This window comes from Lepisosteus oculatus, chromosome 13, assembly GCF_040954835.1.
Source record: "Lepisosteus oculatus isolate fLepOcu1 chromosome 13, fLepOcu1.hap2, whole genome shotgun sequence".
Classification (NCBI taxonomy): Eukaryota; Metazoa; Chordata; class Actinopteri; order Semionotiformes; family Lepisosteidae; genus Lepisosteus; species Lepisosteus oculatus.
In genome coordinates, this window is record NC_090708.1 from 14,997,576 (window position 1) to 15,069,664 (window position 72,089).

The window sequence follows — 72,089 nt, forward strand, 5'->3', positions numbered from 1 at the left end:
CCTGAGCATTCTACTGAAGCAATGAATGAGAGAAGTAATTTTACTCAAGAATACAACTGCAGTGTCTCACCTGAGAATTTCACCCACAACCTTATACTTATAACTTGTGTCCAACCACTATGCCACACCACTATCCCAGTATTGTACCCTAGACTTTACGAAAGCCAATACTAATGTTTAAGGGTACGTCAAAACCTCTCATTCACTATTCCACCAAGTATGGAAATTAAAGGAAATGAATACTGCTCTGAAGCTGCTTTCTTGAGGAAATATTATTAATTCAAATTTTTCTGCTTGTCCCTTTTCATCTTAAATCTCTCTATGAATTTGAAAAATATGAAGTGATGGTTAAAATAATGCCACTTTATCTATTTTCTTCAGACCAAGGTCTTGGTCATATAAAGAGGGTGAAAGATGAAAGGTATCATCTCCAAAATTCAAAGCCGATGTATAATTATTATGTTAATACTATTTGGATGGTGCAAGTTTAAAACTCTTGGATTAAAATAAAGCTGCAATAAAAATGCATATTTTTGCATGTGATAAGTACGAGAAGTCTACCTAGAAACTGCTTAATAAGTAATTAGCATTTCCGACACGTAGCCGACACCGCCTGACGAATGAGGAATGAAACAGGTCAACATGATGCCTCTTTTACGGTCTTTAAACCTGTTGAATATTATGCACAGAAAATCCACCTGATACCCCACACTTTATGGAAACACAAGTGAAAAACAGTGACAGTGACAAAATACCTCTGTTCTGTACTTTTGCCAACATGAGCTCTAAGATCAGCTCTGTAAATGTCATGTGTCTTAATGCTATTGTGGCCTAAGTGAAGAGCTTTCCTTTGGTCCATGCGGCCTTGCTCTGGAGTGTACTTTGTTCTCCCAAGAGAAGAAAGCAGAGTAGTAAACCATTTTTTTTGCAGAATGCCGTTCTCCCACAACAGTTTATGAAAGAAACATCTGTGACAGGAATCTTTAATGCTTCTTTCAAAGCAGAGCTTGACAGTAAAAGCGCTTGGCTAAAAGTGGCAAATCAAGCCACCCCCCCCCCCACACACACACACACCCACACACCCACCCCCATTCCTCCAACTCCATGCCATCTAATTTGTTATGTATCACATGCAAACTTCTAAGTATTTTCCTCACATATGCTGGAAGGAGGCTGTGACGGAGATGTGGTGGCTCCCTTCCAAATTTAAGCTGAATAAACAGAAAAGCCATTTGCTAGGCAGGTTGGCAGGCCTGGAAATGTTTGTCTTTCAGAGCAAAATCCCTTGAACCCTAAGGGAAGTGACTTGCTTAACTTACAACCTGAGAGCAAGATAGCAAGCACTGAAGAGACTCTGATCTGGCCTGTTACGGGAAAATGTGTGGAACATCAAAGCAAAGCACAATAGTGGGCAATAGTCCACTATTAGCACAATATAGTAGCACAACAGTGTCTTGTCTTCATAAACTTTCCTGGCCAAGGTTAAAAAAGTCTTTAAAGCACATATGCAAGAGGAGAGTTAAAAATTATATGACATTCATTGTTAGCTCATATTTAAACCTTGCCTTAGCAGATGAAAAAAAAAAGATTTTTTCTGAGTAGAACACAATAATAATTTACAATAGTGCTATGCTGACGCCATTGTTTTATAAACATCTAAGCAACATGAATAGGGTAGAAGCAGTGTAACAGTTCTTGTAAATGCACCATCTGACAAAGTAATCTAGCTTTGCTGATAGGAATATGTGTTTATTTGTTTTGACTTGTTGTGTCTACCTTTCGTAATAATTCTTCGCATAAAACGCTTTCTGTTAGGCTTAAGGTTTTTCAAATAAAAATGGAATAATGTGGAAGATCATCACTAAGACTGTGAGGTTTCAACTGTGGTATAAAACATAAGACCAAAAGAAAAGTGAAAAATGAGGGAAGCCATTTGGCCATCCTCCTTGTTTGGTAGTTTAGTAGCCAACTACAACATCATCCAAACATTTTTAAAAGCCACCAGAGTGGCTTGAAAAATTTGTTAATTTTTCTCGGCAGTAGTATTTCCTTTTCATATGTCGACACATTTGAAAGCACCTTTCAGAAGGGACGGTGACATAAGGAACTGTATGGGAATCTTGGTTAATGAACAAGCAGAATAGATTCTAGAGCTGCGATGAAACATTGAGGTACCACAGGGTGTGATTCCAGAGATTAAATTGGGTCCAGTTAAGGAAAGAAAAGGTTTCAGTATTTGTAGTCAACAACATAAAGATGGCGCTGGAATGCTTTGGGTTGGTTTCCTGAGCCTGGCGTCTGTTGTGCTTCACACTCCAAAGAAATTAAATAAATTCTATACACGTAATATAAAAGAGACTTCTCCCTAATCTGAATTACAATTATGAAATACAAGCTTGCACACAATGTTCACATAACACAACACGTATCACCTATCATGGCAGGCTCAATATTTACATTTTCTATTTCACATTTTGAAAGTTTTTTTTTTTTTACCCACAGAGAACCAAATTAGAATTGGTAGATAATAAGAGATTAAAAGGTGAAGGGACAGAGAGGAAAAGAAATGCAAATCCTGGCCTCGAGGCTTGATGTTAAAATACAATCCTGTGAAGCAGTAAAGCAGTCAACACTTCTTTTTCACTACCCAAGTACCACCTGCATGACAATTAACCTCATTGCAACCTTGAGGTCCCTGATTAGTGATGGGCTATTGTTTAACTCCCATTAGCACAGTCCCCATTCTGCCCTCTTCTCACTCAAATAGACTAATCAAATCAGTCACTAAGGCCTTCAGCTCAGGGACCTGCCTCCTTAACAAGAAAGGGCTTGTAATGCTAGCAGAATGCTACCTGTAAGTTTAGGCAGAATGATACCAGCCGAGGGGCTAAAACGTGTTGTATTTATTCCCATCTTGAGCTGCATGACTGGGATGCAGATTGGAGATTTTATCACGACAAAAAATTAAAATTGTTTCCTTTGTGTTACATTGTGCATTAGGACAGCAAGATATTCAACTATGAATGGACTGATTTCTTGGAAATCGTAGACTTTCCAAGTCAGTGTGGTGCTTGTTCTAGTATGTCAAGCTTTTCTTACAGTCCTCCTGTAAATTGTCACTTTTTGCCTCATCCTGTGTCATCCTGCAGGAACTGCAATGCTTCACACTCTCTCATTGTCCTCCCTATGGAATGGCTCTATTATAGAGCCAAGTTCAGCTGACACATGTTAAACTCTGTGACAACAGCTGAAAAACTAAAAATTCAGCAGGAATCCATAAAACATGTCAACCCTTTTGAAGTGAGTTTTCTATGAATAGGCTTCTTGTGTATCTTCAGCAGTATGAACTGAAGAATTTTCCTGGAGCAGCTTACATGCTGTGCCACATGCTTCACATGAACACATCCAAATACCATATCAGGGATGGTAGATAATATGATCCATCCACCTTGGAAGTACAGGGCACAAGGCAGGATTACACTATAGACAAGATACCATCCCATCTTAGGGCACACACATACACAAACACTGCTTAGAAAAAATTAGAAACAATGAGCCTGTCTTTGGAAGATGGGAGAAAACTGATGCAAATACAAACAGAACATGCAGACTCTGCACACAATGTACCACAATACAGAATCAAACTCGGGACCCAAGAACTGTGAGGTATCTAAGAACCACCCTGCCGCTATTACATCCAAGATAACATAATCCTTCTAGTCAAATTGCATAAGATCACCAAACTAAAATTTTAGAAATTAGACTAATTGTATGAAGACTAAAAAAGACAAATATCGATCTATGTTTTAGTTTGGAACTGGATTTTTTAAAACAGAGTATGTTGAGTTCTCTCTTGCAGTATATGGGTCACAAAGATGTTCAAAATGTTGGTTTTGAAGATGTGTTCCACTATTGGAATGGATATCCATCTTGTCCATAATTAAGTGAGTTTAATACAGTAAGGTTGGTGAACAGGAGGCTGTGGTAAAAGGAAGAAAAAGGTGCTACTGTATGTAAATATCTAAAGAAAAAAGACAAGATAATAAAATATAGGGGCTCTCCAATTGGGGATACACAGCTGCTGTTTAATAAGCTATGTATTCCCACCAGATCAGGAGAGAATTTCTTCCTTAAAGCCTCAATCACTAGCTGGCTTGGAGACCTGGTGTGTTTGAACAGACACTTGGCTCTGTGGATTGTGCCTTGATGGTATACAGACTCTATGTGTTTGCCAGCAGCAGTAATTTGACATTGAGGCCTGTGGTTTGGGCATTGCTGATGCACAGGCCTGGTGAACCTGTCAGCGGTACAGCAGACCCCTAGGATAGGTTAGATAACGTCAGAGCAAACACATGCTGCAAAGGGATGCCAGGAATCTGCTGGTAATCTGCACAATGATGAAACAACATGGATTTCAGACAGCCAGTGTTTCCTGGCCCAGAAGCAGCTACTCTTGGTCTAGTAGGAACTTCAGTGTGAGTGTGCAAATGGAAACTCAGACAGAGAATGGGGGAAACAGAGCTAAGCTAGACAAAGCATGTCAGATGTAGAAGTTACCAAGGGAAATGGTATAGTGTTAGTCTGACTGACACACAGAGCTTGAACAAATAACAACAGCAAGTAAATAAGATATGTTTGAAAATGCAGTTCAAGGTATTGCTTTTTGTAGTGAGAGCAGTGTCCTCTACTGGTGTGCTGGTCTGCACAATACCTGTCACTATTCTCAATTTTTATATTCTTATATTCAGAAGTAACTGCTTGAAAAAATCATCAACAGTCCTTCTGTGAACAAATTAACAGAAACTCTATTTCTATCCATTGCGACATTTTAATTTACTGTTTTATAGTTTAATCCACTATTGCTTGATTAAAATACATTTTGATATTTGAAAATTAAAACAAAGCAATGTTAGGAGTAGTATTTGTTAGAAGCAAATGTATGATTAATTAAACAAACACAGCAAACGTACATCGCCATAATATGTTACACATGCCTTGCTAAGAATACCGTCCATCTGAAAAAACATCTATATTTTAAGCTGTTTTTAAAAAACATCTGTGATGGGGGGTGGATGCCTACTGGCTGCTACAGATATGAAGAGAAGAATGAAACATCTGAGACAGACAGACAAATACTAAAGAACAAGCTTAGAGGAACTTACACTGTTGACACAGGGAGCCCACTAAGATCAGATTTCTTACAGCCTGGGAACAGCTGGACAGATGTGATGAAATTTGGTGCAATAACAGTTAATGGTTTGTAGGAGTCTCTGGAGTTGTTTAACCCCCCTCCCCCAGTCATTTTCACCCCTTCCAATTGATTCAACTTACAGTACAAACATTATCAGGTTCAGAGAATTACAAGCAGTTAAGAGTGCCAGCGGCTGATACAATTGAATTAATTACTGAAGATGAGACCCATATTAAGCAGATTAAGCTAATAGGCGAGTGTTATAAAATAAATGTAGGTTAATTCTGTTCTGAGACTTGTTGATAAAGGGAATTTGGGGGAAAATGTGATACTGGAAGAAAACAAATTGTGGCTTTGCTTGATGTTTTGTATGGTTTTAACAGTGAGTGTGTACTATATATATATAGTTGAGTAGTATGTGTATTTGAGGTGAAAATAAAACTCAAGCCAAGAAATGGATTAGGAAAAAAAGAAGTATTAATTGTATTGCTCTGATTGTAGTGAGGATATTTAAATGTTTTTATTCGTTAATGCTAGAAATGCTGATGAAACTGTTAAATGTTACAACTCACTGTCTAAGTAGCAAAAAATAGTTAATCAACAGAGTACCCGCTACTTCATGTATAAAAACCGAAGAGGATCATATATACTAACATCAAACCTTTCTAAGAAAAACTTACATTGTTGAATACTCGATTATAAAAAGCCTAATCAATGAAGCCACTTCTGTGGGGATATTGGAGAGCAATTTTTTAATGCTGTAGGAGTTTAAAAGCTTTTGAATTTTTAATGAAAGTTTTTATGGAAGTTAACCTCGAGCATAAATCCAGCCATTGAAATCAGTGTTATTAGTCCCTGTTCTAATCATTTTTGCTGATTACAGCTCAAAAGATTTCAGCTGAAAATTATGTACGTGATTTTTCGTAGCAGAGGAAATTACAGTATAATAATTTCACTTTGCAGACGTGTGGTCTATTTTGTCCTGCAGGAAAAGTTAGAATAATTAATATTTAAGATCTTGTAGATGTTGGAAATGCACATATGTGGTACACACATAAAACATAATACATTTACAGTAAATATAATATATGGTACAAAAGAATGCAATTTATCCATACTGTAAATGATGTTTTATGTGAATTTAAATGTCTGCGTCTTGATGCAAGTAGTGATCCTTTCAGAGTATGTTGAAACTAAGTGTTGAAGACATTCATAGGTGCATCCAAGCATGTACCAGCAATGTTCTTTTCATTTCCTATCTAAACCACACTTCGGGGTTGAAGGATATTAAATACTTCTGGAATCCGTGCTTTATTAAGAAACAGGAAGTACTTCAACAGTTTCCTTTCCCCTCCCCCTCAGCTAATCTGTTTCTTTGATAGTCATGTGTTAAGAATAACCATGGGGTTTCTAACAAGGCATGGTTGTTCTTCATCACAAAAGCTTTAACTCTTAGGTAACCTCAAGGAAAGGAGGAATTCAACTAAGCTTGGAATGAACATGTGTTGAAACTATACTACTAAAAATATGTCCACATAAATCTGTTCCAAGCCAGAGTCTGTGTGACGTAATCACAGCCATTATACAAAACTTAGTTAAAGCACACGAAGAAAAGTCTGTTTCGGGGAAACATTTATATATGCCTTTCTTTTAACTTTCTGATTAGAACACTTGTTTAATTAATATTAAGAAGATTCCCTCCACATTCAAATTACAAGTCAAATGTAATCACACAGGTCTGTGAAATTAATTGATTAAAAGATCAAGTTAAAATCAGCAGTCCGCAGAGTTTCACATAAAGGGGTAGAGGAGTGAGACAAGTTTGCCATGCACTAGGAAGCACAGGCTATAGTAAACTACCAGATAATCCCTGTCCTGCTGAGTGGCTCCCCAGAGGTCTAATACAGTGCCAAAGCCTCTTACGTATATTGAGACAAAGCCCACATCCAGCAGCTTTCAGCTCCCCTTGCCACTGTGCTGTTCCTGACAATTTTTTACGAGGCTCGGTTTCTGTTACATGTGCCCTGTTCTGTTTCGATTTCTTAAAATGCACGGCGGTTTTAAGGCAAAAAACGCTTGATTCTTAAACCTCGTCTATCATCCATCACGGAGGTTCCATGCCTTTTGTATTCTGGCCGTGCTGTTGCTTGCGATTGTATTTCCCAGCCCTTTCTCTTGCAATTTCATTTTTCATCTGTTTCTTTTTTGGAACAGCTGTGGGGAATGGTGAGTAGGACTCAGGACTTGGAAGGACCTGGGTTCAATTCCCAGTTGGGGACACAGCAAGGTACTTTACCCAGATTGTCCTGGAAAATACAGCTTTTTAAATTGAATACATTTTATTTTTATCTGAGAAAGAGGTCATTGTGACCCCTCTAAGTTATTTTGGACAAAGATATCATCCAATAATAACAATAGCAAAAACTACGATACGCGTATTTATTGATTTTATATACTGTACATATATATATACACTGAGGGACACCAGCGAACACCACTGAACTCCTACGATGAAAAGTAAAAACGTTCTGAGGGGCATGGTCAAACTATTACACACATTATAATCCAGTCTCATAAAGATAGAAATTGGGAATTTGTCATATTCTCCTGGGGAGAAACATGGATTTGAAATTTTGAATGCAATAATTGCCTTTAATTACACTATTTCTTTCCAAATTGTTGTGCTGTTCATTTTAGTTGTAACAACAAATGTAAAGCACATCATTTCACTACTGTATGTGTCAGTGTAACTACAATTTTAAATGCCTACTACAGTCACGGTAAGGGGCTGAACTAATGTAATGTTCTTTTGGGACATTACAGTATGTTGTGTCTCATAATCCTTGCTGATGTTTTGTTGGATATCATTCCAGGTTGCTTAAAGTTGTTAAAACTGGTATTTGTCTTGTCTTTTGCGAGGCTGGTTAAGCAGATGTAATTCTTTTATGTTCATAACTGGTTGTGCCAGCTGTAACACTGCTATCAATGCAAGTTGTGCCTATGATGGTTTCAGATGTTTAAGTTATAGATTAATAAATTGCGATCAAATGCCCAGCTTGATCTCACTTATACAGAGATTAGAATGCAGGTTCAGCGAGAATCTCATTTCTAATAACTGACACACAATCTTTCATATGCATGTGTTGCTTGCAAAGTAATTGTAAAAAATATGAGCCATCACCACCAACTGTCATCTTTCTCTGTGCTATCTTCTAATTTTAGAAGAGTGTTCTAATCAGTTTGTGCTATACAGCTATTCACAATGGAGCACAAGAGATTTTTCATTTTCTATTCAGTCCACATTTCCTGGGCAATTCCATTCCAATATGCTCCCTTTTTTCTCTCTCCTTGTGTCTTTACATTCTGCTTTGGAGAAACTGGAATGTGTTAAGTGGGCCTAATTTTTCATGCCACCAAATGGGACAAAGCTCTAAAAATTCTGAAAACGCTGCTTCATTTTCCAATCGAGTTCTAAACATTCTTTCCTGATGTTTCCTGGCTTTTCAATACAATCTTTTGACAAGTGTAGTCATTTGTCGGTTCAGTTAGACCAGGATCAGCCTGTCTAGAATTAATAAAGTCAAGATGGTGTAGTACTTTAGTAAGAAAATGAGTTTAATATGGTGAAGTGACATAAAATGTTTTTATTGTCTGATTTTTTATTTTTTTTAATAAAAAAAACTTTGAAAAAATGACTTTATCACTCACACCATCTTTATACTGTATGCTCATTGGTCCAAACATATTTTGCCCTACAAATTTATGTAAATTTATGTAACCTGGTGTCACTTTTAAGACAATTTGGCATTAAAAGTCCCTCCAAATCAACATTACAAAACAAACAAACCATTGTATCTTCCTCTTAATAAGCATTGTTTATGACATGATTATAAAAAATACTTCCAGTTATTTAATGCTGTATTGCATTTTTTAATATAAAAATATTGAATGTGCTTAGTATAAAAAAATACCATACACAAAAAGAAGCAGATGATCGTTAAAACTCTTTGAATTTATTTTGTAATTAAAAAGTTTTCTAGTTTTTCGTGGAAGTCATTCTTACATTCATATTTAATCACTCCATTAAACTACTCAGCCATCACTGTCGTAGACCCTGCATGCATATGTGCTGAGTGCCGAATGTACATTTCAGCAGGTGTTCTCTGAACTGGCAAGTGTGAATTTGCCAGAAATACAATTTGCCTTCAGCTTTCTGCTTTGGCATGAGGTCTTCTACAGCATCAGTCCTCTAATCCGCTGTGGTGATTTATTACCATTGGCTACGACACTAATTACCAACTAGCCTATTCATAGCAAGTTTACAGGATTTGGGCATTCAAATTTAATAGCATTCTCAGAGTTTTTCTAACTTGCTTCAGAGTAGAGGATTTTGAAATCTTTGAAAACCATTTTTTTTCCAACTTTAAATTTGAGAAATTATGTTTTAAAGTGCTTGATTTGTTTCACCTCTGTAAACAGAAAACAAGGATGGGGGGATGCTCAAGGGGTTGTAGGATTTTGAACGTGTTACATGTGTTATGATACCACAATCTTTGTTTAGACAATATCGGCAGTATCAGTTTATATAAATGGATTCTATTTCCAGTACAGTATTTATATGACAGAGCCTGGCGAGTAGGTTTATGAGAAGATTATTGCAGGGATTGGATACACGATGCATGTTTAATTGGGATCCTCAGCAGATTTAGACTGGGCCAGGCCTGATTCCTTTCTCCTGCTGAGGGTGCTCCTGGTCACTAAATTATCACATCTGATCCTTTGAAACTGTACGGTACAGTAACTGCTGACTAACAAAAAAACATTTGATAAAAACTTCTGCCTGCCTGTAGACAAACTCTTAAAATAGACCATGCAATGCTCTTTTCAATGAGGAATATTAATGCATAGCACACATAATTAAAATTGGAATGTTTTCTTTCATCCCACTTAAAGTGAATAGGTCTTTCACGTAACTTCACTGGAAACAAGCTGCCCACTCTTCAATTTGCTTCATTTTAATTTCACATTTGCTTTACCTTGTAATTTATGGTTCCGTTTAAGAGATTTATGTACTTATCATGCCACATCTGTGTTTAGATGTACTGTAGCTTGGAAATTGAAAATATTGTATGTGCAATGAAAGAGAATTCATTTGATTTGCGTTGCATATTTCCAGACTGTCACAGTTCCATCTTCATGATTGTCTTCCAACCCTAAATTCTACATCCAAAAAGGAAAGTTTTCTTAGAATAATCAGAAGGCAAGTTGCTTTTCCTTTTATTCCTTTATGCACACATCTGCTTTTACAGTCGAAAATCATATAGCCTACACAATTTAAAAAAAAACAATCTTCTCTACCACAAATAAACATAGTGCCTATGTGTTTCAAGGGAAGAGCAGTGCATTGAGTAAATAAATATTTAGTGGTACTTCAATGGCAATTAAAGTAACTCATGTTTTAGATTTGCTTTGGAACACTTCAACAAACATCCTTTTTACTTCCTTTTTTAAATATTCAGTAAAGTTTGATCTTTGTGTTTCACTAAATTCAAGATGACCTTCAAAATCCCATCCATTCTTTATTTTTCCTGTTTGACGGTTTTATTATGAGACTGTGACAATCTGAATCCTCATCATCTTCTTGTCTGTCATTTCCTGCCAAACCCATTTATTTTCTGATTTCAAATAATTCATATCCAAAATTTTATTTGATAAATCTTTTGGTCATCACATGCAAGAAGTCAGTCTGACTACAGTACAGAATTTTAAAGCATTGAGAAATATATTGGAGGCATAATAGTGGAGGAAACTTTCATACTGAAAAATAAAAGGAAAAAATGCCAATATTTCAGCTGTGTATCATTTTCCAAGTGTGTATTGAGTGACTGTTGTTTGGGTGACACATTTGAAGAGTGCACAGACAAAATGTAATGTTTTCATTCTTTTGTTTTAATTTTCAGCATGGAATTAATCTCTATGTGTTCCTTTGTAGCTTACACACTGATTGAGCTCCCCATACCAACCTCATTGTAAATAAATACATTGTACTATATGTGAACATATAGTGGATGTATCCTATATATTAATAAATACTTATTAAAGTGTGTAATGCCTGTTTAAAGACCACAGGTGCTAAAACTCTATGCAAATGTTATGAAACATTAACATGGAACAATAAAACAGTAAAGATTTATTTGCATAAACCAGAAACCTTAATTTGTTAAGAAATAAAATAAAATAGTGAGATAAATCAAAGAATTGAATGTCTTGTTTTCCATATAAATTCAGGCAACAATGCAAAAAAGGACTTATAAAATCAACATCAGATGGATAAGATTTTTTTCTTATAAAATATGATACCAGGTGAGATGTTGCTTCTCTACTGGATGCCAGTTTAGATTGAACTAATTTGCTGTTCTAGTAGCTAAAGAAAATCCCTGCACAGCAGCAGGACAATTATATCCAGGTGCAAGAATTTAATTCAACAAATTCTAGGTGGATCCTTCCAGTCAGCTCTGTGGGCCTCATTCTCATCTGTGCCGACTGGAACAGATGCCCTTGAAAAATTCACTGTGAACATGTGACTGAAGACCTTGACTAAAGTTGAAGCACTTCCAGAACTCCAAAGTCATAAACCATCTTGTCTATTATGATAATTCCAATGGCAGTAACTAAAAACATTTTGCTGAAAATTCTTAGGATAATGAGCAATGCTAATGAAGGTAGACCCAAGCCAATCAAAAAAGTGAAAAATGAAAGGGAACAAGGCAAACAAGAATTGCACTACAGGCAATTTGAATTCCAAATGCATACTCTGTGTTTTCTAATATTGCTTTTATGGTCTGTTTTCAGAAGTGATTACATGCTCAAAATTTATTTTTTTATGGGTTTGATATTACGCAGGACACTAAGTAATGTTGTTAAATTCATAATTATAGAAAGTGGGAATTCACTGTTTTTGAAACCCCACAATACTCATCATGATATGATCTGAAATGTGTTTTCTGTTTCAGTGAGACACAATGTGTTTTTGGTTTGAGAGACAGTTAGTGAGACTATACCTTATGACGTCTGGGTGAAGCAGAATATGACACCAAAGTGGGTGTATGTTTCTGAAGTTTGTTAGCGATGAAGGTTTGCACAGACACGATGTGGAGCCATAAAAGTTACATGACTCTTAGAACTCCATTGATAAAGGGGATGACGAATAATAAATTATTGAAAAAAAAGGTGAGCTTGTTGAAGTACAACACAATCAAAGATAAACCCTGCAGAATCTCAGTAAAAAATCCTCAGTGGTTTAATCAGTAAAGGTGGTCTGTCAGAGGTTGAGGCCTTCGGTGCAGATATCACTTGTTTGAAGCTGGCTATGTTATGAGCTGACTGTAATCAGGAAATCCCAAGTGGTATTCCACAATCCTTTATTCCAGAAGGGGTGGGTAGACCTTATTTGACCCTGGCATACATATCCTACCATGCTAGTGTGATGTGCAGGAAACCTGCAATCTTTCTGTGCTGTGAGAAATACATCCCTTCTCTGCAAAATGCTAACTCTCTTATGGAACTTGTAATGTGGAAAATGGCAGATTGCCCTGACAAGTGTACATTTCCAAAGAAACTGTGCATGTTTGCAATCTTCTTGTGCTTGTAGGAGGGTTGAAGCAGTGGAGTTTATTGTCAGTTGGCAATTGCAAATGGTGAAGGATGGGGAAGGGAATCAAAAGAAAAATGAGAGGAAAGTATGAAGTATATCGGCCTCTCCCATCGTGTTTGCCAAACTCTATGACGTTTTCTGCAGTAGATCACTATATGAAAAATTACTGGTTGAAAACGAGGTGCTGGAGAGGCTGTTGTCCCTAACTTCCTGAAGTCACCCTTATAGAGCTGCCCTTTTTAGATTTTTCCATGCAGGGCCAATTGAAGTTATGCAGTGGATTACTTCTTTTAAAAAACAAAATAAATGTTTGGAACGTTTTGGTGGCTTCAAGTTTACCCCAAAGTTACTGGTGATGCGTGGGCGACACCAGGCTTGTGGAGAGCAGATTGTGTCTTGATTGCCAAAGACTGAAAGACTGCTGTGTGTATCAGTCAGGTCAGCTGGCATGGTGTAATTGATGTAAAACCACGCTGGTAAACATGGCATAGTTATCTATAATTGCTAAAATGTTTACAGATGTGCATAAATTAGTTGAGCATAATTAGCATTTAGAGTTAATTATTACTTTGGCAAGACCTTAAGGTGTAATGTATTATTAAAAACATTCTAAGGCGCCTTAGCCATTGAAAATGCTCTCTTGTTGATGTGACACATTAAAAATCCACTGAAGACTGGGATTAGTTTTATTCACTAGATCCTCTGGAAAAGGGTAGACTAAATGGATGAATAAACTTTACGTTTTAGAAATACCAAATGTATTCTACATTATAACCACAATTTATTTTCTGTTGTATCTCCTATTAATCTTTTCTTTGCAATATGTCAGTATATCCTTCAGTAATTTGATGCCATATCATGATTCCTAAACTGCCACAGATTCAGAATGAAGGAACAGTGTTCTGTGCTTTATGCAGCTTTGCATGTACATGTGAGATAGGAAGTTAAAAACAAATTGTCTTTGTTTACATGTCCTGTCTGCCTCCTGTCTCTAAGAAATGTGTGAATCAAAACCATACTTCATGCTTAAAAGAAAAACACACATAACTTTGCAGAAGAATATACAGCTTTTATTAAACATTAGTGTTGTGATAGCTCAATCATTAATATTGAAAAACTTGCAGTGCCTATGCCAATCATCACTACTTGGTATGTTTCTTGCAGTACATATCTCTTATTAATATTGATCAAATTTGTTTTGGTAATAATGATAACAATGAATTAGCAATGGCAGTACTAAATGGTGTCATTATTTTGTTTCAGTATTTGAGCTAGTGGCCACATTAATTTTACAGGATATGTTAATAGTGCTCCACAGTTATTGTAAGACTTTAAATCAAAATGAACTAAGTACAGCTGTAAAGAATTGAAAAGAAACACAATGTTTCAGTTGTGGAGCCTTCTTTGGAGCCACCAGAAGATGTTTCCACACAACACAAAACACAAAAACGTTGTGTTTCTTTTCTTCTCTTTTCAGCATGGAATTAACCTTTATTTGTTCCTTTGCAGCCTATGCATGCTGACACAGCTCCCTACTTCAACTACTATAGTATCTTATACTTATACTTAATAAAAACCTCACCTTTTCATAATCCAACTGTTAATGCATGTTAAAAAATAAATCAATAGCAAATATCTTTATATGTATAGAGCTTCAGTAGGTCCTTGATAGTATATTGGAGGGATAGCTTGTCCCTTTTCTGCACTTTTTCCAGTTAAAAATAAAGCATATTGACTTAGGAGCACTCTAGGATATTTACTTTAGTTGGACAGAGTTGCTTTGTTTTTCAATAGTTCACATTGTATCTTTAAACGAATGCACTTAAATTTAATTTAGAGAGAAAGTGTATGGAAATTGCATTTCTACATGCGTTTATAACTGTTAAATATATAAAAATGCAGATAATGAAATCTGGTGAGCCATGCATAATTTAATTCATTCAACATCCACAACAGGGTGCCTCCATGCTTACTTTGGGTTGTACACTAGGCATTATTTAATTTAAGGACCTCCTCCTTTACATAATAGCTGTTCTTTTTCATGAAACAACCAAGTATAGACTTTTTACATTATTACATTTCTGACAAAGATTAATGACTTAAAACCCCATGTTCATATGTTAATGTGCAAGGGTTTCTTTCATCTACGTAGTTTGTCAATACATTTTTCACTTGTCTCTCTTCTTTTATTTTTGGATTTCTTCTAAGAATCATACAAGGGAACAAAAGTTTTTTTATAAAGAAATGACATAATCCAAGTTAGGAAATGTGCAAATGATGAGCTGTTGATTCTTTAATCACAGAGCAGCATCTGCAAAATATCAAATAGAAGTTACAATGTGTAATATGTGGGGACACCCTTTTTCGTATGTCAAGCTATATCATGTTGTCACATTTCAGAGACAAGAACAAGAGGAATTGAGATTTGTAGTCCATTTCTGGCACAGAACCTGGTGCAATCATCCTGGAAATTACCTTACTGGCATACAGACCACAAATACCTAAAGGTGTTCATATCTAGTAATGAGCCACAATATGGCAATAAATAATTTAGGGGATACTTCCCTTCATTGTAGAATTTGTTAGAAAGCAAAACCAATATAAGATCAAGAAAATTAGTGCTGTCATGATGTTAAGTGCAATTATTTAATTTAGTGTTGATAATTTTGTAATTTATTGTTATTTGTGAAAAAGAAACAGAATCACAAATAATCAAAGCATTTCTTTATTCATTGAGAAGTGTTTTTGTGAAAAGAAAAGGTTCATCCAACGTCTACTTCCTTCTACTTTGAGTCTTTGCTATTAAATTAAATATACCACACAGCATTGTCCTTGATTATATTGTTTTTACAAAATGGTTCATGAAGTTCATTTGGTATAAATCACTGAAAGTACATAATTGTCTGTTACTCAAAGTAATACTTTACCACACTGGTGAAAAATACTAATAAAGTGTAGTAGTTTGTTCTGTATACGAACTTCCACATGGTCATTTGGCTTTTGCTGCTTTGGGTTGGAGTGAGTTCAACTTTGTACATTTTATGCCATTTATAAACCCACTTTAACGACGTTCCTTTCGTGTTATTTATGAGTCTGTGACTTTGTAATTTGAAGGCATTCATTTCTGGCATTCTGTCCTGGTGTTCAGATGGTTGAAACAGACATGGTGATTATCCTATCCTTTACTTCTCCAACATGTATACTCCAATTATTCCCTGACATTGATATCTCTATTTTACAATTAAAGTTTGTTTCATGCAAAATTACACTAAAAGAAGAAAATGAAACCTATGTTTCTTTCAAGTATTTTATTTGTAATGATTTGGAATTCCAGGTGAGTAAACAAAACATATAGGGCGTTATTTATTTATGCTGAATCAATGCCTTAAAAATAACACAAGACACCACAATTAAAATACTGTTATAACAAAGAGCATATTGAATTAAATATCTTAAAGATCCATGTGAAAAAGGCAGACAAACGTATTTAAAAGGATGACTTTTGGAAATGGGTTATTATGAATAGTAGTGACCCAAAACAACTGTAAGGGGTCCAGTCTGTTATTAGCAGTACTTAACAGATGACTCCAACATCTGAAGGTGTCCAAACACCTGCTCTGCAGCTTTTCTACAGCAGAGGTTTTGGAATTTGAACAAAAAAGGGGCACATTACTAAGACGGCCTCTGTTATGACTTTTGAGCTCTGAGACCAACCAGGGATAAAAGAAGTATAGAAATAGCAACACAAATAAATTATTTAATGGCAGGTCAAAGAATTGCAACATACATAACGAGCAGCCAAAGATTCCATAGCATTCGTCAGACAGTAACAAGACGTGTTCCCTTTAGGTATCTTGTCATGCAACAGTCAGCATGAAGAATAGAGAAGACTGAACTTGCCAATAGTCTGACCAAGCCCTTGAGCTGTAAGGAGATCATTCAATCCAAAGAGTTCATTTAATCCCATAAAACATATGCACATACATATTATTGACTATATTATGTGCTGTACATAAACACTAACTGATTTACTATCCTTTTTTATGAGACTAGTGTAATATACATGTATATGTTTCTTCCATTTAATGATAAAAAATGAACACCTAAAACCCACCCTACCCAGACAACCAGCACATGATATATAAATATACCATATATCATGTGCTGATACATTTATTTAATATATATCATTTATATTTCTGTCACTTGCAGCAAAGCTTTGGGTTGCAGTCCAAGTCTGACCAAAGCAGTGTAACATACTACACTCCTACAGCTGGACATCTTGAGCAGATGCCCCAGTGTCTATCAGATCTCAGAGGACAAAGTAGGCAGTGGAAAACCAAGTTGGTACTAAATTGAACATGCTGCACAGTCCCTGAAAGTAGAGAACAAGGAGTTGAGTAAACAGCCAGAATTCAGTCTTATTGCCAAAGCTTTGTTGTAAAATCACATGAAAGAAAACATACACCTGATAATTTGCTTTTATATTTCTTAAGAGCTATATAAAAATATTGAAACCATTAATATCAGTGCTAAAAAGAGTTGCATCAGCCACAGTGTTTTTTCCAGGCCACCGCTAGCTCCAATTGTTGTTTATACTGTATTATTAACAATATTGCATCAAAATTACGTGTAAAAAACTATGAAGTTATTAAAACTAAACACTGAAAAAATGTAAACTAGCAGTAGTAAACTGTAATCTTAATTTACATGTATATTCTTCATTTTATGGAATGACTTTGAAAGGTATAAAATTAGAGCACTTTGCACAAACGTGAGCATTTCTTTCCTGTGTGCGGCATTGCTGAATACTTTCCTTACACAGGAATGCATGCTGTTTTGAACTATATGAGAAATAAAGCAGCAGGACCAAAGGCTCAAAATAGAAAATCTGACTCAATATCAGGCAAATGATGGTTTTAGGTTAGCTTTTTTATAGGTTACATTTTCAACACATTCAATAGGGAGCTTTGAAGTCAAGGAAAAATGCATGCAATCAATATCATCATTCATTGTTTCAGTAGTTATGTGAAAAGTTTATTTCTATTATAAAGCGATTACTTGCTAGAGGCAAAATCTTAATTGTTTTATTTAGACAGTCAAATACAGTGTGTGTCTTTTTGATTATAGATACCAAATACCATTTTCCTGCCTTTATCATTGCACTTTAAAAGATGCAACAAAAGGATAAATTACACCTGTGGTGTTAAGTATCGTCTGAAATAAACAGTATTGTGCAAGCTGCACTGACAACACTTTAAAATTTTTCTTTGATTATTTTTGGGATCGACAGTCGTGTTAATTTTTTTTATTATTTTTTGCTTAGAAAGGGATCCACATCAAAAGGGAATATATCAGCCATTTAGCCAAAAAAAAAAGGTTTTAAGATGTCACATTGCATATTACAAACAGTTTCAGTAATGAATTCGAAAAATAAGTCACACTGCTGATGTTAGCCGATACATCTTCTTCTTCTTACTAAACAATGTGTGACACAAGAAGCAAAAGATAAGTCAGAATGATAAGGACTTTTTCAAGCAGCAGAACATGAGATGCTTTGAGGGACGGCAGTACTGAAATAGCCATTTTGATTTTGATCAAAGAAATATTAACAGAGCCGGAACAGCCAAACTCATTATGTTAAGCATGAAATTGAATATCAAATCACTCTCCTAAAACATTTCGTACCGGGAGGAATGACTCAAGACTGGCTTGGATTTTGTTTGAACACATGATCAAGGTGTCCATGCTTGAGAATAAAATGAAGCTCCCTTTCAAAAATAGCTTGCAGGAATAGTTCTCAGGTTAATTACTAGGACCTTCTTTCACCTAGCGGCAGAAATTCAATAAGCAAAACTTTGCAGTTTCCATTTGGTTGCATCAGTAAATCAGATTGTCTTCCTCCACTGCCTTTGTCTAAAGGGATGACTTGATATTGGTAAGGAATTTTATTTTATTGTTCTAAAAGGTTCCTTTATTTATGGTTGAAGACCAGCCGTTTTTTTCCAAATAATTAGCAGAGCCAGATCCGGATACTGATATTTTGCAGGGTATGGTTTTGTTTCCCTTTTCAAATTTAACCAGTGTGTTGTGTGAGTACACAAACCCATTTGAGTAAAAAACAAATGACTTACTGTAGCTTTTAGAAATCCCATATTCTTCTGTTTAAATTCAAAACCAGCTTCTGCCTCTTGGTTTTCATTAAAAGTTAAATTATTTATAGGCGTGCTATGAAAAACTTTGTTGTGAATCTCCCATCCTAATTTTACAAAAGTCTGCCAATTTCAGGGACTTCCTTTAAATAGTTTGTTCCAAATTCAGTGACTTCCTCCAAATGGTCTTTGCCAAATTCAGTTGTTTCCTGTCTTATTCAACATATTATCACACACATGAAGTAATGCAATGTGGTATTTAAAGAGGTTAACATAACCTCTACACGAGTAACAAAACTGGATTAAACAAAGAAATTTCACTCTCCGTATACTTTGTTGTCCTTTATTTTTTTCTTTGCACTGAGACTGCATAGCTAAATGAGTTTGTACATCTATTTGTCTCAGCAAAAATGGTCTGGTTAGCCAGACAACTATGCAGGTGCTAAAAACAATTAGTAATTAATTAGAGGAGAGAAAAGGAACAAAATAAATAGCAACCACCTGGACCAAGTGAATGTTTTTGGCTGATAATTATCAATCATATCCATGTGTTTGGAATTAGGAAGCCATTACAAGATTCCATGCAAATTTACTCAGTTCTGTTCCCTAAAACCCATATGTACTATAACATCTGCTGTACTGTCAATTTATGACACAAAATAAATAAATATATTGCGTACAATTTAAATTAAACAACAGTGTACAGGAACACATTTTTGTGTGGTCATTCTTTAAAATACAATTTAAGAATTGCCATTAAAATTGCTTCAGGCATTCATGAGCCTAAAACAATAGGTACAATGGTCTTCCAAATGTAATTTCTAATTTGCATTTACAATATGTTTTTCAGATTAGGTATCTTGTCAACATAGTTCATGACTGCGATCATGAAGGCAACTGATAGTTAAGCCTACAGTATGTAGCAGACACTGCTATACGATACATCAATGTAGAATTTGAGAAAAATGCAAAGTCCTGTCACGGTTTAGTCTTCCTTATTTCCTTTCTCATTTTCCTATTGAATTATATGAATTACATTTTAATTTATTGTATTTACATGTATTAAGAAAATTACACAATATATAAATGTTAAAAATGGAAAAAGAGATGTTTACACAAAATTCATATTTGAGGTAATTTGTGTCTGTGCAGACAGAAAATAATTACCTTGGAAATTACCACTTCTTTCTGCACCTCTATGAAATTTCATTAAGATTAAAGATGACATTTTAAGTAAGGGAAGGTCATCTAAGGACTGAAAAACAATTCTATGTTGGTAGCGTATATCATTTTTCTCAAATGAATGTTGACATTCTCGCATAATTTGCCTTTTAATCTTTAAACCAAAACTGTCCAAATACAAAAGCTTATGTCTACGTCCCTTTAAAACTAATTTTTGTTTTTATCAGGAATGTCTTTTTAAACAATAAGATCTGAAATAAAATATATTTTTAAAATCTACTCGTTTTTACATAAATTGACATAAAGTGAGATCAGGAGAGTGGGTTAACTTTTTTCAGATGATGACAGTTACTATAATAATTAGAATTTCTTTTAAAAATAAATCGTTTTTGTAAACTTGCACATAAATGTGGTGATTTTGAAAGTGGAACTATGAACATACCTGTCACAACTCATCTGTACAAAATCCCAATTTTATGGCACATCCCACGAAAACACACATTTTGATAGTGGTGTTATAAAATTGAAATCCAGGTGAGAGATTACTTTATTTTGAAAGTTTAAACTTGCTGTCAACAGAACATTTAATAACACTGTGGAAAAACCCATTCAACTGTCTGAATAGTTGTACAGAGTGCTTAGAATGTGTTTACTTTTACAAGACAAACTGCATTAAGCTTTCCAGAAAACTAATGACAGACTAAATCAAAAAGGCTGTTATTTATTTGGAGTTCGGTTTATGACAACTTATTTATTTAAATGTTGAACATATCTGTAACTTGATCTACACATACAGTATATAATATAGACATAATATTATGTCGGCATACTAATTCCATGCTTATCTATGAAACTACTGTAAAGTTGCAAAAGTGATAGACACAGATTTAGATACACATGATCATTCTATGTACATTAACATTTAACATGTTTTTTTCCTCTGCAAACCGCATGATAGAGCACAATACAAAGTTGACTAGGGATGAAAAAAGAATAGCAAGGACTGTACTTCCTTTCTTCTTTTTAGCTTTTTAGTGGTTAAAAAAAAAACAACAAAATGCCAGCATCAATCATGGATTAATTTGTTATAGCAAGTGTTCATTCAATCAGGGAAATTAGGAGCCTCTTTAACCTGCAAATGGCTTATCAAGGCAGACATCTTTAACCCCCAGCCCTCCTGTCTGAAAAACATTGACTCTGTCTGGGGAAAAAAAACATGTTTTTTTTATTTTAATGTGTATAGAGCCATCCCTTCAAAACTGTCAGTAAAATGTAAATAAAAAAAGAAATCCTAAAAAATAAAATACCACCCTTAATTAGACTTGATATCTACATTATCATCCTCCCACAAATAGGACCACTTTCTGTGTTGTGTTTCATCATCAATAGTATAATCTGAAATTCCTGGCTAGAAAATCATTATTCCAGAACAGGGAGACACAAAATCTGATTGTTTTCAAGAAAACAAACCAAAATTACAGACTGCAGAAAAACTCGGTTTGAACAACATCCATGAGAAAATGATCACCATTAATGAGAGATGCAGTCTGTCTTCAGTTTTATCTTTGTGTTTTTATATGACCCTTCAATAAACGTCTTTGAGATCTATTTACTTGAGAAACACAACCGACATACCCAACATTTGTAAATAATAGATAATCATAATTGAAAATGCAGAACACAGATACTATTTCTGGAGCTATATATTTTCATGTTAGAAAATATTTGTTTAGTGACCCATGTCAATATGGTCAATATTTACCATTTCTTTGTGGAAATATATACACTTTTTTCATCTGAACCTTTCATAAAATTATTTTTAGAAGAATACAGGAAAATGCATTCTGCTATCTTCCTGCAGAGTCAAAATTAAAATTAGGATAAATGCAACAGTGACATCTGATTGGAATCACATGACTTCCAAATCAGAAAGCAGAGATTGTGTAAAGCAAGAAAGCTACAGCTACAGTACAGTAAGTATGTGAAGACAGTAAAGGAAAATGTCTGAGCACAATTTTAAAAAGTCACCAGAAGAGTTACATATCCACTTTTAACACTTTATAATGTACAAATAGCAAAGTTAACCCAGCAAACCTTAACCAGATAGAACACATTGGAATACTCAAGAATCATTTTAATAAAGGGCTGGTTCTAAAACATCAGGTTGCCAACTCAAAATATTTTTTCAAAAAGGCTCCAAAAGACTGTCTGAAATGAAAAAAAAATACTGTGTAATGTGCTCTGTACCACTCATCATGGATTATTCCTTACTGACTTCAGCATACACAGACTGTATACCACTAAAGTGATATTTGAAAGCTGGAATTCTGAACCGACTGCTGTGAAGAGAGAGAGCCACAGTGAAGAAATGCTTGAGCTCCATATTTACAGTCCTTTGTCAGACCAGTGTAAAAAAAACAGACCTAGTAGCACTACGGAAATCTCTGAAACTAAAATGTTTGTTACATTTTTCAATTGCTGGATGAAAACTATAATATCACAATGTCTCCATGCAACATTCTTTATGATTCCAACTAGTAGCGCCGCCACCTGCTCCCCCTTAAAATTCTAGCTTAATGGTGCTTACCTCTCTCACACACATTACTTGCTATGTTACCCCTTTATAGAAAAGGTGCTGAATACGATCCTTATACTAAGAAAACCGATGCCCTGGTGTGAATCCAAAAGTTCACATCTGGCATTTGTTAATCATTTGTTAAGTTTCATTAAATAATCTGTGCTACTAATCTTGTGCCTGCAGACATGATGAGTTGGAGAGAAAATAAGTTGTATTATGCAGGTTATAGTAAGTTCAAGGTGAAGTTTATAGACAGATATGTATAGTATATAATATCTAAGGAGCCTGAAACACATGTACAGTACTTCCAAATCCTGATGCAGTCACTTTAAACAGAGCACATTTTTAAAAATAAACCAAATCGTTTTCTGGAAGATGTGATCACTAACAACTCGATTTCATTCAATCTCTTTAAGGATCTAGCTTTCACAAGTGACCATAGGCGCATTCTGTAAGTAGACATTGTTGTGTTAGCATTATTACACAAAATTAGCCTAATCTCACACACTCAAAAGACACATAGATAGCAAACATAAACTAAACTATAACAGTTAAAATCAATTCCATACTCAGAATTAAATGGTTCCATAACCTGTAAGAAAAATAAACAGAAACCTGTAACCTCAAAACTTTTGACACATATTAAAAATCTGTTCCATTTTCTTCTAATGTTCCCGGTTTTTGTGCCAGCCCTTAAAATTTACCAGCTTTATCTACTGATCAGCTAGTCTGGTCAAAATGAAGCCGAGAATAGGTGGATGTCCGCATTTGAGCTGTTTCAATTAAAAGAGGGTTTTGCAATCATTCCATGCCAGTTTCAGTTTGTAGTGCTATCATGTGGAAAATAAAACAAACTTGCCACAGAATGAATACCTACATACTGTACATATAAATGCTGTTGGGGATGAACCGAACAAGCATGAGCTCAATACAGTTATTCGTGTGTTTCAATGTTAAAATACACTCAGCAAGTGTCAAACACAGAAGAAGAAGCAAGGCTGGTTTTTCCGGTGTCTTTGAGGAAAGGCATATCTAAAACTATAAGTGTGATTTCCTCCAGAGAGTGATTTATAAATGACAAGTTTAGATGTGTGCACAATTCACTCCTCCTCTTCAGACCATCAAGGCTGTTCAGGATTTTTTTCTTTCTTCTTCCCCACTGTGCTTTCACCTTTTCCAACAAAGAGCACAAAATGCATTCTATGAAAGCAGAACTGTGACAATGTAAAACTAAGGTATGCCCTGCATACAATGAATGAAAGATTAAAAGGATGTTTTAATACCATTTCTAAAACAAGCACTGCAATATGTGTTTTAAATGGGTTATTGATGCATCATTTTGCCATTCTCAATTTTAATCACTTTGTCTTAGTGATTCTGTTGATGTAATTTCTTTTTATACTCTCACTTCACAACAAATCTATTAGTAATTGTATTAGAATTAGAATTAGAATTAGAATTAGTATTGTTACAACAATAGTATCATTGTTACAACAAAACCAGTATATTCCTGCGCAATTCTGCATGAAATGTGTACTGTCACCCTACTCGCAATTTGCCAAGAACACACATACACAAACTTCAATTTATTATTTTTATTAACATTCTACACTGTAAACATTTGTTTTTTATCCATAATCCACTCTTGAATACTGTATAGATATCACAGTATAGATATTTCTGATCAATCCCACTGTTGTTTGGTGAACCAGATATTATGTTTGTCCTTGCTTTCTTTTTAAAAATCAGTAGTTTGCTACTAACATTTTGTTTTTTCTGCTGCTGTGATTCTGTAATACACCAATGTCCTTTGCATTTCAAGCCTACTGGCTATTTTTAAAAAGGCTCCTTAAGACATCAGCTTCAGGCAAATACTAAATTTGCTCACTGACCTCTGACCATGGGGTCATCAAACCTTAAAACACTGACTAGCTTAGTTTCACTAAGCACCCTCCAGAGAACCCAAACAGGTGGACCAGCAGAAAATGATTCAACATCTCCATATCTTAATCACTAATCATTACGGTTTGTTTATGCATTTGCATGGTGTGAAGTGAAACAGTATAAATGCAAATTTTATTTAAAATTATTCATCAACTAAAGGAAAGAGACAGGAATATCATTCAGACAAAATGTAGGCTTTCACATTCATATTATAAGTTACCATTATTTTATTTTTTCTTATTATTAGAAATGGAAACATAGACTGGGTTATAAGTGCTTATCATTTCCTATGACGTGCTTTTTCACTGTAGTAACCTGATTAAGTAAAGTTTTCCAGAGCTTGAATGTTAATCTTATCTGTTGGATATCTTGTTTTTCTTAACTTGGTAGTTAGCACAAAAAGTATTTCTCACAAACAACAACCCTCACCACCAAAACAATCTATTAGCAAAAAGTAGATCTGAAGCATCTGTAGCAATTTACTCCACAAGTAAATGTATGTTCTAACTTCAAGCCATTATGAAACTGAAAAATCCCAACGAGTTTTCTATTATTGGGTTCAATGCACAATATTAATGAGGTCAGTGCTTAAGTTAATTGGAAATCAGTGTTCTACAATGGATATTTTTAATTATTAATGTTTATAATATTTATTAGTATTGTAAGTTTATTAAATTTAATTTTAGGAAATTATTGGTATTTTATTAAAATTAATATAAAACTCAAATGTACAGAAGACATTAAATTAGATACGAAGGTAGGCTTGTACACAAACATTTCACGGGTAAGTTCTTGAAAGACCTCATACTGCGAATTGGTAAGTACAAAATAGCAAACGTGAATACACTATATACCTTAATGAAAAGTTTCTTCGACCTAACTAAATAACAATGCTTTAAAATTCACATTATTAAATGAATAGCATCATTTGTAATTATTTGGAATAGCAATGATTTATCATACTTATCTGTACAGAAAGAGTTATGCCGCCTTTGTTAGAAATCTATTTATCTTACTTCAGAACATATTAATATTCAAATTATGTGTATTCTGTGACCTGTGTATCTTTGTCGATGAGAATAGATTCATTATATCGCATTATTTTCAAGGGTGGGGCATTAGTTTATGTTTTATTGTTTTGACATTTGAAAGAAGCCCTGGTCTCAGCCACTAATGTACAGCTTACACTGAGTCATCTTGCACGACTTGCAGAAATTAGGCTCAGTAAAAAGAACTTTTCCTATATGTGTCTCGAACTCGAACATCAGACTTGTAGAGTTGTTTTTTATGCAATGGAAAGAACTGCGAAGTAAGAAGGACATCGTTCTTCCCTTTACATAAAATATCTTTTTTCTGAGCGAAAACAGGCTGTTTCTCATCATTCCAAAGAGGTTTCAGGAACTGTTAGAAAACTTGTTTCTGTCATGTGACCGAAGTCTCGGCTCTTGTTATTTGTGTTCATGCGTATCTATCTGCAGCATTCCTGCGTCTATAGCACAGAAATCAAACCAAACCTGCGTTCCTTGAAATTACATAGCTATTACACATTTAAACAAAAAACATTTTAAGAAGGAAATAACACATTTTTAACATACACATAATGCTTTATGTGCTGATTTAAGTGCTCCAAGCTACTGCTTTACTTTCAGTTATTGACGTATTATTCTGATGAGCAGCAATTAAAAGAACAGCTGTCCACAAGCTGCTAACTTCCGTGTTATGTAAATAAACTACTACCCAACTTAATAAGATTACTTCTGACAAGCTAATAATAGCTAGATTTTACAACTAAAGAGTTATAGCAAATCGCTGCAAGATTTCACAGGTAGAGAACGTTCCTTTTCCAAATATTATAAGTATCGGCTTGCTAATATCGAAAAAATGACCTGCCGCATATTACATAAATAATTTAAAACTAATATAAAGCACTATACAACGTAAATAAACAACACAACTGGGCCAAGTAACACTGGGATATACTTAGACATTTCTGAACTAAAAACAAAACGCCAATATTGGTGAAATCGACTCCCATCTTCACCAGGAGCAATAAAATCTCCACGTCGCCAGGAATTCAAAACTGGACGGTAGAAATCTTACACAATCGCGTTTATCTTTATCGTATTGGATAAAACTCACTTGCACTACACTGAATAAACTCATGTTTAGTGTACCGGTCACAAACAACCAATTAATATGACCCCATTTAGCAACCCCGCAAGAAGACGCAATTCTTCGCAAATTCTCCATTGCCTGAAGTACATTGCAGCCCAAAATAGTCTTCAAATTAATGTCGCTCTGCATCCGTGACCATATACAGTACCGTAAATAAAGATTTACAAGAACTCTTGCATACCTACTCATGTATAATCTTCAAATCATGTCATGCAACTTCACGGAAAGCATTGTCTAAGCCTAGTTTCTGGTGATTCGGTGTCTGCAGCAGGTAGTCTGTATGGCGCTCTGTGCAAGAAGCAGGTGGCACAACGGTGAGGTAAAGCGATTTGGTTACACTTTCACATATCTCAAGTTCTCGTTACTGTTATCATGAGGGAAATTATGGTGTGGGGTGTAGTCTTTAATACAAAGGGCCAAGGCAAGGAAATATATTTTACTTTCCTAGGTATTGAGTGATTTGATGATAGGCTAAGGGTAGAGGGTATTATGCCTGTTTGGATCAGTACGTCTTGGCTGCAGGGCCAAGTTAAGAAAGCAAACTATGGAAAACGTTTAGACTGGCGTTTAAAAACGTCTTAGTATTTTTAAGAGTTTCGAGAAAATGGTTAATTCAAAATGCGAACATTTCTAAACCTGGTTCATCGATGGAATACACTTTTGGTGAGACCAGATGAATAGCGCGGTGCAATCACACGTTTTCGTGATTTCAGAGCGACAAAATATGAAAAAAAAATTGAGCTGCAGATATTGTGATTAATTTAAACCTCGAATTAATGGTTATTTTGCAATGTAGTTTATCCCAATAGTTTATACTGAAAAGAACAGACGCACTATGTTCCGATATGTTGAGAATATTTTAACACTTTAGCATGATGCATATTACACTCTACTCTTTCTGCTTTTCCACTGCTGTTGCTTAACTGTAGGAAAGTTATCTTTTCCATGCAGCGCGTACTCAACATCAGGTGCAAGTTCTCCAAGTTACACTACTGTCCTTGCTGTTGCAGCACTGAGGCCGACCTGTCAGACTCAAGTTGCGGTCGCAAAGCACACCCCTACCAGTCAGCTAAAGGTCTGCCGTATAAGAGTGACAAAAATGCCAACTACATTTACATTTAAGAAACAGATCTACACGTCCATTTCAAAACAGCAGCTGTACAAAACCCCCAAAAAGTTCATTCCGGATTAAACCTCAATTTCTGGCAAAGATATGCCATACAGATGAAGTCGAGTTATTCCGATAGAAAAAGGCTGTTAATTTACTAAAAAAATATATTTTCTCGGATTTAATCTACTTTAGTCTTGTACATGTATTAAATAATTACATTTTATTAACTCTCCTTGTATATTGCTGTATAATTCTGTATATGATATGCTCCTAAAACGTTTAATAAATAAATTTTAAAAGAAGCCGTCTCAATTTTTCCGGGTTCAATGTAGTACAAAACATCATCCATGCGCTCTAATGCATGTTGCGATTAACTGAAATTTCTTATTTGACTTATGCACAACTTCTGAATGTGTCTAATATAATCACCCCCCACAAATATGCAGACAAGTAGAACAGGGACAGGCAAACACTGCCAGCTGATACATTTAGAGGTACATTACTGCATTCTCACTTAGTTTCAAGTTACGTTCAACATCACTGCCAGAGTAAGGTCAGAATAAGTGCATCTGATTCCGTAAATGGTAATGGGTCAATAATTAGCTTGTCCTTGTTTAAAGACAGTTGCATATAAAAAAAAAAAAACATGTTGACTCGATGACTCGAAAGAGTTAAAAATCACCATTAAACTGATTCATGTGAATATATGAACTTATGAATATAAATAAGCCTATCTATAGACAGTTAAGATCACACACTTCTGATTGCCATCGGTAGTACTTCATACACGTATGAATTTAACGAGCAATAAACCAAACGTTAGGGTAAATAAAAGGCCTAAATAGCGTTTTCGGGTTACTCGCTATTTAGAGTGACAGTCCTGAGATTGCACATCGGGTGCAAATGTATGCAGGCTTTGTCTTTAAGATCAAGCTTAAAATTTTCACCTTAAAATCTAAAGAAAAGTTAAACATCTTCAAAAATTACAAGAGAAGGGAATTAACTGCGAAGGAAGATTTGTTTTTGTTTTTTCCAGTGCCCCCGCCAATAAAAACAGCATTACGGACTTCTGCCTACCTTGTATAATAAAATTCATATACTGAGTAATAGTTGCTCGGATTGCTACACTGACTTTGCAAATCCAGCACCCGCCCACGTACATCACATATTTGCTTCGTAAAGGCGGAACAGTATAGGCTCAAGTTTTAGTTTGCAAAGTGATTTTTTATTGTGTATGGAGTCAATGTTCTATGGCATGTTATTTATGGAGCTACTTATTTAGGAATTTTTCTAATCTTTGAACTGAGCCTTGGGGTGTGAACACGCACACGCGATTGTCATAATGGAAACCAATCCAAATACTTCGCGGTTAGTGTACATGCCGTGGAGAAATGACAAGTATCATAAATATTCATCTCGTAGCGGTTCGCAGATGAAAACTCACCGGCGCCTACGTCACAAAGCTTTTCACTATACACAGCTAAAAACTAGCAGATACGTATATAAGGCATAGATAGACACGCAGACAACAGAACAGGTGTAGCAGGAGACAATAACATATTATAAATATGTTGGGTTTTATAATCATTACATTTTGCACTTAAAACGCGTATAAAATGTATATACTAAATCAAATTTATATATTTGTTCTAATGGTATTCACGATTTTTCAAGAACTTCGTAAATGTCTTTGTGCTTTATATACTTAGACACATAAAAACATATATGGCGTATTTAAGTGATTTAAGATAAATGTTATTTTATGGCAAAAAGCGTTAAATATAATGCACTTATGATGACATATGCTGACTTTCTGTTTGAAACTAAGAAATGAATAACACTATTGTACTTTTGACCTTATAAGAAATAAAGATGGAGATCCTTTTGGAACATTTAAAGTTTTTTTTTTTAGTTTATAGAAAGGTTTAGATATTTGCTTCGAACTTTGTTGTCATTAACCATACTGTAGGCCTGTTATACACAATATTAATGTATTTGAACATATAAATGCTGGTAACTGCCTTCCTCGTCACTAAAACACCCATAAACGTCAAGGGGTACTTAATCTGTTGCTTCACACATTTGATGCATTTTAAGAAAGTACATTTTTACCACGAACAAAGGAGATTACATATTTCTTGGTTATAATAATGAATGTGAAAAGCTTGATCGCATTTTTGTTAAATGTAGTGAAATTCAGAGACGCATTAAAATGTTAATGTACATGCTTAAAATGAGGAACCATGCGTCCGATTACATGACAGTGTGAAGTTTAATATTAGTATATATGTTCTACGTCTAACGCAATACTAAACTAAAACGCTGTAAAGTAAATTGAGTTTTTTTCTGCCATAAAGAAACCGAGGCATTTCATTCTACAGATCAATACATAACACTTTCTATTGCAATCCCAACGGTGCGTAAATCAAAATTCGTGAGTGAACAGGAAGCAAGCCTTTTTACTAGACTATTTAGATTCTGCTAAATAGAGTCGAACAATCCATTTTATTGCCGTCATTCACATATTTCAAAACTTAATAGCCCATGAAGAAGAAAATATGAAAATATCACAAGGAACAACCGTTTACCTCATCGAGATGATAAAACACATTTAGGTAACTAACTGATCCGGCGAAAAGAAAATATACATGTACTCGCGAGCACACATCCACATATACATATGTTCTGTCTTATCAATATCACATTCTGATACAAAAAACACATATTTTACTATAATCTGTAACCTTGGGGGAAAGATTTAAATGAATAAATCTTTGAAATTGAATTTAGAAATTGGTTCTTTGAATCCTTATATCGTGTACAGAAACGTGAAATACTAATAAAGAATGTGGAACAAAATATTTCTTTAGAGATATAGTGATAAATACTTCAATACTGCAAGGTGGCGCTATATATTCCACGAGATTCAAAACAAATGAACCTAAAATTAGCTTTCGTTGTAGTAAAGCACGAGTGCATCTGCTCAGCTTGCGTGTAATTAAAGAAATAAAAAATAATTTAACGCCGGGACAAATTTTCTTTGTGCATTAGTTCTGATTTAACAACGCGATTCAAAGCTCACAAAATATTAAGGTATACTCTAAGGTGGATATGCGTGTATGTATATGCGGGGGGAAAACACGCACGCATACGAAAAGCGGATCTGTTTTAGTTTTTGTTTAAAGTGTAGGCTATACGTGTTTTATGTTATGTTTTATAAAAGTCGTTAAGTCTGTCAGTCTTGTCGGCGAAAAAATGAAGCTCGTGAAATCCATTCTGTGCCACCACACGAGAACTATCAGTGTTAGCCAAGCTCATGATTGCTGAAGTCTGTTGATGTGCTGTCTGCTTAATGGGGCGGTCAAGCAAGCTACAACGAAGAACAAAGCTTAACAGTTACTCCAACCGTTGCTAAGTTAGTAGTCGCAGTATTGTTGCAAATCTATCAAACCAAACAACGTGAAACTGATTTTGTTTTCAAGAAACAAGCGTTTAGTAGTTATTGGACAGGAGTAATCTGATTTATAAAAACCTTGCCATTTACCGCTTTTTGTTCCTGTACCAGGCCAGAAGAATGAATCTGATGTTAATTGTGAGCAAATAAAAGACAGACAGAATGGAAATCAAATTACTTAAAATAATTCGTTTTACTAGATTTGATGTTTTTTTTTTGTAGAAATCCAATAGGGACTGGTCAAGAGGTAATCGAGAAATGGGGAACACATCACAGAAAACAAAACAACTTCGGTTATAAACAATGTAAAAAAAATAAAATTCAAAACATGAATGTACGAAATTGTACCACATGATAAATAATTTAGAGGTGCTTAACCCACAAATTTTTATTATATGCTTTGTAGTAAAACTATATTAAAAACATATACTTTATAACAACAGTTCCAAAAATATAAATACTATCTACAAAGTGTCTATATTATTGCAACTTAATTTTGAAAATGAAGGAAAATGTGCATGTTATTTTTATGGTTATGTCTGCAAAGATTCAGTAAATTTATATTGCTGTAGAGAATTTCTTTCACAATTGTGATATAAATACTAATTGCGTACCATACCAATACCATCAGGGACTCCTACCAGTCATCAAATGTATATTTTCGTAGACTGTTCTGTAAGAAGCTAACAGACTCCATAATAAAACTGCTAACCTAAAAAAATACACTGAATTCAGCGAGGCTGTTGGGAAATAATGCTGAATGCCATTTCTTTGATTTTTTAAGTCTTTAATACTGTACGAAATGTAACCAAACAGTTTTGTAAACTAAATTTTACATACGAACGCATTTTCCCATAAATATCGAATAATTTCAAACAGGTGATACCGGCCTTTACATGCGGATAAATATGGAAAATTGAGTTATATACATAAAGTCATTTTGTTGTAATTGCCACGGCAATGAACAGATATTTTATCTTTTTATATCACTTCTTACATAAACAGATTGACACGGAGTTTCAGGCTTCACTATACGATTTATCGACATGACATTTAATAACAACAATTTACTGTTCTACTTAGACTGGACTTCGGGACGAAATGTTTGCACTGTATACAAAAGCACATTAATACTAATAGTCGGTTAGGTCGACGTGAAGACTGTAGTAATACAGAGTAATTCACATTTGGTACACATTAACTATAACATTCTTTTCAATCAAGACTATTAATCGCATTTTTTCTTTAAAACCATCTCATTTCCCATAAATCTAGAGACCACATTTTTCACAAATTCCCTTAAACTGTGATATAACTATTTACAAAATAAAATATTACATATTTAAACTAGTAAATCTTTATTTACAAAACAGGCCGCGACCCGCGGATACATGCAATTTGAGATCTCGTTTGTAATCTTTCAAAACCCTATAAACTTGGCATTCGGCCCTGGTACCTCGTCCATGCATCGCACATTCTTTGCTACACAGCCGTTTACAAAAGGTTTCGATTTCTTCGAGTTTTTCGGTCCACGTTTACATGGCGGCTTTTAAAAGTCTTTGATTCCAAGCAGTCCTAATTCTGCAGTCTTTTTTTAAATATTTTAAACGTACCATTCATTAAAATTTGATGACAGCGTGCTGTGACTGGATGTGTGATGCACTGTTGAAGATGCTGGAGATATGGAACTGCTACTCTGGTTTTCTGTCGAAGGCGACACGATTGTTGGTGGAGTTGAGGACTCGTACCCTGAACTGGCCGCGGGAGAAGGTTGTGATCCTTGTGAAGACGATTCGTGAACCTGTAACATACAGAAATCACGTTATTCTATCCCTCGCTGTTAAGATCTTACTTCAGCAGTTCTACGCTACTTCACAGTTTCAACAAAATGGGGAAAAATCGTTGTCCGTATTTTGTTATTCTCAAAGCTTCCAATCTGATATTTTGTACTCTTACAAACTACAGTTAATAAATCATTGACAGACGAAATAAACATCAATCAACTAAATATACATTCAATCCACTCACACCTAAATACGCGGTTCCTTGGGTGAGGTGGGTTAAAAAAAACAGATGAACAAAGCAAAATGTTCGAATAAGCAGTACAGCGCATCAAAGGTTGAGTCAACGTTAAATTACTGAACGGCTGAACTACCCTTTTACATGACTTCCTATAAAATACGCTTCAGTGTTCATATTCAAAAAAACAAACTGCGAATTATCATTTTCTTATTGTTCATTTCTAACAGCACTACAATTTCAAACATCCGCCAGCACTTGGGTTCAGTTACTGCAAATTCCGTTCACAACAAACAGCAAAATGCCCCTCCTGTTTTGATTTTTTTTACTGCGTAAAACCACTCACACAAAATATAATTATTATTTAAATATAGTTTTACCTTCATGTGTTTTCTGAGGGAACTGGGATGGGTGTATGACTTGTCACACATTTTGCAGAGATACGGTTTGTCAGACGTATGCACATGCATGTGTTTCTTACGATCGCTGCTGTTTGCGAATCGCCTGTCGCAGCCCTCAAACTCACACTTAAACGGTTTTTCACCTAATACAAAAACAAATTGTATAATTCCAGTAAATTAGGGGAAAAAAATCACAAACATTATTAGACAGCATATTTACACTTAGAAACCGATTTTCGTTTAACTAACAAAGCTTTCGACTCATAAATACAATAGCCTGTTCGAGATACATATAAAAAGAACATGGTGTTATGTAACAACCTACAGTATTAACATTCCTGAAGTATTTTACCTTTTAACACGAGCAAATAGAAAATACAACTGTGTACTTTATATCATGTTAATAAATATTTTATTCTAAGGGTCAAGTTGCAATGTTTTATTGCACATAGTGCGAGGAACTCAGGTTACAGTACGCCACTTCTCTTCTCATTTCAAAACAACAGCCTTGGTGAGTACAAATGCAAACAGACCAACCCCAATAACCATAGCAATAAGTATAATTCTCAATTATGCACCAATGCAACGTGAAATATTTCAGGTAGGTAGTTCTCTTACCGGTGTGAGTTCTTTTGTGAATCTTAAGGTTCTCGGACCTCGCAAACACTTTGCCACAGCCAGGGAAAGGGCAGGGGAACGGTTTCTCGCCCGTGTGAACTCGGATGTGGTTTACAAGTTTGTACTTGGCTTTAAAAGGCTTCCCTTCTCGGGAACACTCTTCCCAGAAACAGATATGGTTCGATTGTTCTGGTCCCCCAACATGTTCCACCGTGAGATGAGTGACGAGCTCGTGCATCGTGCTAAAAGTTTTGTTGCAAGACTTTTTCGGGTTTGTCAGCTGCTCCGGTTCTATCCATTTGCAGATGAGTTCTTGTTTTATCGGCTGCCTCATGTACCGAAAGAAGGCCCCTGCCCCATGGTGGGCAGCCATGTTCATATTCATAGGGCCATAACTGTGCAACTGAGTCGAAGCATAGTGGTCGGATCGGGGGCTTGTTACCTGGCTGTATTGCTCTGCTCTACCATACATGTCCCCGGAAAACCCCAAGCGCATCTGACTGTTCACCACGTTCGGAGACGCGTGAGTGGTCGCCTGCTCGTGCAGTCCGGGGAAAAGTAGGTGTCCCGTGGCATCTGTGTGTCCATGTGGCCCCGCAAAACTTCCCGCCGCGGAAGCGAAAAGGCTGTGCTGCGCGCTAGCCGCTTCTCCAAAACCCCGATTTCGAAACAGAAAGTCCCGGGTAGAATTGAAAGCCGCGGTGGAGTAGGAACTGACATGGGTGGGGTGGTGGTGGTGCCCCAGAGCGGCGGCCGCGTAGCCAGGCGCTTGGGACGAAAAAGCCGTTTGGCCAGAAGCAAGATCGTGGGTACTGTGGTTGATTTTAAAAGCGCCCATCCCATCAGCAAACGGATTTATCCCCAACCCCACTTCTCTGTCGGTGACATCGCCTGTTGAGTGATGTCTGGAGGTGCCGAATGTAGTCACTCCTATGGTAGGGTACTGTGGTCCTGCGTCCAAAAGCATCTTAACTTTGCAACTGAAACGTCTGCGAGAAAAAAAAATCAAAAAACGGAATATTCTCAGCCTTTCTCGGGGAGAATTATATGACTAACCCTTATGTGAGCCTGGCAAACTCCCCTTGCAGGTTAAATTTTATTGTGGAAAGGATTTTCCACCTCTCCCTCTTCTTAACTGCAAACGCAAATCATGTACAATATTGTCTTTTGCGGTTTATCTTCCTGTGGAGAAACTTTCACCTCCTCAGCCAGGCGGTGAGCTCGAGACTGATAGCCGCAATCATTCCTGCAGATAAATGAATTGAAAAGACAACACCGTCCCCCTTGATGAATGGGAATAGAGCGGGTGCGTCACGTGAGAGAGTGTCCGTGCTCCCATTCGAGAAGGCCTGCTCCCCCTACTTACAGACACTCACCAACTAACAGTTCACGGGGCTCCAACTCCGGCGTGATTGGTCCGTTCACATCATCAATCCCCAGGTATTGTAAGGTAGTTGACAGTGATTTTGGTTAGTGGGGTGTACACCAGGAGAAAAGTTGTGAAATGTGCACGCAAAATATCTAAAAACAACAGAAAGACGTCGTTTTTTTTAAAAAAAAAAATGGCTTAACCAAAACCGTTGGTTATCAGTACAACCTTACCGGAACTATTGCACGGTGTATAAGTCGTATTTCGCTGATTTTCATTTGGTGCAAAAATTAAGCTAATACACGGACCTCTATTTAGTTCAAAATTAAATTTCAACAAAGAAGTACAGGCTAGTTTATAGTTCACAGAGACGCTTTGTGCGCTATGTACCTACAACAGTATAAAAAAATCACAGTCTGAATACCCTCTCGTTTTTTTTTTCTCAACGTCAAGACTAATGGTACAGTCGCTTTCTTTAACATGATAAATGGTCACTATAGAGAAAACTTTGAATGGAAAATTGTTCATTTTAGATTCACGATTCAATCTTTGTCACGTCGATCGGAGTTCTTTCACACATGGAGTCTGAATCGGAGGACAGGGCAGGCGGTGCCTTTGTTGTTGACCAGTCTTTTTTTGTCGCCAGCGAAAATGTAGTTAACGTTTTAGGCGAGTGAGCATTTTGTTTTTATGTAACTAACGCATGAACAGTGTTTTCAGAAACAAATCAAGACCGAGAATGAATCACTAGCTCAATCTTAATGTATTTTTCTCTGAGTTTTTCCCCGCAGGTACCTTAAATACACTTTTACAATAACATTACATACAATAGACCATACCCATGACTGACGATACAAACTTAAGAAAATTCAGTCGCCTTTGCAAAGTTAAAATGTACTCCATATATCCGCATGAGCCTAAATGGGCGCGTTTACAGAAGATCAGTATGTTCACTTCATTTGAATCTCGAGTGTCCAGCGTGCACGTTTTAATTTATAAGACCAGAACTCTGTTGAAAGCTCACGAACTATTTTCTGTCTGTAAACACTCCCAGGCCTGCTCTACCCGCTGCAGAGTGCGTCTGAAATCACTATTATGACTACATTGAAAGAAGTCGGGTGTTGTCATCATCTTGGGCTGAGAGAATGTGTGTGTGTATTAAATGTCTCATTGACGACAGCAAACACTTTGTTGACCTTTCTTTACACTGCCCGTGTTACATTTAACACAGAAGCGGTCACGTTTGTTTGCATTGTTTATCGCCTGTTGATACAGGTACTCAAATACTTTTTGTTTTGCTAATCCTCGTGTTATGTTTTTATTTTAAACCCCCCGTCAATATACATTCAGACAGGCACTTGTATTATAGGCTACATACACTACACTAAACGTACAAAACATTAACGAATGATAAATTGTTTTTTTTCTTTAAAAAAAATACAAACAGTAGAGGTGGTAGTTCCGATTTCATTGCGTCGATTTTATTTTGAATAAAAACAGCTCCTGTATGTCTTATGAATTTACGCCTGCATCTATGACTGGAGAATTTACGCCTTTCTTAGAGGGGTGTGTGTATGTGTAGGGGGGTTATTAATAAACCATTTATCGGTTCTGCTCTTTAGTTTATGCTGCTCTTAGGGTTTTAGAGAGAACATGAATATAGCTTAAAGCTCTTTTGTGCTCTGGCATTATTTGGGGGCAAGTTAAAGCGTAATACAGAGTATAAAAGTTGTGGGTTGTAGAAGTTATCAAGTGGGATTTGCGGCGCTCTCTGCAGGAAACGCAGGCTGCTCGAGTTCAAAGCCACATGCACCGACGTGACATATAAGCCATTAAAATATCATCCTGTCGGCTCATTTCTGCTTCATCATACATTCCCAAACTCTTTCCCGAAAGACCGAAAAGAGGAAATGAAGGATGGTCGTCTTCTTTCTTTTGCATAGTTTAAACGCACATTTCAGACACTGGGAAAAAAATCTGGAAGACATCTTCAACAGGTGGAAAACGGTAAGATAGGCACGCGTATTGAAGTGACTATAGAAGTTGTGACCTCTAAGTTTCCCTTCACGGATGAAAATGAGAATTTACGGAGGTCGCTACAATACCTTTCTTCTGGGAAGGCTGAGCACTCCAGCAAAATCAGAAAAGGTGTGAATTGTGCATTCCTACGATAATGCAATGTGTTGCTCGATTGTTTCTAATTGCTGAAGTACAAATAGTATACAGGCATGCCTCATACTTAGAATATTATATGAAATACAAAAGGTAACTCAAGGCGTTTCTTTTGAACATATGTGATTTGAACAATGTGTGACTTTTGTGGTAGCCCGACCGGTTTTGATAAATCATTTGCAGAAGTATGCCAAGATAATACTTAAGAAAGTGTACAACCGAAGGCTTTGCTTATTAAATGAATGATGTGATTGCGTACATGCCCTGTATTTGAAAAACTGTGATCGGTTTATATAGTGAGTGGCAATCCTTTGAAGGTAGTGCTCTAAAACACAATCAAACTTGACCCTTGAGCACAGTTACACCAATTACAAGTGTGTTTGGGTACGTAGAGAGGCTCGATTAAATTTGATTTTTAAAATGCTGCTTTTAGAATGTATTGCTGTATCTATAATCGAAGCAACGTGGTGTGTGTTTGCAAACGTCTCTGATAAATTGGAACGGTCCTGTTTTTTTGCATTTTTTGAGAGGGGTGGTGAGTGGTGGTATGGTGTGGTGTGGTGTGGGGGTGGCGCTCATTTGGTCTAAACTGGCACATCAAAGTGATTATAAATTTTGTCTTGTATACCGGGGATGTCATTGCGCCGTACAGCTGCGACATTAAACATCTTAATGCAACTTTAATACAACAAACGCACCGAAGAGCAGTCATGTTTTAAACAATGTTTGCTTACTTGGATACGATGTTGAACTGAATGTTTTTGACGGTCACTCCTCTGAAGTATTATAAAAAGTCAAGTTATTAATTATTTGAAGTGCTAGCCCAAAAATGAATTGCTGTTTAAAACTGAAAACTATATTCATTCATCACTTCTTTCATAGAAATATGAAATAATTTTAGATCAGCAATGCTTGTCAAGGACATGATTGAGCAATTAATAAATTTTGGTATCGCCTGAGCAAGTGCTCTGTGCTTTTTTGCGCAAGAAGTCATTCCATCTTTTTTTTTTCGTAAATACGCAATCTGAAACGTTTTGGATGAAAATGATTAGTTTAACATAATTGCAAAAAATACTCAAGGAAAGAAAAGCAATCCAAATAATGAAATAGAACACGCGAATCGGTTTTTTTTTTCGTGGAAAGAATCAACTGATATTGGTATTCCATTGGCCTCGAGAATTCCACATGGATGAAGTAATCAAGAGAAAAAGTAATAAATCTGTGCTGCTCAAACAATTAAACATGAGCAATTCCTCAAAAAGCAAGTCAAATCACACTTTCATTGTACGTACTAAAACACAAATCTGCGACTTCATACTTCCACTGCGTAGGATATACGTTTTACACGTAGTGAAAGAAAGAAATTATGCTTTTTAACAAGATAAGCTAAATGCTCTTAAAACCGCAAGAATCAGAATGCATATTATGAATATTGTAATTGAACACTGTGTTTCTCAGTATGGCACTGACCACCAGGTAATAAAATATTGGCGTGCCACTCTTTCAAGGGGATTTGAGGTTTGCTCGGTCTTTTAGTATTCAATGGTCTTGAAGATGAACAAATAAGTGATTGACTACTTGGAGCAATTTGTCCTATCTCTCCAATGCCTTTGCACAGGCGTTGCAGATTATATGAGCAATATTTGACAAGACTCTAGTGGAAACTATTTGACCTCTGCTTTGGTAGCTTTATATAATTCGTATATTTGTTTACAGCCGAAGTGATAAGAGCAAAAGTTTGACGGAGGTTGGACCACATTAGGTAAGGAAGCCGTTTCTATTGAACAGTCGTACGAAGTCGATTACCTTTAAGTTTGGCATAATTTGTCATGTTATCGTTGTTCTTTTTTATTAATGAAAGAGAAACGGGTCTCTTAAAATTATTTTTTGTAAGATTATTTTGGTTTTATTTAGGAAACCTTATCATTCATATTTAACTTGCTTTTGGAAAGGCAGGGTCTTCGTAGTCTTGGAATATGTCAAATATTAGCTTGTATTATATTACAGGAAAAATCGTCTATTAGGACATCACGTGGGTCTGCAGAGACATTCTGGAATTTTAATGCTTTATAATAAAATATAGAATTCTAGAAGCATTTACCTTTTTATTTTTTTTGTCATTTTGCTACTTTTGATCAGACCCATATAATCCTTAATTATTTGCAACCAGTATGTATCAAATGGTGAGCTAAAATCTAGCCTATTCATTTAGAGCACAATGTAATAGTTTTGGTCATTTGTTCCTATTAATTAAAACCCATTTGATGTAAGGATACATAGAAAACAATGACATTAGGAAACATCTCAATGGTTCTTATTCTACAATTCACAATGCAAATTCTAGCTCTTTTGAAGCAAACCAGATGAATTAAAACTGGCATAACTTGCATATGTTTTGCTGTGTCGCAGATAGAGAGTAACGTAATGGATTTGGAACACGTCTCACCCTTCGCTTTTTTCCTAGATATGCTTATTATTTTTGAGAACCGGTGTGTTTTCAATGGATTTCGCCGCAAGTAACATTTGTCAGTGCTGTGAGACGTTTCCTGCCTATGTAGACTGTTTCAAATGTATAAGGAAATATATAAGTACAAGTTTATTTATAAATATAAAATCGGGACAGAAACTACTGCCGCAAAAGATAATTACATAAAAGATGTAATAAAGAAACTCGGGGTCACTGAAGAGTCTTCATTACATACTTTATAATAATGGAACATTATTTTAAACATCCAGAGAATCTTTCAAAAGGCATTCATTTTAAAGTTCGGATTTGATTGTAGGCCGAGCGAAAGAGCGAATTTCCAAATACCACAGTGCTATGAAGTAAAATCCTTGCAAAAAAACAATGTTCATAAGATACTTAAGCATTTTTATACGATTTTCACATTCAAAAGTACATAAAGCAGGTGTAAAGTTTTTTTAAAAGCGCCCGGTGGGACTATGAAACCCATGTTTCAAAAAGTTTTAGCACTTATTTACGACATATTTCTACATTACTCGCCTTCAACTATGGCATTTTACTCTGCTTTTCTGTTCCTGCTAACTCCTCCTCTTACCCCTTCATTAAGTACCTCCTCCTGTGCTCTTGATCCGTTTAGACTCCGGGCCTGAAACCGACAGGGCTCGTGGACAAAATTACCCTGGATCATAACAACAGGTCCCTTACAGAACCTCTTTCCGGGATAATAGACGACGTTTGCGCTATTCACAAATATAGCGAAACGGATCCCATGACGAAGTGTAAGATTCTGGGGACTGGAGTTGGAGGTCTAGGGCTTTTTTTTAGCATCTTGGTTTCTGCACGTATCTCATTTGAGAAGACGTGGAAGATGGACAAATCTAGTTTAAAGTGTTAAGAAGTGACTCCTTGTTTTTTTTTTTCTGAAAAACTGAGTTTACTGAATTTATTAAGAGTGGGTGAATTTTCCTCCCTTTATCTTACAGACAGATTTTTATCGTGAATGATTTCGATCGTAACAGAAAGAAATGTCCAAAAGTAAAATCTTTAAAAGAGAAAGAACATTACAGGATGTGATTACAAATCACATAGGTAATGAACTTTCCAAACCGTCCAACCTATCGCTAGTTATTTTTTTCCTGAAAGCCAAAAACGCCTTACAAGTCACGCACATTAAGCGGCTTATTTTTTTTACAAGAATTCATTGGAGCAGGCGGTCTGAATACATGTAGTTCTACTTTTTTTTAATTACCCCCCTCCTCCTCCGCGCACACACACGCACGGTTTCGGTAAAAAGCATTTAGAGCAAGTAGAAAGAGCGGTTTGTAACTTAAATAGACTTTAACAGTTCCGTACATATTGTTATAATAATAGTATTACAAAAGAAAATAAACGTTTGGGGGTACTGGAGTTAAAACCACAATACCCTTTGCATAAGAAAAAAAAAATCACTTTTCTTCTGTTGCCTGAGGCTCGGCGCAGGCGCTCTGGTCTCTTGCTGTCGCTAACACATTTTTCTTCACATTGGAAGCTGTCACACGTGACGTCAATCACTGAGCTCTGACCAATTAGAACGCTCGCTGATTGTTTAGCTCCACGGGCTGCAGCGCCGACCATGAATCTCTATTCAGTATCTCAAAGCGTCCTGCTGCTGCCTCTCAACCGAATGGGATTCCACGTAGGCACTGAGATAGAATCTAAACTCTAGAAAGTTTTTTTTTCCAGCGTATATGTTCTATTACTATTAAACGTATTTATCATAATTATTATTATTATTTTGCCTGCTGTCAAGTTATTCTCAAACTAGGAGTAATGAGCGTGGATGCTTTGGGAAACCCAATGATGGACCCCGCGTTCTCCAAACGGAACACGGCGTTGAGATTAGTTGACTTGGCAGGGGCTCACCACCATCACCATCATCACCATACCCCTCAGAGCATGACAGGCTTCCCGGGGTTCAGCAGCCATCCTCACTCAATGGCTCACACGCACCCTGGGGAGATTACTTCAGAACCCCGCCTGGGGCCAAGTCCATTCGGGCCAGAACACATGGGGCACTCCGCGGCCCTCAAACTCAGCCCAGCCCATCATTATTCCCACCACCATCACCACCATAATCATCATATGGCAGGCCACAGTGAAGTTGTCTCCAGTCAAACGGGAGCTTTCGGCCCAGTGCAGGCTGCGGCAGTACCATACTCTATGTCTCACACGGCCCAGGCGCTGACGGCAGGTAGGGAATTCCTAATTCGCAGAGATCTGACAGCTCCAGCCATGCCAGGGCTTACCGATCAGGCTCCTGGTGCAGGTTCTCACCACGGAATGTTTGTCTCAACAACAGGTAGCTACCCTGGACACTATGGTCATCACCCTGAAGCTGGAAACCATAACCTTTTCCCTGGACTCCATCACGAACAACCGCCTAACGGAGCTCCAGGTGGCCAGGCTTTGAATGGACAAATAAGGTTAGGAATACCTGGAGAAATGTACGTTAGGTCTGATCACTTAAGTCAAGTAGCAGGTTCAAGGGCTGATCGGTTTACTGCCTCGCCTCTCCACGGCTACAGCGGCATGAATCTGAATATGAATCTCGGCGCTCACCACCACGGTCCCGGTGCTTTCTTTCGATACATGAGGCAGCCGATCAAGCAAGAGCTCATCTGCAAGTGGATAGAGCCGGAACACGCTGCGAAAAAACTTTGCTCCAAAACTTACAGCACCATGCACGAGCTAGTAACGCACGTTACAGTGGAGCACGTCGGAGGACCAGAGCAAGCGAATCATATCTGTTTTTGGGACGACTGTCCTCGAGAAGGGAAGCCTTTTAAAGCCAAGTACAAACTTGTAAACCACATCCGAGTTCACACGGGCGAGAAACCGTTCCCCTGTCCTTTCCCTGGCTGTGGCAAAGTGTTTGCGAGATCCGAGAACCTAAAGATTCACAAAAGGACGCACACAGGTCAGTAATTTAGCCAAATTTCTTTTAATGGCGTTGTTTTAAATACTCGTGTTAGTATATGGTTGGTGTTGTTTTTTAAGACGACGTTTTGGTGGTTGGAATGTATAGTACCTCTGTCACAAGAGCTGTTGTGTTAAAACGAGATTTGTTTTCAGTGTTATTCCTTCAAGACATCGGAGTAGCTTTCACTTCAAGTCCCATAAAGTGTTAAACTTCACTACTTAAAAATTAAAGACTTAGAAGACCTCTTAATATTCAAAGTTTATCCATTTTAAATATTGAGTTCTATAAGTAATAACGTTTTTTCTTTTAGTGCAAAGCAATATGGAGTAAGCATTTTAATACATTGCGCTAACAACGAGTGATGCACTGTTAAAAAGTATATTTTTGCAGGTGCACTCCAACATGCGTGTAGCAGCAACGCAATTATAGATGTTTTTATCAACTTTATTTTCAGAATCTGCAAAAAAAACAGAGAATGTGATAACATGGCAGGAATGTTCCGAAGCTGAAACATATAGCTTACCAATTGTTACATACCAGGACGTTGTTTTGTAACTATAAGGGCCATGATAATACCTAGACTAAAATTGGAAACTATCAGTGAGTATTTAAAATTTACGGGAATACCCTGTGAAACATCAATAATTACTTTATCAGTAGCCCCTTTGGTGCCTTGCTGCTTATTCCAAAACACTGAGGCCTGTCCTATCTCTCAATAAACGGTGAGAATAAAAGTAAAAATCCAGACAAGTTCTGAGCATATTTTTTTATGCTGCTTCGCGTCATTCTTTCCAATGGCAAGCGGTTTCAACAACCCAATTCATTTCGAAGAGGTAATGACCTGCTAGATTTCCTAATTTGTTTTCTTTGCCCGCAAGGAATAGATCCAGGGATTCTGATAGTGGCGATGTGGAACTAATCGGTATGTCTTTTAATAAGTGTCATTAAGGTACACCATATACATATAATACACCTTTAATTTTCATGCACGGAAATGGTTATTTTTAATCATTGATAGACGTTCTGCAATTACCCGTTGTTCGATTTACAAATAAAACAGCAGAAGAAGCGCTCATGATTTTTGTTCACGCTGACCAGAACACAACAGGTTCTGCGTTAACAGAATGTGGCTCAACTTATCGTTTTGTAACCTGAAACACTTGTCTTGCAAATCAAAAACGTCATTCGAAAAATTAAACAACAGCTTTTAGCAGCCTCGGAAAAGTACCCAGTACAACCCCCCTTCCTCTCAAAAATAAACCAATGCAAGGGTCACATTAGCCTTTTTAAACGATGGCAAAATAATGAAATAACACGATTGTTAATTAAATACAATTGTAAAAGGTAAACATTTGAATCCCCTTTCTATACCATTCCACAGGAATCGATAACAATTTCAGCTCATTTGGATGATTGAAGTGGGGATGACACGTCTACGATATATATAGATACTCATTAATATCTGGGGGAAACTATTTTAAAGAGAGGAATTTTTAGGATTAAAACAACATTCACAGAATAAGCTATCAACAAGGCGGTGAACAATCGTGGACAGATGGAGCACCCGTAACAGCAGGATTCTGAAGGTTTCATGATATCGGCATACAGTGCTCGGCTCTTGTTTGTATAAGTTTCGCTCTGATGTTAATAACTTCCATATTCTATGATTTTGTCATCATGAAATTCGTGGGAAGCAAATTCAGCTGTGCAAGTTAGGCGATTCACAACAAGTGTTTAAAAATGGCGACGGTGGGTACTTGCTCTATTTTTGAACACGTAGGCCCGAGATGTTTTTTGTAAGCCTTTTCCATGCAGTTGCCTTGAACAAAATAGCGAGATATCGTTGCCCCCACGGTATTAAAAAATGAAAGGGATAAGCATTGGAAGTGATTTCTAGCGGGAATGTTTTTCTAGACTCCCGGGAATAGAAAAACCGCTTTTTGTTCGTAGTTACCACACTCTGCAGACCCTGCACAATCTCTGCGTTTATGGATATGGGGTTCCCAGGGGTCCCCTACTTACTACTTGCTTGTAGTACACTAATATCCTTGATTGGCTGTCTCAACCCAACAGCTGAAGGTCAAATTGTTCCTTAACGTGCAACTGTAATTAGACAGCAGTATTGAATATTCTGAGATGCGCTTTTTGATTAATGCTAATGTCTTCAGGTAGTGTTATGTTTTGAAAAGAACACATTCATTAATATAAAGCATCTTGTATTGCAGCAATCGCGAATAGCGTTCGGATGCATACAGTTAACTCTTAAGAGTTCTCTTTATGAATGTATGCGTCTTATCTGAACGAAATACCAGAATGGATTAAACTTTTAACGCTGAAAAAAATAAAATACACAATACTGTAAGCTTTTCAGGGAAGTGAGAGGTATGGATATGAATATTTCGTCGAATTTTGTTTTAAAATAATATTGACGAATTAGGATACAATAGCTCGAGAATTCTCTTCCCATTTTCTAAGTAAATGAAAAAAGAAAGAAAAGACATGTTGTATAAGTTACAGTACCTGCACATGGTGCATGGCTATTTTTTTATTTATTTTCTAAAATGTAGACCCGGAAACCTGTGTATGGCAGCACCCGCATCATTAAAATGAAGTGAAGACATTACTGGACACTGACCACGTCCTCTTATGTGTGGCCAAACCAGGACTATTGTCCTGAAGGTGTTATGCATTGCATTAAACTCTTTGGTTGTCAAGCCATATCTTTTACTAATTAACATATTGCAGCCTCATTCTTTTCTATTCGAAAACAGACACATGCGCCTGAAGACATTTACTTGTCCCGTCGATGACCACGACACTTGCAAGCGAGATTCGGTGGCTTGGACAGATTAAAATGAAATATGACAGTTCACCCCTGAAATAAAGCAGACAAGCAGTGTGGGTGTTTGCATAGCCTATATGTTAGTGCTTCTGCTTCTTGTAATTTTTTTTCCCCTTTTATTTCTTTCAGGAGAAAAGCCTTTTAAATGCGAGTTTGACGGCTGTGATAGACGTTTTGCTAACAGTAGTGACAGAAAAAAGCACTCCCACGTGCACACAAGTGATAAGCCATACAACTGCAAAGTGAGAGGCTGTGATAAGTCCTACACGCACCCCAGCTCCCTAAGAAAACACATGAAAGTGCACTGCAAGTCTCCACCTCCGAGTTCCGGATATGAATCTTCGACTCCTTCCCTCGTCTCCCCTTCTTCGGACTCGGGTCGAGACCCGGCTTCCTCCTCGCACTCCGAGCCCCTCTCCTCTTCTCAAGCTGCTAATTTAAGCGAGTGGTATGTTTGTCACAGTTCGGGAGCAAGTGGCATCCCGACCCCTCCCAGCAAGCCGGCTTCACCAGATTCTGCGGACGTGCCTCCTTACAGGAACCCCGAACCCGGAGACACGTTTTAGGCAGAACCGAACTGCAGACAATATTCAGAAGATTTTCAAAATAACCCGAAAGACAAGAAAAACAGAACAACAACAACAACAACATATTGAACCACCAACTTTTCAGTTCATAGCACTGCCACGCAGATCCCAAAACTGCTAAAAAACAGCTTGACTTCATAAAACTGCTTTGAAAGCAGCTTTGACTGTATGAACTAAAATATGCTGATTATTTCAGCGCCTGTTTTTTATTGGTTCACCACAAGTATTTCAACTAATGTTATGTAAATGCTGTTTTCGCTCTTTTATGTCCATAATTTATTTTTAAACTTGACATAAACACATTTTTGTATTATCGAACCAAAGTGTTTTAATAGAAAATATTGTACATTTGTAAATGGTGATGTTTTCATGTGTAAGTGTGAATAAGAATTTTGTAAAGTGCTATCTTTTCAGTCTTTTGGGGGAAATATTTTTATCGTTTGCTACTGGTTTGTAAAATAAAATTGTAATGAAGCAGTTTCACATAAAAATCACCATTTATACACGGTGTTAGCCGGCATTTAATTTATGGCCAGATTTTGGTCTAAGCATTATACTGTTTGGTATTTAATATTTCTATTTTATCATTACATACTTTACATGACTATTGAAATTTTTAAAAAGACATGTTTTGAGTAACTGTGGGCATTGTGTGTGCTTTTTAAAGATTTGTTCAAAAACTAATTTCGCGACGATGTGATCTCCGAATGTTTAATCTCCGGGTTGTGTACCAAACTGCCTTGTAATTTTGTCAAGTATTTTCAATAAATCGAGTATTATAGTGATAGTATTGTCAAAGCGCACAGGATGTGTAATGTAAAATAAAATTTGTAATAAACAAATACCTGGGACTTTGTGTTTTGTAATGATCACCTTAGCTTTTACTGGATCCATCTCAATTGTGAATATGTATTGGATTTACAGACTCACGCACGCACACAGCTGAAGTCGATTGAGAGCAGGTGATTTCTGTTTTAGCCTTGCTTCTGATTCTTGGCCAAGAAAGTTTTAAAAAACGACTAAGTAAGACGTCCAGGTTTCTTTGCAGGACAAATAAAGTGAGTTTAACATATTACATATAATATACTACATTCCCCAGAAAAGTCCAGAGGGTTGTACAGAAGTACTTATATTCCAAAAGTTTACAAATGTGTGGAATGCTAAAGGAAAATAACTTCAATTTTATCCTATATTTGTAAAGAATATTATATTACTTATACGAACGTTACTGATGATTATTACTACTTGGTCTGCGATGTTGGTGATGTTTTTTTTTAGATTTGAAGTTAAGGATTTCGTTTCAAAATATGTAGAATATGAAGAATATTTTAGAAACGAAAACCTCACATAGTGCCTAGAATTTTCAATATCATCGAACTTTGGCATTCTGTAAAATCTGTGAGGACAGTGATGAAAAATAAACATAGACCTATGCCAATGTATGCGTATATTTGTCCGAATCCTAACTCTTTTAAAATATTTCCCGTGTATATAATACTTGTCCTTTAAGAACATTATGTTGTTAAAAGAGTACGAGAGTTCTTAAATCTCAAATTTCCTATTTTCTTGAGATAGAAGTCTCTCCATTTTCTCTGAAGGTAATCTAGGCAGCGACAGCTGAAAAGCTTGAATATTCTCGTTCAGACTTCAAAGAAGTTTTTTTCTACAAAGAAGTATTTCTTCTCAACGGTGAATCTTCATGGTGAGTTAGGATTTCTATGGCAATAGCCGAGTCAAACTCAAATAGTGAAGGCGTGCGTCTGTACACCGCGGTGTTTTTTAAAGAATAGAATATTTACTGTGTACAGACTTACTCTTGCTCTAACCGTATCTTCGTGCTAGTTTCACGTTTTCTATAGTATTTTCGTTTAGCTACCTGTATTAAAATAGTGCATATAAACTATTTCGGTTCATAATGACAACACATCACAACGTCATTAGGTAGAAAAACAACGCCCAAATTCAAGAGTCAGTTAACTTTTGTTTTTCTTTCTGCTGGAATCAGAGGGAATCAGAGGGAGTTGATGGAAACTTTGTAAAGCAACGGAAATGTTCTTAAGCAAAGAAAGCGAGAGAAAGGTCGTGCTAAGCTCACGAGTGCTTGAGGAGACCGAATTTGGAGTTGAAAGGTATAAGTTTTATGGCGTTGTACCATGCCACGTTGGGGTCTCTATGGTAATGGAGAAAACTATATCAAAAACCTTTTCTAGCGAGATAAATTTGATTCGAGCAGTCTCTTAATGCTCCTTTGTACCAACTTTCGTGAGCGCGCATACCACCAACATCATCACCCCTCCTCCAAATACATATAAATAACTTCGCAGTATGTGTGTGTCTGTGTATGACCTGACACTTGTGTTTCTCACAATTGTTGAGAGGAAGCTCTAGAACAAATACATAGCTTTTTTAACAAAAATATGAGGTACATTAGTCTTATTTTTTGTGTGTGCGTGATCTGCGCCAAGCGTACGCGACGCATTTCCTGTTCAAACCTCGAGTCTTCTGTAAGAGATATCTTCCACATTTAGTTGTATTTAAAACGCCAAAGCGTTCAGTGTTGCCTTATTTTCCCTATGTTTACAGGCATACGGGGGCGTACAGCCCGTTTAATCCGTGATAAGTAACTATTATTATGATTTAACTTGCTTTATTTGGAAATAAAGGAGCCGTGATATATGGTAAGGGGGTGGGTGGATACGGACTTTCTGGACAGATACGTTTCGAGTTTGTCTTTTAGTAATTGTCTTGTTGTTTATTTTATCCAAGTACCCTAATGAATAGGACAAAAATAAACATGGCGAAAAAATAACCAAACAGTTGATTCCTCTTTAGTGCCAGCTCTTGTGTGCGAATAAAAAGGATGGTTCGGTCTCAATTGAACCGAGGAGTCTTTGAAGTGGGAGTTATTATCTGAAGAATTCTTGCTTGTCGTCTAAACGACGTTGATGACACGGAAAGCGTTCTTTGTCACTGATTTGTTCTCCTCTTCTCTGTGGAGACGTCTCAGGCTTTAACTCTCAACCGTTACAAAAGGGATGAAAGAAGAAAAATACTAAAAGCAACTCTAGCACTTAGGGGCAACGTTGAATATTTAAAAATTGTACAACCCGCATTATAATGGCCTATTCAGATGTATATGTTTGTAGTAAGCATATACAGTATATATATATACATTAGGCATGGTGTATACAAAACTAAAATCTATTTTCATATGCATTTCCAGAAAAGGTGGCATGACGAGAGGGATAAAAAGTAGTGGAGTCATAACCCGCCTAGAAGGCCTTATGGTATTAATACGGCGATATACATTAATCTGCAACAGGAGAAAAAAAAACTGATAACACTTCGAAACGTGTTTTTATAAAAGTGACTGTATATCAGTTTAGACATTAGACATATTTAGAGCTTATTCTAAAAGTAAAACTTAATTAACCTCCAGGAAAGGTTAAACACCTAAACGCTACGCATCGGCCAGTCGTACGTTTAGATGTGCAGTATTAGTAGAATCTGTTGGTTTATTTCATAGCTGTTTTGGTTTTTTTTGTGTGTCAAATTAAAACTCATTGCATGCTTTACAAAGTGTATGCTGTGCGATGTGTATGCTGTAAGTGGATGCTGAGAACTAGTTGCAGTTGTGAACCGCGTAACATTAAATGTGTTCAAACACAGAAAACAAGACACAACATACGCTCGAATACACACAACTGCGTCTAAAATAATTTTGTTGTTTTTATTGCATCATTGTCCTTGTTTTAATACCATGTTGTAAAATGCAGTAATATACAAATGTATAGGAATAGGCTATAATAAGTAATAAACACAGATTTTGACACTAACCTACTTTTTAACTCATAATCTGCAATATTAGGTGATTTGTTTAATACTTGGATAAATATGCTTTTACTTGACAAGTGAAAGACAGGACATAAAAAATGTTGGAAAAAAACTTTAAATTCAACAATACATTCCTACCCTATTACATCACAGTATATTGCACCTCAGAACTAAATATTCACTTTTTAGTTGCAGTCTTTACGTGAATGAAGCTGGTTATGTACGTTTCGTGTACTTCCAAATAACGTTTTGTGTTTTATATATTTTGGTTTTGTAATGAACAGCTTTTACTACTTTTGATGTAAGTCTGCGAAAATCTATATGTACAGTATATGCCACATTTTATAGTCTTCATTGTTCTCATTATAGACCTTAAAGAATGCCACCACGGTGACAAAGAATCAATTCGACTGGAACCTGCATTCAGGCTCAATAGGTTTAATACAGTTCTTCTTTCTCGGTGATGGTTTCCAAATAATCAAACAATAAGTGTATGCACCTAACATATTTACAGAAGTGGCTCCTATAGAAAGAAGTGTAAGAGAACTGTGTAATACATATATACGTATGTGTGCATATCTGAGCATAGCCGTATTTTAATGATGATTTATCAAAAGACCGTTATATTTAAAAATCCCAGAAATCTTAAGGATTGTAAAAACCGGAAGTTCACTGCTTCTTAATGATGTACACAAGTTCATAGTTCCTTCAACTTGATGAGGATATCAAAGTTGACTATAGTCAACAAAAGAAGGAAAGGCCTCTTGGACAGCATGGTGAGAGACGTGTGGCCGTCATTAGTGGCTCTTTTATTGACACAGGCTTTTCTTTCTCATCTTTGACAAAGCATTTTGGTGGGATTCATCCCCTGTTGCTTCCTATCATCAACCACATCACTACTTCTTGAGAGCATTAATTAACGTCTATTCATTGATAACCGCTGACAACAGTGCAATGTATGGGCAAGAGCTGTGACCCTTACATAATTTCTCGCACAGACAAAGCACTCGTAAACGGAATAAAACGGAACCAGAGACCGAAAATACCATTCATACTTGTTTACATTTTCATTTTGCTTGATAGGATGATATTTACAGACGTGCAGTGGTGTAGACAAATCTGATATTTTTCTACTTGATGTAAAATTGCTTGCTACTCTAAACTCGCATGTTTTTTTTTGCATGTTTCATGCACTTACGTTGAGGTCAATCCATATGTCTGAGCGAATCCATGGGTAGCTACATTTTGGTGAACTGTTCTTAGCCAGAGTACTGTACCAAACAAAGCCAAAGTCATCTTTCAGCTCGTGGATCTGCTCCCACTACTGTATTTTCAGGCATGTCGTCCTCACTCATGGACTTCTACTACTCACACTGTGCGATCGTTCGGTTCAAATTCAGGACTCAGCATTGACTTCGTAATTGTATTCTTTGAGTAACAGTAGTTCTGTGTTACTTACATCGTTTGTGATTACCATGTGCATCTTTGGATCAAAATAATTTTTATCAGTACTACTCCGATGGTCCATTGATGTGGATTCAATGCATCGTTATATACAAAAATATATCAATAATATGATATATTATATATAATAAATACAATGATGATATTATGCGTTTTCTAAGTATTAAGTCATTTTACGTTCTAATTTGAGTCGATCGGTTGACAGTATGCTAAGCCAAGAAGTCTAAATACTGTAAATACGCAAATTAATAACGTCGCTCTGTGCTTTTGGATTTGTTACAAAAGTAAATCAAGAATCTATCATGCCCTTGACTGACAAATCCAATCTCTTGTCAGTTTACCACGTTTTAACAAGAAATTTGGCGCAGGGATCGTGTTATATGGAACCATGAGACACATATCAGGCATTTCTTTCAAAGTCACTAAAAGGTCACTTAGTAAAGAAGATGAAACAGGTTCATCTACCACACATCTTGACCTCTAGGAATGTGTAGTTGAAACAAACCTCGACTATAGTACACGGATTAAGGAAGACGTGTATGAGTATCCATATTCTTTCATTTTAATAACATAACACGGATACAAATGGAAGTTATACTCTTCTGTTTATTCTGCAATAGAAGAATCAAGCCATTTCGTACTTCTATTTTTTAACAGAATGTGACCTTTCAGGGCTGTTACAGAATACCGAGACTCATTTGAGTGTGAAATATCATTTCATTGTAAAATAATGAAAGCGGTAATCCTACTTCCGGAAACTGTCTTGCATTATTTAACAAGACCCTTTTAATAGGGGATTAGCGGGGCCCAAGAAAAGAATTTCTGTGGCCTATTCAACGTCTTATTTTATGTTATAATTACAAGCTATGGAGCTGCCTGAATTAGCATGCAGAAATCATCAGGCAGGTGTTATTCCAAATATATAAATATATTAATTAGCGATTGGTAAGGACGTGGTGGAATACAAAGGAAAGGGGAAAACCGTCCATTTCTCTTAAAATGGACGTTTCCATGTCCGCTCACATTGTCCTTAGTTGATTGGCTGACGACATATTTCATGTTGAAAACACATGATAAAATTATATATAGACTACAGCTGGATCTGTAGACTTGGTTCTAGAAGATATATGGATGTTAAAAACAGGCTGCTCAATATATCGCACTCCGATTAGAATTCCGTTGGAAAGGATCTGCGACAAACAAGCAATACCCTAAACTACAAATTCCACACTCTGTGTCATTTTCAATAGGTATTTACACAAATACTGTAAACTGTGAGTTATACATACGTGCATGTTCATGCATAGGTATTTCTACAGACATTTGTATTGTGGATGTAGAGGTAATGGAAAAAAATGGAATGGAAAACCCACACAACATGCACGGATCAGGATACACACTTCCAAAGGAACACTGTGCGTTCAAGATCGCACCGATCCATACTTTTCTCTAAGGAACATCTTTGGGAGTACTTTCAGTTTAAAATAAATCTATCCTCAAACCATACAAATTTAAATCGGCTATATAATAATCTAAAACAATATCCACTTGATGTTTAATCTTATTAATGCTTATAGTTTGCGTTATAAATGCAATTCATTATATATATATATTTCTTTAACCAAGTGACACAAAATACACAAAGAATTTGTTCTGATGTTCAAAAACATCTGCGATATTTTTTCATATCTATATTAGAATATGCTCCTACAACAATACGCTACAACAATTCCTTCCCAAAGTCTTTGAAAACTGTTTTTAAGGATAGCATTTAAAATCAACTCAAAAGCTATTAATCTGTCTCCGTACTCGGTCAGTTTAACATGCTGGAGATGATTCATTTTTAAAAGATGCCAAAATGACAGATGCAGGCTATGAGAATGGCGAGGGAAAAGAATGACAGGATTAATTTCGCTTACAGTTCCTTCACGTTCAAAATGGCAAACTCAGGCTTTGGAGCAGCTTTTCATGGATATTTGTAAATGTATAGTAAACATGTGTCACTCAGATACGCTGTCCAAATACTTTGAAAAGGGTCTGACATTTATAACCTGCTGCATCCCTTAAATGATAAAAATGAACGTATTCGAATATGTTTTCATGACGTGTAGATTCATCTTATCGAAGGAATTGTTCAAATCAATTTGCTTTTCTGTGGTTGCCATTATGTTTAAATCTTTAGTGTACCCACCCCAGAATACCAGACCGCGTCATACACACAGTAAATGCTAAAGATGGTTCTAAATTGTTATTGTAACGTTTGTTTTAAAAAGTATCGATCCGGCATATTTAAAAAAAAAAACATTAAAAATGTATTTAGCTTGCCTTGGAATATACAATGGATTGTCAATTCACATAGCTTTACTGTTTATGCAACTTAATCTCCCCTGCTTAATTTTATCTTTGCTTTTCCTTACCTGCAAGACAAGCAAGTTATATATTTATTAGCATTTCAGTGCACACAATGTTCCCCACTGGCTTCACACAGCTGGGACGGCTGTTTAACAGCAGGGTCCTGTCGTGCATAAGAATTTTAGAAAAAAATGTTTTAAACGCCCCCCCCTCCAACACACACCCGCCCCCACTCCCCGAACCGAGTTCCTTCTCTACCCCTAACTTTAGAAACGGGGCAAGGCTAAGGAATCCCCCAAAAACATTTTCATTTTTTTTCAAATAATTCAACAATAATTAATACAACACCATATTCTGCAAATCCCATTTTGACTAATCTCAGATCTCTGCATCGACTACGTGCATTTTTCCCAACACGTGCTAAAAACATGCTTTAGGGATGCATTATTGTCCATCGAGACTCCATATTGCACTTTTAAGCTTTAAATCATAGTTTTCATTCTACATTTGGGTAAGAATGGTCCCGTGAGCAAATTTTCGCGAGCTACTGAAAACCCTTTACTCGAACTTAGATTAATTCTTTGGAACTATGTAATCACTTTAATACATAATATCTTGCCACGCTTCGAGTGTCTTTGTGAATAAGTCAGACTGCTGCCCTACAGCCCATAAAGAGAGGTTCACGACCAAGTTTGTAAAATCATATTCAATCTGTGGATTGAATGCCGTTAGTTCGTGAAACATGGTCCGGGAAACACGTTCTTATACCCACAAAGTTACACAAGTGCCTTTAATGAAAACTGAAGTCTTTAAGGTTTAACGAATATGAAGAAAATGCACACGCACTATACTCTTTACAGCAATTTAAGAATAAGGATATTATCGCACTCCAAATTATCACGCGCCAAATTATTTTGCTTTCATGGATGAAAGGGCTTTCTCCAATGTAAATCAGGCGTCTTAGTTATTAAGTCTGAACACTAATCTCTAACAACCTTTACATAATGTGGCAGAATGTGCCGCACTACGTCGCACCTGCACTTTGAATAGAGGCTCCTTTTCAATGTAAGACACGCTTGTTGGCCTGGAGTCTCAAAGCAGTTGTCTGAATAAGTCAGGCTCCCCGAATGCCCATACTTATTTTCTTTTTCTTCTTTGATCCCCAGATTTTCCTCCCTAATTTGTTCTTATAGTTTGCAACAAGCCCTGTCTACTTAGTATTAAAATGTGCGTCAAGAGAGTATATGAACAGTTTGAAGGTACAGAAGGATCCTAGCATCTCACCCTGGACTTCTGTAAATTGAATTTTTACTAATAGTATTTATGCGTTTAATTGTAATTAAATGCTTTATTTCCATCCAGTTTAAAGCATCAAGGACGTTTTGATCATAGACATGATCTCAATTTAATGAGTCATTTTATGGCCGTAAAAAATAGAGATGGAATGGTATCATAGCATAGTTGGATTTTGGGGGAGCTGGTTAACCACTCACCAACCAAATTCAAGATGTTGCAACCTCGAGCTTGTCATTTCAGAGTCGTCGTTTTTTTAGAATTTGATAATATTGGTTGGTTTATCTCATTTTGCACCCTTTTCTTACCATTACATACATTTTGGTTAATATCGCAGTATCAAAAAGAAAACATTCGCTACTTTCTGGATATTAAACAAGTCACATGCTTTCATTTAAAACGAGACACACACTTGTGCTCACACAAAGTCCTAGTTGTGTACGCCAGGTATGACCATTTTGACTACCAATCGTTTTAGTTTGAGGCAATCAGTTATAATGCATTCATCCTAACACAATATATTTTAAAACACCAACAATAAAAAATTAAACATTGAGTTCTATCTGATCACCTTCTGGATCTCTTCAAATTTGACTTAATCCAAGTTTAGGTATTGCAGCAGTCGTCTCCTGTGATCTAGAATGTGCATTGCTGAGAAATTTCTAAGTGTAAGGGTATTTAATTTTTCAAAACAAACACACATCCAGTCCTATATACCTGTGTGTCCTTGAGATTCTGTCTTCTCTTCTGTCTTCATTTGTTTGGCGTAGAGTATATATCTGTATTAAATTAAACCTTTATATTGAAACTGTTCGCTAGTGAACACTCAACTACTTCATTCTTAGTTTATCAAGATAAATACAAACAATAGCAATCGCCCTTTGGAATATTTTGAAAAATATACTCTTCACACGTCTGACTGACGACTAAGAATTTCTGTATTGATGTTGTTCATCTTCTTTTACAATCACTTTGTTTTTTTTCTAAAACGAAACGTCTTGTATTCTGTGTCTGATCTTATATTCATACATCCTGGTTAGTTAGGTAAAATCTGATTCTGTGCTGAGTCAAAAGAAAAGAAAAGGGGGCTCTAAAAATTAATTTTTAGATTAAAATTTATCACCCCTGTAAAAACGCAATGTGATTTCCGTACAATTCAGTACACCACACACACAACTACCTGTTAATGTTATGCTATAAATGATATCCTCTCGTTTACACTTAAAGGAAACATTCGAGTAGATACATTAAATAAAGTTCAATTGAAGGACAACTGGTGGTTTGCCAAGAAACCAAGTTCTAAAGCTGAGGAAGTCAACATTTGTTTTCCACATTAAATAGAGGTTGGCTGTCCCTAAACGCGAAACACACAGTCGTGTTTTAATTCAATGTACAGCAGCCACAGGGGTCTATCACTGAAAATAAGACAATTGCCGTACACAAAACTAACGAAATTATCAAAACGTCTCTATTCCTTGGCTTCATTAATATGGAAAAGGGTCCCTGTTAATCTTCTAAAACCAAGTATCCCCCCACTAAAATGGCACTCTGGGAGAAATTGTACACGAGATCAATCGGTTCGAATGCAGAAAGGTTTAGTGAAGAAAACACTATTTACACCTTCAAATGGAAGCTTTTCAGATTTATATGAAAGGGTCATATATCAACGAGAACAAATGATTATGAATTGGTAAACGTGCCCTCCAGCGATTAGGTCTCTGATGCTATTTATCATTTCTTGGTGTATTTTTATGTATTTTTTTAAATCATGTGGGAGGAAAGCATGACGACCACGGAAGAAAACGACACCACAGGAAAGTTTGTTTTCTCTTGTAATATTAAAGTCATCAAAACGTGGCTAGTCACACATAAAGGCTATTTAAGAAACGCGTCTTAGCTAATATTGGGCTGTATGTGGATGTATATATGCTACCAGCATATTTGTAAAGAATGGAGGAGCTTCATGAAAAATTAAGTATTTTTCATTATCTCTTAATCTGATATACAGGTTAAGCATTCAAGAGATTATGTGAATTAAAAATAAAATACTGTAAGGGGTGAAAGAACAGGAGGAAACACATTTATTGATCATCCCATTAACGACATGTATTGAACAATGAAGACTCTACCGAAATGCTGCAAGTTCTTGGTCTCGTGTTAATTACAACCCTCGAGAGTCACGTTCCCCCCTGTTCTTGTAACCCCCCCGAAAAATAAATCCAATATGATGCATCGGTTGAAAAATAACTCGAAAATGTATGATACCATTTCAATGTCTACTTCCGATTTTGCAAGTTTGATACTTTCGATTTTCAAAATGATTTAATCGTACACAAACAAGAAGGCGAGACGTAAAATAAAGCTGTATCATGGTCAGGGAGTAATAGTATATGTGTTCACAAAGATGGAACAGTCAAAGCGTTCGCTCTCCTGCTGTTTAAATGCATTCAGATCCCGTTCTTCTTGCGTCTCTGCTCTGACCTCCGCGAACTATTAGCCAAACGAAAAATCATTAGTTAATCGTTACACTGACACATCTGTTGTACAATCAACATTTGAATACCTCTTAAGGTATGGTACAGAAACAAAAATAAAAAAATATATATATTTTATAGGACAAACAGGGTGAACTTTTTTTCTAGCTGATAATATATTTTCTTCTTATAAAAGACAAAACTTACTCCTTATTACTATATCCTTTATATACCGGGGCACTGAAAAGCAACTATCTACATTTATCAAAGTCAAATTGTAAAATGTTCATTAATTATCTTATTGTTTTACAATTGTAGAAAAGAAGCGTTCTAAATACGTCTTTAATCTTGTACATATTTTCTTGATTAGTTCATTAGCTATTTAGTATTCATTCAGATCACTGACACTGAAGCACGAAGTGAGTCTTTTTGGAATCTTCCTTTTCTTTCTTATTTATTTGGGAAAAAAACATGCGCAGAATTAAAAATATAATGTGAAGTAATTTCACTTTAAACAATGAAAACACACCAAATGGCATTTTAAAGATCGAATGGCAAAATACAACAATCAATAAATACAACATGTAGTAATACTAGAGCTGTTAATGATGATGTGATGATGGTGATGAATTATCATAGCTCTATAGGTTCAGTTAACTTTTAGGGGTCCTAAAAAGCACTCTATAACCTATCGCCTCGTAAATCGGTTTTTGCATTGTGTAGCATGTATGTATTTTCCTAGAGTATCAAATTTAATATGTCTGGTGTGTAGGGATTGCGGCTATAATTCTCCCAGTGGGTAGCCTTCTCCTTGTTCAACATTTAAAGCACAGGACAAAAAAGTAGGCAACAGAGTGACAACTTCCTCTCAAATTATGAACCCGCAGCCTGCAGATCTAGATGCAGTTCCCACATATTTTCTAGGTCTTGTAAATTCCAAGTAGGTTGTCCTCTTCCGTTTTTGACAGAGAATATGGTCGATTCAGGATTAACTGTTGCATAGTGCCATATCGTGTAACAGGATTAGCTCTGACACAAAAGTCAGAAAGAAAAAAGAAGATGAAGTAGAGCAAGGAGCACAAATATTTTAAATGGTTTGAAGAAAATGAATACAGAGAAATACAGATAATATTGTGCTTTACACAGATTTTACGATAATGATTTGATGAAACAAAGGGGAGTTTGCAAAGGAACCAACAACAACAACAACAACAACAAAGAAAATACAGCTAAATGTAATATTTAGTAAGTGCATATGAAAAACATTACAGATATTTTATTTTTTACAATCGATCATTCTTCGAGAAATACGTTAAGGGTAAGAAAGATTTTATTTTTCGAAAACATGCCACACTACAACAATTTATTTCCATAACATCTTGAATCCAATTTGATCTTTTTGCAAAAGAAAGCATGCCACTTTAGACTTATATACTGTATACTCCCGTTTATTTCCACCACTCAATTAAAAAAATAAAGTCAACGCCGATGTAATAAATTCACCTTTCTAGCTCGACATCACATTCACCATGATCATTTTCTTTTTGTCTCCAACATTAAAGCAACTAAAGTCATAAAAGACGTTAAAGTCGATTTGTCATCATAAATTATAACAAGACGTAAAATGTAAAAAAATGCAAATCCATATTGCCAGTATTACGTTTTAAACCATTGGTTTATCTGCACTATTTCACATGTCAGTTCCACAATGTGTTGCGCAAAGTGAAAGCACAGTTTGATAACAGATATAATTCGTGTGTTCAGTCTAGCAGCAACATAGACTTTGGGTCATTTCTTCATCTCCCGCAGAAAAGACATTATGCCTCTCATATTTACATACTTTCTAATATTTGTCAAACAATCATAAATTATAAATTAATGAAATGTTTGGCGGTCCTTAGAGATCATACTAATGAACACATTTACTTTTTTTGTGATTTCATACGCATCTTTGTTAAGTTTAATGCCATCCAGTATATCACGCCCTATTAAGCTTTATTAGATTTGTTCGCTGTTCCTGCTGTCACTTGGTTGTCACGGTCACAAAATCACCTGCTGCAGGTACCTTCTTAAATAAATGATTCAGTGCCTTCATGATGGAAAATGATCTTATGCGTGTTCTTAATACAATTCTATATGCAGCCACAAATGGTGCGTCATGCAGTCTATTATCGAAATAAAAAAAACAACTAGATTAAAGATGTTCGTAAGGATTTATGAAAAATAAAACGAAATTCTCAAACACTGCTTTATATCTACGGTAAATAAACTATTTGATCAGTTCTTTTGGGTTCAGTAAATCAATCCAATCTAATTTCGAAACTTTTTTTTTGACTAGACAATTGATAAAAGGGGCACCTTCATAAATGGAATAAATAGATTTAGTATAGGCAAACAGTGTTGAAACATAAGAAAACACAACAACAACAACAACAACAACAACAACAACAACAACTACAATACGTAATCTAAAATCATTTTTATTTTCCGTTTTGGGGAGTGTAAAGAATATTCATGTAGCCTGCTCTAAACGTTATCAGTTCATACATGTACTGGACGAAGGAATGGGTAATAATTTGGTTTGTTGCAACTGGAGCACTGGCGAGGAGAGAGAGGTTGTAAAAGAATTGTCAAAAGCCACCTGCTTGTCATTAAAGGGGTGAAGGGAGTGTGTGGACTAGTAGCAGGACAGTATGAATCACTACGAGTTAAGTGCTATCGAGTTGAAGTTCATATCCGCTGCTACAAACTTTGTTGCAGTTCCCCTGACCTGACACGTGGCAAGACGACAAAAAGCATGATAGGCATGAAAAATAATTAGGCTGTGCACGGAAAAGTACTTTAAATATTTAGTTACGAAAGATGACTTTTACTTTGCATAGAAGAATCCCCTAAATGCATTTTAAAACCAGGCACTCAAATTAAACGTAATGAGATAACACAGCAGCTCTCGATTAACACTTCCAATCATTTCTAATCTGTCAAGGACTAAAACAAAGCGAGAAAACGCACGATCCCGTGACAACAAGTGATGTAATGAAAGTTTTATGCACGTTTTATCTCAAAGTCCTAACACGTTTTATTAGTAACTCTTTTCAAGAGAAGCCCACAATTCACCTTAATTCGATCCCCTTACAGTAACAACAGGCGCCTCACAAAGTTATAGCCGCTGAAGGGAGGAGGAAGAAAAAAATAATTCCAATCAATTTCTCCTCAAGAACAAATCTAATGATCTTTAATCCAACCTAATGTCTTATGTATACTTCTGTTAACATTTCTTGACAGTTATTGCACCCTTCAGCAACATGTATGTTTTAAAACACAGATTGAAAACGACTACTTTTGTTGTAACACACCACCATAAAATAATGCAGAACAGTGAATTAACATTAAAGTTTTACTTTCTGTTGAGACAACATAGGCTTTCTGTACACTGGTGAGAGTTTCTATTCTTTTAAGCGGCAAGTAGTAAAAATATACTGATACATAAAGATTTTTTTTTATCAGATTACACTATTACCCATTAAGAACTTCTACTAATCAATACTTGTTAGTACTTATGCACCATCTGGTACTCTGATTGTCTTGAAGAGTGGACTTAACATACTATATACAAGACTTACTTAACAGATGTAACTGTTTGTAACTGTAAAATGTTTCTTTTTAGACACGCGGTATTTACTATTTGCGTAGAAGATGTTTACGGCAAGAGGTCAGAAATTAATTTATGCCATAAAAAGACTCAGTCGCCAAGTGGTGGGTGGAGCTGTGCTATTATCAGCAGTCCAGTAGGTCCTTAACCATCTTACCACGCACGTTTTAATGTTTCAACAATATTTAACTTGTAAAAGTAATGTGGCGTACACATTTGTGTTTTAGGACTGATTAAATAATTCATCCAAACTGTCTCTTATTCTCGATTATTTTTAGAATGCCGCGTTAAGGCGGTTACTGAGGTGAACTTTTGCAAAATAGTTTCTTTGTCGCCTGTTTGTCACGCTAGTCAGCAGCTCCAAAAAGCACAAGAATCCCTACAGAAATAAGGACATGTGATCAAGGAACCTCATTATCAAGTCGTTGGGAGAAAAGTGGTTAAGTAAATATTAAAAAAGAATTACAAGAGAAACATTTTGTCTACTTTTAAGGACCATAATGATACATATGAAGCATTAAAGGTAACATGAATACAATTCCACAGCAACATAATTATCAAACTGTATGTAAGCGAATACAGTTTATTATTAAAAACATGTATTAATTCATTTATTGTTTCTTAACTTTTTTTCCTTCAGTATTAGCTCCCTTCTCATATTTAATATTTAGTTTATTGAATAAAGTTGGAGAGCGTTGAAACGGAAACCTGGCAATCGTGGGTAAGTTGTTTGAGCTGCTCGTTCTCTTGCATATAATCTGTACATAACACATAACAAAAAGCAAATTAATATCATCGTGAGACAATTATGAACTCGAGAAAGTTAGATCATCGTCTATCAGGAACGAATTTCGTCACAGGCATCTGTCTGTTTTATTTGAGATGTTTATTTAAGTTTTATATCTTTGTTATACCAAACAAGCTCTTAGTCGTGTATGCTAATTAGTAGGTACACATATACAGATAAGGATATACAACCATATCCAGCTGGATCATTAGTTTGCTTTAAACAATCCAGTTATGTTTCCTTAAAAATATTTAAACCAGGAAAACACGACTCTCCGAGTTCTTCCCCATTTTTGTTTTGTTTGTCATATTTGGAGCTGAATAATTTCTTCCAAAGCTGATCACTTTCACTTGAAATCCGCATCATTCATGAGTTAATTCATCAAAGCAAAGTTTCTGCGAGGTTTTTTTTTTATAAAGAAGGGCTAAAGTAATAAGTCGACCACTGTGACATTCTCTGGGCTTAGGCTATTTTTCATAACCCAGCTGATACTCTTTTGTGTAGCTAAGGAAAGTCCTTAGATGATGAACGAGCAAACTCTGGGATTTTTTAATTCTTTTTTATTCGGCGTTAACTGCTGGACTATATATCTGTCTATGCATTTCATTTGCCTTTTCTATGTGCTCGATATTAATCATTGGATTAAAAAGTACAGATACCTCGAAACAATTGAAGAACATTTATTCATTATTGTCTATGTTTTGGCAAAAAATCATGTTTAGGGTAAGTATATTATTTCCTTGCAAACAATGCCTGTTTTACAAAGTGTACCTTTCAAGCATTTTGAATGAGAGTTTTAGTAGGGGTAGCCTTTTCTTATTTTAATGGGAATAAATGCAGTATTCTTTGTTTACTTGGGTGACTTCAGGACCGGTATACTAATTTCTAAACGTAATTAACTAGATCCTTATGATCAATTCTTTCTTAGTCCCGACCAGGGTGCTGTGCTACAAGCAGTGAAAAGCCTATTTTTGCACGCATGACACAGGAAACAGCACTACCTGTAGTTCATTAAGACAACAAAAACTCAATACAATTGAAAGGAAGTTCGTCCAAACCCTCTCGTTATACCTGCAGCGCAATTAATGTTACTTGCTCAACTAATCCATGCCGAAATGTCATGTGATCAGTATTTAATGGTTTGAAAGGAAAAGGCGAAATCGGTCAGTAAAAAGCACAAATAAGAATTTAACCGCAAACGTGTTGTAGCTAATTGGGGGATGTTCTATCGTTATTTTCTTATTTTAGAATCTGTTATACAGCAAAAATATTTTGTGATATAGTGTAACCAATGTAGTTCAAATGTTATTTCAAAGCGGTCGAAGACCTACTGTATAAAGTGCCATGCAGCGTTTACAATATGATGGGCTGGCAGTTTAAATGTAATGTTTAAGTTGTTTGCTGAAGGAATCAAATTGGTCAGGCGAATATATATTTTCGTTGACACCACTCGACGATATTCGGAAAAATGCAGCTTTTGCATCAAAACACTAAAAGAACTCCAGACGTAATTTGACAAGTACGCGGATACCCTGTCGCCTGCTTAAATGTCTTTCGTGTAAAATATTCCTGACAAGGTCTACATCTTTGCTCCAGATAATAAACTGCCGCCCCGTTGGCTGGGTAGGTGAATCAACACACACTTGAACTGAAAAGGACTTGACCTTTGCCTTTATGTTTTCCTCAATGTTTGTCTATAACACAATCAGGCTTTATAAGAGACATGCAGGAGTGTGACACTGCCTATTCAACAGATAGATGTTCGCAGCCACACAGAATGCTAAGAGTTCTGAATAGCGTATAGGTATTTGTAAACCTTTGTAAGTGTTTGTAGGAGTTGTTGCCTCTTCTAGAAAGACCCTGGCAGCCCTGGATGAAAAAGCACTATTTAAAATTTAAAATAACTGCATGTAGCAATATTAAATTACTTTATAAACTAAGAGCTTGTGTGTTACATGCCCAATCATAGCTGAAGATGCACACCATCCCCAGTCTTCATACGCCCAATAAGTAGATAGTTAAACCGTGTTTTAAAAAAAGCGTCACTGTTAATAATAATCTGATCCTGATAAAAATAACATTTTTATAGCACGGGTATGAATAGGACTTGAATTTTCCCATTCTCGCTGTGATGTGAATAGGATTTTTTGGAGATTCTTATGGAACAAGTGTATATTTTACTCTTAATTTTAGTTACTTACACAAGGGGGAGGTGAGTGGTGAACCTTTATGTTTATTAAACTCTTACACTAAAATAAAGTTAAAATGACAAAATGCAGTGGTTTTTAAACAAACCTGCAGTAATTTATTAATGAATTGATGTACAATACAGGACTCTGAACTAGATAGATGAAGGCTGCACTGAAGTGAAACCAGCTCTCAGATGTAAAAGGAATTTATCGAATGAACATAAACACAGCTACCGTAGCTGCTCGGAATCCGAATTGTATTGGATTTAAACAAGGTAAGGTGCTGAGGTATCTCTTCGGACTGTATGAGCCTCAGACTGAGTACTGACCTTCCTTCGTCATCAGTCTGAATCCTGCATAGCTTGGATCAGAAAACTTTATAACCTGGATGTTAGACAATGCATACAGATATTCATGAAGTTTGAATTTTTGGCATCTGGAGCACTATTTTTTGATCTGCAATATGCAGCTCTGACTTTATTGGGACTGACAGAGTTTATCACTTAGAAAAAGTATTTTCACTTCAAGACAGTTCCCTCAGCCCAGACAAAAGTTTCCAACTTTTATACAAACCACCCATACTCCGCAGACTACTCCGCATACTCTGACTGATGGTCAATCTATGTATTTCCACCAAGTGCTACATTATATGACTTATTAACAGACTAAATACATCATCTTCCGGACTACACCACACAGAGGAACGTTTGTATTCAGGAAGACAATGACTTCTAGTTAAAAAAAAACTCGTTGTTTACAGTTGTTTACAAGAAAGAACAGGCTCCTAGCCCTTTGTCAGAATACTTCGGATGGCTGATTTCCTGCAGTTGAACAGGGATTGGCCAGTTTTACCCTTTTATTGGAAGACAGCTCGGTGTCCTATTTTAAAAACGAGTCCAGTCTCCGTAGGTCACGTGAGAATACAGTCGGGTCCTTACTGGGGAGTTAAGGGCCCACACTGTGTGTTAACGTGAATAATCCACTTCCACAGCTCAAATATTTTGGGTTTTTATTTACGAGATCCAATCAAAAACAGTCATCCGAAATTGTTGTGCTTCAGAAAATATGGGGACATAAATATAATTAATGCTACGAGTAAATTAACTATAATATCATCAATGAGGGAGCCGCTTATTCCCGACGAGGGTGGAAACAACCCGGAATCTACCCTTATAGCACAGGGCACAAGGCGGTACACCGTGGACCGCACGCCAGTTGGTCGGAGAGAACACGCACAAACGTCGGAAAACTCAGGGTGAACATGCAAACTCCACAGGGAAGACACCGTAGGCTGAACTAGAACCCAAGACCTAAGCACGAAGAGGAGGGAGAGCTAACCGCCACTTCGCCGTGCGCATATGATAAGACGAGTAGCAGCGACATTTGTTATTATTTGAACATCACAGACCACTATGGCATTTTACTCAATATAAAGAAATGCATAGTCATGAAGAACTCCAACAGTCATTTATTATTTATTATCATTCACATGAATGAATAATTTACAAACAATTACATGATCTAGTGAGCTTTGATCTAGATGATTGTTAAAAGGCTTTCCTGGAAGAGACAGGCATGTTTTAAATGGTAACATTTTCTTTTGGGTAATATTAGCGAATACAGTCATCCAGATCCAGTGTGCAGTTTCTAGAAGACTAACAAGACAACAACGTATCAGGCACTTCTATAACAATCCAACAGTAAAGGGTTTAGTTTCAGTGTTAAACCATGCTGCAAATTCTATCTCTGGTTATCTGACGTATGTATTTATGAACTGAAACTAGATTTGCTCACTGAATAAGTCTGCTTATTCAATTAACCTTTATTCTACGACAGACCGGTTTCTAGTCAGCATCCCGGGAAAAAAAAAACAGTGATGAATGAAAAATTAAAGAGGCAGTGGGAAGACAGATATTTTCCTAACCAGAACATGTACATGCCTTAAGGAGGTGCTAGAAGAATTAACAGATATTATGCTAAAGAACAGAGAACTCCATCTGGAAAGAAAAAAAGGGCGGTGGTATTTCACATTACTGTCTAACAATTACTTGGTGCATTACTTTACCATTACTATACATTTTTAGGGGCAGCTTACGGTTGAACAGAGAAAAACACTTTTTGAAAGAGATGATAGGATATAAAACGACCATAGAGGTAAAAGCAATGTTAACAATTACAGCTGCAATGTTCATATATACTATGTCATACTGTATGTAAACATACCTTCTGTTTTGGTATTGATACTCAACTTATGTAGTGGAGTATATACCGTACAGAGCCTTTATAGGCAAATTGAGTTTACATGTCGGAAAGTCTGGAACTCTGTGAATTCTGGTTCAAAAGCTCATGTGACCAACCAAAGCAGTTTGTATTGTCAATATCACACAGCAGTTGGTTCGTTTATTCAACATTGGTAGGTAACCCACCATATATGTACTGTATGGATGAATAATTAGGCTGCCATGTTACGTAATTGAGACGTTTAGGTGTAACCAATAAAGGAGAATAAATAACATTAAATTACTCCATCTTTTAAAGCTTTTTAAATGTTTATTTTAATTTTAAAACATTTAAACGTTTCCTTTGATATAACGGAACAGTTAATGTCACAAAAACATTTTCATTTTATAGATATTCCTTCCTCGTTTTGCTTTTCAGTTATTATAACTTAGATTGTATGTTTAATATAGAGCACAGGGCATGATTAAAAAAAACCCAACTCAATTCAAATTATTTAAATAATTAAATTAAGGCTTCTCAAACATTGTCGTGATCATAATTGAATTCCCACATATTATGAAAATGGAACAGGCTTCACTTAATGTGTCCGTGTGTGTTTGAGCATGTTTTACTGTCAACATGGGGGCAAAATCTGAGAAAATATTCCCATAAGAATACTTACTCCTGACAAACAGACAATATCGGGACGTCCCCTGAATGAAAATGATCTTTTGTTACAAACTGTCTCGAAAAGAGGCCATAGATGTTTGTTTTGGGGTCTATTTTCACACCCTATGCAGTGTCATTTTGATGGAGCAAAGAACTGTAAATAAAAGCAGAATGTGAACTATTGGCAAATCCCTACATATTCAAGAAAAGAAAACGATCTATCAACGTGGCGAAAGGAACCCGAAAAAACTCAACAGACGGTTTAGAAACTTTCCTATGATGGAAATGACTTTTTCATAAACCAGGTGGCGTCTTATCTGAACGCAAAATGAAGAGTCGATGGAAGACAAATAGGTTTAGCAAATAAACTGGCAATTACCATGCGTACATAGTCTATATTTATGCACTTATTAATTTGGGCTTGCTAGAGCCATCTGGGTAGTGTCTTGCTCCTAGGTACAGCAGCAGAGTCAACACCTGGGACTGGATCGCACAACCCCTCCGCTCAGGGGTATTGAAACGGGGCTGTGCTTTCGAGAGAATGAAAACAGAGACATGAGAACCAAAGAGAGCTGTGTACGATTCGCAGTAACCTGCCGGTTAGACCAGTAACAGGTACAGGTTTATCACAGCTCCTGAGATAGTGTAGTTTAAAGAAACATTTTAATAGAACTATGAGGAGCTCGGAGAAGAAGTTTAGTCTTAGAAAACTAAACGTGCCCACGAAACATATTAAGAAAGAGTCCTGTATTAATTTGAAAATGAATAAATAAAAAGTACAAATGGCCAATGGCATTTTAGCAAATCCGACACTCCTCTCTAGATTCTTGTTTGCAAGTGTTGCGGTTGCATTTTTATAATTATGTTGAAAATCACATGCAATTATGTAATGTAATTGATAAAAAAAACAATTACATTATTTGATAAAAAAGTACGACCCCTAAACAATTACATTATTTGGTAAAAAAACTACGACCCCTAAATTTATAACAACGAATAATTTCTCAATAGACAATATTTTATTCTTGTTTGTTAAATAAAACTTGTTGTTACGGGAAAATCAAAAAGAACGTAGCTGAGAACTCAACATTTGCTATTGCTCCCGAGAAGAAGGTTTTATTAATCATTAATTATCTAGCATTTTCACAGCATTCAGTAATATCTGACATAATATAAAAGCCTGTTATGCTCAAAAGCCGCTTTTCTATAACTTCTTTTGATTTTATAGATCAAAGCCTCCCGAAATTGGCGACCCGAAGATGTACATTGTTCAAGTGACAACATGACGATTCTGGAGAGAAAGCATGGCCCATCGGAAATGTCAGCAAAGCAAAGCAAAAAAGCCTTACTTTTCAGGCCCCCGAAGTCATTGTCTTTAGGGTTTACACCATACAGTAGAGTGCCATGGTAACGCAACCTGCTGCTTTAACAAAGAGTTTAAATGTTGAAAAGCAGCTGAAGTGACCAGAGTGAAGACAGCAACAGAATAAACAATATTTTGATTCATTTGAGAAATGAGGGTTTTGAAAAAAACAAAACAAAACAAAACAAAACAAAAAACAACCATGAATACCGGCATTGTTCGTTGCCTTTAAAATTTTGATTCACCATATCATAACCCCTACGAGGAAGAAAACATCAATATCCCGAAGGAAAAGGCATGTTTCTATGGAAAACCAAGGAATTTTAGTCCATAACAGATCTGGTGTAAAAATCAAAGAGATCAAAGGCAGCGCTCCTGGGAGCGTAGATGGGCCTGTGAATCAAAGATGGACGATCTAGACTCCTAAGTACTTGGCGAGATTGTGTATTCAAGCCTCAATCGCGTTTCCAAGGCAGTCGCTGTCCAAAGTGCACATCTAAAAGTCAAAAACTATTACCTCTATGGGCTTCGATGAAAGGAAGAAAAAAACAATCAAATATTGTGGGCGCATGCTTAACACTGACACAAGGCAATACAATTACTATGTGGACGAAATGCTTTTGTTTAGTAAAAAGGAAGTTAAAGTTAAGATGATTGGACAGTACCACACAGGGACAATGGTTTCTGCATATTAATGAATCACTGCCCCTTTCTAAACATCTGATTAGCAATAGACTTTAAACAAGTACGTGGAGTTCTAGGCTCCTTGAAAGATAGGAAATTCAGACGATTAAGATTACAAAGTAATAATGTAACAATTGTTCAATTTGAAAGGCTATATTTCTATGTCTTTTTAGTTGTTGGATTATATCATAACAGCAAGAATGCTAACAGACAAATAGGTTATGAAAAGTTAGATATAGACAATTACAAATTGCTATTTACTTTTCCGTTTTCTTTTTTATGATCAGCGGTCTAGTCTATGTAATTAAATTACCGTCGTGTTTTAAACCTGCACAGCACACGAGCTATCTAACGCGATTAACAGCTACCACTATATTTCTAACACCTCAGAATTAATCATTTGTTAAAGCGTATTGATCAGCCCCGCTTGCGCTGGAGTGTCGAGAGCAACAAAAGGGATTTATTTTATTACTAACGCTAATTAAGGTGGCTTGATAAGCATGTGTATAAGATACAAGTGTCGTATGTAGTCTAGAAAGAGCACTAAGTAAACAGGACAGACAGAAGACTGAACCCTTTGTGAAGCTTGTGCAGCTGTCCAGCCCCCTATTGTATTGAATTAGACTGGCCACAGCCTCCCTGTTGCCCCCTCGCCAATCCAATGCACAAAAACAGATTGGGATGTTCTGCATGCTTGGGCAACATTGCAATCCCAACCTTACCCTTTTATTTTATTCTATTGAAGACAGGGTGCCATGAACATTTTTTTCCTAGCAAACACAAAGCTGCTTTAGAACGCTTTGGGAAAGAAAAGCAGAAAAGAATTAAGTTGATAAAAGCCTGTAAGAATGAACGCTACTATAAGAACAATGAGGAAGGAAGTAGCAGTAGTGGAACGAGAGACGGGGGTTATCTTGTTATCGCCACATTAGTCCCTTCTCCAGAAAATGGTTGGGGAAAAATTTCAAACAAATCCTGAATTATTAATCCTAAAAGTGAACAGCATTTAATCTCTGTTCATGTGAATATTTGGTGGATGTTTAACGTGAATGAAGAAATCTAACACCGAGTTGAAATAGAAGCAGTGAGACTGTCATGTAGGTTTTGAAATACTGCCTTGATAGAAAGCTTGCAAACAGAAGGTACAAGGCTGTAGATTTCGCGAAGTCGGCAAAAATGGAAACGCAATGAAAGTCTTTTGTGTGCGCGGCGATTACTTCTAAATGAAGTGCTAAGACAAAAACAAACTAATAAATCGGGTCACTAGAAAAGCTCAAGTGAAATAACAACAACTAAAGTAAACAAACAACCTTTCTAATGGGGTGTCGCTTGACTAAATGTCACGCTTAAAAAAAACTATCTTCCACATAGAAGACAATAATATATTATAATAAAGAAACACCGCTATACCCTCGCCTCTTGTAATGCAATATTGATCATACTGATAGAAATGGATGGTACACGTGTGCACAGTATGATTAGATTTTATTTCATTAAATGCAAAACAGTTGAATAATTAGTTAATTGTGCTGAAAGGGAACTATTTTAATTTTTCCTAATAGTTTTATATTACATTATATTCAATTTAAAGAAAATAATAAAACTAAACACAGTGTAATGGTTTGCTCTCTACAGCACTCCCTGAAGTATATGAAAGAGGATATTTTATATATTTTGAAAGGCATACGTATAAAGTTAATAATATTTTATAACCCTTTTTGAAAATTCAAAGTGCTTTCAAATAGGTAATGTGTCTACTTTTCCATATGATTTATGTATTAATATTAAACTTAGTTAAATAAAGAGTTAAAGATCGAAGGAATAATACAAAAATGAATGTCTTCATGTTAATTTGAAAACTTTCAAGGTATCAACTGTTAACTGCAAAGAGTACTGAGTGATTTTGTTTATCTCATGACTAAATTAATTCTGATATCCAAGTCAACTTTTATCTGTTTACAAAAACATTTTAAAAAAAGTTTTTTCTCCTTAAAAATTGTGTACTGGATATGCAAAGAATGACTGGAAATTATTTCTCTAAAAACACAGAAACCTTTCGCATTTGGTCAAAAACCTAAATAGAAATGGAGATTAAAGAAAAGCACGAGACCCTCCTTTATAAATTAGTAGGCTTGTCAGAAATGACACCAATCATATCTAATATGTCATCTTGGACATCAGCAATTTGTAGTGAAGTTAGCTATGAAGTCTACCATGTGCTCCGTTATGTTGTGAC

The 72,089-nt window shown here is 36.1% G+C and overlaps 2 protein-coding genes and 1 long non-coding RNA gene across 4 annotated transcripts; 2 read left to right on the forward strand and 1 right to left on the reverse strand.

Annotated features, from left to right (window-relative positions):
- Positions 1-20,636: 20,636 nt before the first annotated feature.
- On the reverse strand, positions 20,637-35,743 carry zic1 (zic family member 1 (odd-paired homolog, Drosophila)). The gene is made up of 3 exons (XM_006637702.3): positions 34,480-35,743; positions 33,841-34,004; positions 20,637-33,242 (listed from the first exon to the last, which is right to left on the reverse strand). The coding sequence occupies exons 1-3, from the start codon at positions 35,444-35,446 to the stop codon at positions 33,045-33,047; spliced, it is 1,329 nt and encodes a 442-aa protein (XP_006637765.1). The 5' UTR covers positions 35,447-35,743; the 3' UTR covers positions 20,637-33,044.
- Positions 35,744-40,457: 4,714 nt separating this feature from the next.
- On the forward strand, positions 40,458-47,714 carry zic4 (zic family member 4). 2 transcript variants are annotated; one of them, XM_006637810.3, is made up of 3 exons: positions 40,458-42,714; positions 42,823-43,440; positions 46,415-47,714. In XM_006637810.3, exons 1-3 carry the CDS (start codon positions 42,294-42,296, stop codon positions 46,849-46,851), a joined length of 1,476 nt encoding a protein of 491 aa, XP_006637873.1. In that variant the 5' UTR covers positions 40,458-42,293; the 3' UTR covers positions 46,852-47,714. The 2 variants fall into 2 exon arrangements, with proteins under 2 accessions (XP_006637873.1, XP_015216754.1); XM_015361268.2 differs by having other exon boundaries at positions 40,459-43,440.
- A 15,331-nt stretch (positions 47,715-63,045) lies between these two features.
- Positions 63,046-69,865, forward strand: LOC138242219 (uncharacterized). Its single transcript, XR_011191474.1, has 2 exons — positions 63,046-63,451; positions 69,035-69,865. It is a non-coding gene; the product is annotated as an uncharacterized lncRNA (long non-coding RNA).
- Positions 69,866-72,089: the final 2,224 nt, after the last annotated feature.

What these genes read in the sequence shown, in the direction of transcription:
- zic1 (XM_006637702.3), bottom strand. Translation starts at nt 35,446, where the DNA reads ATGCTTTTGGACGCAGGACCACAGTACCCTACCATAGGAGTGACTACA. An exon ending in TCACAAAAGAACTCACACCG is followed by an intron (nt 34,005 to 34,479) that starts GTAAGAGAACTA and finishes TTTTTGTATTAG; the next exon opens with GTGAAAAACCGTTTAAGTGT. An exon ending in CCCTCAGAAAACACATGAAG is followed by an intron (nt 33,243 to 33,840) that starts GTAAAACTATAT and finishes TGTATGTTACAG; the next exon opens with GTTCACGAATCGTCTTCACA.
- zic4 (XM_015361268.2), top strand. Translation starts at nt 42,294, where the DNA reads ATGAGCGTGGATGCTTTGGGAAACCCAATGATGGACCCCGCGTTCTCC. An exon ending in TCACAAAAGGACGCACACAG is followed by an intron (nt 43,441 to 46,414) that starts GTCAGTAATTTA and finishes TATTTCTTTCAG; the next exon opens with GAGAAAAGCCTTTTAAATGC.